Source organism: Camellia sinensis, chromosome 4 (genome assembly GCF_055761805.1).
Source record: "Camellia sinensis isolate YWXY chromosome 4, ASM5576180v1, whole genome shotgun sequence".
Classification (NCBI taxonomy): domain Eukaryota; kingdom Viridiplantae; phylum Streptophyta; class Magnoliopsida; order Ericales; family Theaceae; genus Camellia; species Camellia sinensis.
This window is the reverse complement of record NC_138964.1, coordinates 99590883-99662971: the sequence shown is the minus strand read 5'-3', so window position 1 is coordinate 99662971 and position 72089 is coordinate 99590883. Positions and strand designations below refer to the sequence as shown.

The 72089-nt window shown below is 36.3% G+C and overlaps 2 protein-coding genes and 1 long non-coding RNA gene across 6 annotated transcripts; 2 read left to right on the top strand and 1 right to left on the bottom strand.

The window, feature by feature from the left end:
• Positions 1-30342: 30342 nt before the first annotated feature.
• LOC145824738 (protein SEMI-ROLLED LEAF 2-like) lies at positions 30343-35321 on the bottom strand. Of its 4 annotated transcripts, none has more exons than XM_082925407.1 (7): positions 34982-35321; positions 34801-34883; positions 32961-33019; positions 32020-32134; positions 31746-31874; positions 31093-31140; positions 30343-30612 (listed from the first exon to the last, which is right to left on the bottom strand). In XM_082925407.1, exons 3-7 carry the CDS (start codon positions 33008-33010, stop codon positions 30577-30579), a joined length of 378 nt encoding a protein of 125 aa, XP_082781533.1. In that variant the 5' UTR covers positions 33011-33019; positions 34801-34883; positions 34982-35321; the 3' UTR covers positions 30343-30576. The 4 variants fall into 4 exon arrangements, with proteins under 4 accessions (XP_082781533.1, XP_082781534.1, XP_082781532.1 ...); XM_082925408.1 differs by having other exon boundaries at positions 34801-34860; XM_082925406.1 differs by having other exon boundaries at positions 34801-35321.
• Positions 35322-41729: 6408 nt separating this feature from the next.
• On the top strand, positions 41730-43095 carry LOC114309757 (transcription factor bHLH14-like). The gene has a single exon (XM_028255565.2). The coding sequence runs from the start codon at positions 41731-41733 to the stop codon at positions 43093-43095; it is 1365 nt and encodes a 454-aa protein (XP_028111366.2). The 5' UTR covers position 41730.
• A 6178-nt stretch (positions 43096-49273) lies between these two features.
• On the top strand, positions 49274-49892 carry LOC114304944 (uncharacterized). The gene is made up of 3 exons (XR_014365681.1): positions 49274-49425; positions 49586-49648; positions 49818-49892. It is a non-coding gene; the product is annotated as an uncharacterized LOC114304944 (long non-coding RNA).
• Positions 49893-72089: the final 22197 nt, after the last annotated feature.

The following is a 72089-nucleotide window of genomic DNA, read 5'->3' as shown; positions in this document are numbered from 1 at the left end:
AAGATTTAGTTCAGAGTATGATTTTAAGCCAACTATGACTGAAAATTATGAACAACCCACATTTTTTTAATTTGAATTTTTTTTAACATTGTTCCTTTTCTCAAAATTTTTAATTTTTTAAAACCATATGATATTATAGTTTCTACTATCCAACAACCACCATAGATTTGTGATTCACATCAAAAGTTAATTTTGATGAATTGGGTAACAAAAATAATATAAGCTTGATAGAACAAAAAAATGTCCATGTAACAGCCCATACTTGGCCAACCAATAATGGCCAATGGCCAATTGTTTATAATTTGCGTAAACGCCAATTTAATGGCCAATTGTTGTTGTCGACTTATCAACAGAAGGCCAATTGGTTATTTTTGTCCTTTACATTATGTAAGGCAAAATTTATTTTTACCTTAAAGGAGAGGGCATTGCTGACACCATAAATTAATTTTTTGTTAATTGTGGCATGTTAATAGGCCAAATATAATCTAATTAATTTAGCCTGTCAATTATAGTCTGTCGATTCAGACCATGAATTAACTTTAAAATGTAACTATGGCCACATTTATATTTATATTTATATTTATTATTATTTATTTTATTGAAATGTAGGATACATAGCAACAACTTGATCTTTGCAAATTGTGGGTGTTGATTTTCGACCACACAACCAAATAGGGAACTCAGCTAGAGAGTACTGATAGAATATATTAAGCCCGAACAACTTGTCACAGATAGATAAGAATCCGGCGGTAGTTCGTCCACCCGGGAGCACTCCGACGCTCAAGTCAGTAATCAAATATCTCTCAAAGATAGCTAATTGTGCTTAACTCATAAGAAAGAACTTACTGCTCACAGTATATCACACATACCTAAGACCCACGGGGGTGCCCTGCTTTTATAGTTAGCACTGACCTGATCTTTGTAGAAGCCTAACTTCAATGGACTCAGGCTCAATACTCATCCTGGACTCTCAGCTAGATAGGGATAAACTCCCTAAGAGTTTATCTTTATCTAGGCTGAGATCCTCACCTGTTCTAGGACTCTTGTCCCTTATCTGCTCATCTCGGATTCTAATATCTCCGCAAATAACCTCAGCCTAACCGAGATCACATCGGCGTCAGGACCAGGCCACGTGACACCTCGGCTGACACTTCAGTGTCACCTTGGCCACGTGTTGTCATTCAAAATATGTCCCCATGACTACCCCCTAGGTTCTATTACCTCGGCAACTTGAGGTGATGGAACCTACATCGCCTATTCATATATTATGTTGGCTTAAATTCATTCTTTCCTTTGATAGAGATCATGAATCGTCGGTTTCATGTTCCCAGGACTTAACTGTCCATCTTTATCAATGACCAAGAACTAAGAACCAAGTTCTTTGTGTTCCTTAACCGAGATCATTCCTCTAGCCGAGGTTTTTGTTTCATTAAATCAAGAACCCCAAGAGTTTTATCTGCGCATGAGCTATCATGCACGATTTTCTGAATCGTTTCTGCCACATGTCCCTTTTTCATTGGTTCATACCTGACACGCGCTATCAAGTCGCGTCGCTTCTATGCACGCCGCCTGACATGCACGTTGTCCAAGGCATTTCATTATGGTTTCCCGCCTTTTTATTTTTTAACAAAACTCCATCATTCTCTCTCTTTGCCTCTTCATTTTTCATTCTTTCGTTTTCTTTCTACCCAGAGTTTCTCTTTCTATAACATTCACCATTTTCATACCTTTGAAGCTCTGCAACCATGCTCTGTTTCGCTCCTCTAGTGAATTTTTCACTGTTCCACTACAGCGTTTACCACCATCTAACTCCGACAAGTATTACTTCGACCTTGCTTCCTCGGCCTTATTCAGTAAGTTCTCAATTTCAGTCTTCCATTGTTCTGAATAAGCCTCTGCTTTGTCACATGTTTTGTATGCTGCATTCATTGTTTGTTGAATCTCATATTCATGGTTGTATCATGAATCAATTTCTTGAATTCGCTCTATATTTTGAAGTTTGTCACTGTGTCTCTTGACTGTCAATCATGCTTGTTTGTGATCTGTGCACATTGCCCTCACACACTCGCTTAGTGTTTTGTGGATTTGGGACTCTATAGCTGTGTTTCTTTCTTCTTCCTGTGATTCTTGAATTTTTCCTTTGAATCCTTCTTGGCCCTGAACTTCGTTCCATTTTTGTTTGCTTTGTCTGTTTTTCAGATTCTTGCTCCTGTTTCTTGTTTCTGTAGTTCTAGGTTTGGGATTTTCCATAGAACCCATATACCTAAGAAAAACTGAAACAAATTTCCCTTCAGATCTTCAAAATCCTCGCCCCAGTGCTTTTTTTAGGATCTAGCCGAGGTTTTTAGCCGCTTGCTAAGCTATTTTATCAAAATCCTGTTTATCGAACCCACCCTAGCCGAGATTATGGGCATGTTCAGGTGGAGAGTAGACAACCCGACCAAACTAGAGTACTTCCGGCAAGAGTTTTCCATCCCGGCTGATGTCTATCTGAGGTTGGCTGGGAATGACAACTCAATTATGCCTGGTCAGGATTACATGCCATTCCCAGTCGTCTCTATTGTTGAAGGAAGAGTTAGGTTTCCCCTAGATATCCTCTTTAGGAAAGCTCTCCATTACTATAAACTCAATCCCATGCAGCTGGTCGTTACCTCTTCTAGGATCATCAATGGTATTGCCGAACTGGAACATTGACAGAATGCCAGAATCACCCTCTATGATATCCAGTACTACTACACCATGTGTAGCTTAAAAAGCCCCAAAGGCTATACCTACTACCTCAAGCCGAGATCTACTCAATACAAGCTGATAGCCGATATCCCAGATTCTAATAAAGGCGTGGTAGACGATTACCTAACTGTCATGGCAATTGGGAGTTCGCGCCAGATGATGAACTCCACCTCTTCCCCCTGCACCATGAAGTTTTTAGGGATGACAAGGGTAAGGACCTAGTCCACCTCCCAAAGTTCCTTTCTCTGTTGCCTTACTTAATTATCTTTCTGTTTCTAAATGTTCCCTTTGTGTCTTTGTAGCCCTTCCTCAGCCCAAAAGGGTTTTTCACCAATACTACATACCAAGCAAGGATCTGGTGCGTCTTCTCGACTTGCCCATTAAAGTGCGCAAGGCTCTAGTCCTCCTCAACATCCATACATACAAGAGTCCTTTGCCTGATGTCCCCAAAAGAAGCCAAACTCCACCTTCTACCACAACTCCTCTAACAGCCTCATCTCCAAGGCCAGATTAGGCCTCCACTTTTGACCCAGCTAACCAGCCATCCACTTCCGCCCCCCAGTTAATTCCTCCAGCTCAGCACCAGCGCCAACGCCAATGCCAAGCTTCACCAAACGTCCCTGGCAGCAGAACTAGAAGTAGAAGACGTTGAGGTCTTGACTTCTTGGAGACCGACCCTTCTAACCCTCTTATCGCCTTGCCAGTCATTCATTTCAATTCCAGAGTTACTATTGCCACTACTACCAATGAAATGGGTCAGGCAAAAATTGTTTCCGATGACCTGCTAGCTGATATCCTGGTGTAGTATCGATTTATTCCTCTTCTTTATCCCAATCCCAACAAAAAACCAAGGCAAAAAGGGTAAAAAGGGCTAAGGCCAAAGCCGCAGCCACAGAAGTTGAATTAGAGGATACAATGCCAATTTCTAAATTGCCTAAAATAGAGAAGAGATCTGCTACCGTTGAGAAGAGGCCTACTGAGGCCGAGACGTCTGATCAACCGCAATCCAAGAAGTCGAGGTCCGAGGAGGCTCCTAAGCCCTCTATTTTTTGTGCCGACGAGCCCTGGACCCCGTCTGTCAAGGTCGGAGACCGACCTCTTCTAGCCGAGGACAGTGCGATCGATATTCTGGAAGTTAGTACTGCCCTTTCCACCGTCGTTCTCCTTTCGGCCGACATCAATCGGATGGTCGAGCTCTCTGAGTACGAAAACTATGCCATGATGATGTAGCACTGTGTTTTGGTAAGTTGTAGTACTTGTAATCTTTGGTCTAATTTCAACTCTGGTTTCCATACTCAATAAATTTTCTTTCCATTCTTGTAGGCCATCCAGCAGGGTCACTCCCTCATAGTCAAAACCGAGGAGTTCAAGAAGGAACTGACTAGCAAGACAAAGGAGGCATCCAAGCTCCTGTCTTCACTTAACAAGGCCAAGGCTCGTATCCGAAGCTTGTAGGACTAGGCGAAAGCTGCCCAATTGGCCCGAAGTAAAGCCGAAGATCACGCCGAAGCCGCGGAAAATGTTGCCGAGGTTACGAAGCCCGAGGAAAAAGAAACTAAAGAGAAGGAGTCTTAAGCCCAGACTGAGCTCCAAACGGCATTTGCCACCAACGCGGCCAAAATAAAGGCGGCCGATGAGAAAGCATACGCCGAAGGGGCGATCGATGTCCGCGACGCATATAAAAAGCAAGTCAATGAGGCATGTAACAAGGGTTATACCATTGGATCGATGCTAGCCGACTTGCTCTTCCTTTCTCATCCACTCTAAGCCAATTCAAGGACGAGGCTGAGGAGGAAGAAGAAGTTGAGGCCGACAAGGATAGAGCCACCCATGTTACTCAGAAGATTGAAGCTGCTGGGGCCAAATCCCCAACTCTGAATGAGCAAGTCCTGGACTTGACTCAGGACGACGAGGACGAGGTTTCCAAGATCACTTTCTGAAGCCGAGGTTGAGAGCGCCGAGAAGAGCCTTGATAAGACTCTTCTCAAGATCGATGCCAAGATCAAGGCTGAGAAAACTACTGAGAAGCTTTCCCAACTGTCTACTGAGGCCAAAACATAGCCAACTGCCGACGTAGAACAGTCTACTTAGAATTTTTTCCTATTTGTACTTTTTTATTTGTTTTGAATAGTATCTGTTTTGTCGGGCCGATGTGCCTGTTTATGTACTTGAACAAGTTGTCTCTTTTTCAATGCAAGTCTTCTCTTTTCTTCTAAGTGTTGAATGTATGCTTTATCTGTCTTTACAACTTTGTATGCTTCCATACTTAAAATAATATTACAATTCCTCAAAGTATACGTTAACTGTATAATCACTCCGGGCTTAGAACACCTCGGATATAAACCTTGACTGTTTGTCAAGGCCAACAATTGTAATACCTTGGCTAACACTTAAAAATATTTCAAACTATTTTTACGAGTGTTGTTTCTTAAAACTTATTCAGTCAAGTATTACTTTTTTACTTCCACTTGCTGTCTTCTATCAATACTTCACCCTTCCTACCTTTCCAAGCTTGACAACTTGGTTGGTTATCTCGGGTAAGATGTACCTCGGGTACATCTTTCATTATTACCTCGGCCAATCTTCAACTTGTAAATTTTCTAAAAATTTCAACAACTGTCAAGCCCATTCTATCTTGTAAATTTTCTAAAAATTTCAACAAGTCCCAAGCTCTCAAGTTTATTTATCATTCCTGCTCACTGCCCCCTAATGTGAACCTAAATTCCACTTAAGTTCACATTATGCGTTTATGGTCTTTCATCGAAGTCAAATTCAAACAAAGACTAACCGAGGTGTTCAAACTTGGTTTCTCTGTTCACCTAACTGAAACGAACTTAGTTCCATTTCGAGTTTAACTTTGCTGATATGGCAAGTCTAGATTAATTCAACTTAGTTCAACTCTATTATATGTAAGTATAATTCAACTCTGCCTTATAATAAGTCTAAGTTATTCGTCATGTTTCATTCAGAAACATTGCCAGCTTAGTTCAACTCTATTATATGCAAGTATAATTCAACTCTGCCATATAATAAGTCTAAGTTATTCGTCATGTTTCATTTAGAAACATCACCAACTTAGTTCGATTCTATTATATGCAAGTATAATTCAACTCTGCCATATAATAAGTCTAAGTTACTCGTCATGTTTCATTCGGAAACATCGTCATAGGATTAGTCAGTCCTATCGCACAAATTTCAAATTCAAAAATCAAACTAACATTTTATTATTACTTCAACTAATAAAATTATGACATAAACTTCAAAAAAAAAAAAAAACTAATGATAAAAATATTTCAGATTATAAGTGTTCCAGGGTCTTGGCAAATGTTTGCCATCAGTGTCTTCAAGCCGATATGCCCCATTGCCGGCAACTGAGATGATTCTATAAAGCCCCTCCCAGTTTGGGCCAAGCTTTCCCTTCCTAGGATCTCTCTTGTTGCCAACAACTTTCCTCAGGACGAGGTCCCCAACTTTAAAATCTCTTGGGTTGACCTTTTTATTGTAAGCCCTAGCAAGCTGCTGCTAGTATGCCCCCAGCCGAATTGTTGCTCTCTCCCTTCTTTCTTCTAATAGATCCAGATCTCGGGCTAAGAATGCCTCGTTGGTCCCATTTTCCACTCCCTAGGTCCTGATTCTAGGGATGCTGACTTCTAGTGGGATAACTACTTTAGTACCATACGCCATGGCAAAAGAAGACTCCCTAATAGATCTTCTTGGCGTAGTCTGATATGTCCAGAGCACATTGGGCAACTCTTCCACTCGCTTATCTTTTGCTGCTTCCAGCCACTTCTTGATCCCATCCAAGATAGTCTTATTGGATGCTTCTGGTTGACCATTACTCTAAGGAGAACTTAGAGTGGAGTAGTAGTTCTTGATTTTGTACTTGGCACATAAGTTTTTGATTAGTTTATTGTCAAACCGTGTACCATTATCTGCTATTATTGCCCTCAGGATTCCAAACCTGGTGATGATGTTCTTCTATATGAAGTTCTTCACATCAATATCTCGAATCTTCGCAAGGGGTTCAGTTTCTACCCACTTCGTGAAGTAATTAGTTGCTACTAGCAGAAACTTCCCTTGCCCAGTTGCTTAGGGTAGTTGTCCAACAAGATCCATACCCCACTGGGCAAATGGCCAAGGGCTAGATACTGGGTTCAAATCAGCTGCTAGTTGATGTATCAAAGGTGCAAACTTTTGACACTTCCCGCACTTTCTGACGTAAGCTTCAGCATCCTTTTGAATGTAGGGCCACAAATACCCTTGAGTGATGGCCTTATGAGCAAGTGATCTGCCCCCAGAATGGCTTCCACAGACTCCTTCATGAATCTCATACAGAAAGTCCTCAACCTAGAAGGGATGTACATATCTCAAAAGGGGTATAGTGAAGGATCTCCTGTAGAGATGGCCATCTACTGTTAAGCTGAACCTAGCTGACTTTAGTCTAGTCTTGTTTGCCTCTTTTCGATCATCTGGCAACTTGCCATCCCTGAGGAATATCACTATTATATACATCTAACTTGGATCTATCTCCACACACATTGCCTCATACTCTGTTATTAGAGGTTCCACACTTGGTCCTGTCAAGTAATCAATCCTGATTATCCTTGGCTCCCCTGACTTTATTGCACTAGCTAGGTTGGCCAAGTCGTTGGCATGGCTGTTATCATCTCGACTAGCCTGCTGTAGCCGGCAATTTTGAAACAAGGCTAGCAGTCTAACAACTTCTTTGACATAGGCTATCATTCTTTTATCTTGGGCTGCATACTCGTCTGTTGCCTGATTCACAATAAGTTGGGAGTCACAGAAGCCGACCACCTCATCGGCTTCCATTGCTACTGCTAACTTCGATATGCTCTTGGTATATTGAAAACTACATTCAAGTTGGCAAGATGATTCCCAAGTTCTTTGGTCTTCACGACCATGCCATCAATGTACACTTATAATGTTTTGCCAATCAGGTGTCTGAACATTTTGGTCACCAGTCTCTAGTAGGTTGTTCCTGTATTTTTCAACCTGAAAGGCATCACTCTGTAGCAGTACAACCCTTTTCAGGTGATAAATGCAGTCTTCTCTTCGTCAGGAGGATACATTGCTATCTGGTGGTATCCCTTGTAAGCATCCAGGAAGCTCATCCTCCCATGCCCTAAAGTAGCATCCACAGCCGATCAATTTTAGGCAGAGGGAAGCTGTCTTTGGGACAAGCCTTATTTAGGCTAGTGAATCAACGTCGGCCTCCTTGCCCGCTGAATGACAGATTTAGCCAACCTGTCTACATTGAACCTATGGCAGGTGACCTTGGGGTCAATGCCTAGCATCTCATATGGCGTCCAAGAAAATACTTCCATGCTGGCCCGTAAGAAAGCCTTTAACTCCCTTTCCTCATCCTTAGCCAAACCTGAGCTGAGAAGGAAGAAGCACTCTTCATCCCTTTCCTGGACTAGAATTTTCTTCAATGCTTCCTCGCTTTTCTCGGCCTGTTCTTTGCCGACATCATCTAGAACTTCCATGCCCTCGTCTTCAATTTCTACTATTTCTGCCTCTCACACATTGCAAGTGGATTTCATTACTGTCATGGAGCAATTATTTGCTTGCACCTGATCCCCTCTAACCTTGTCAACCCCATGCTCTGTTAGGAACCGCAACAGTTGGTGTAGTGTTAAGGGAACAACCCTCATTGCGTGCAACCATGGACTTCCCAAGATAACATTGTAAGGTAAGGGGGTATCAATTACTGTAAACTCTGTGCTTACTTTCCTGGTTCATGCTTGCACCTCCAAATTCATTGCTCCCAAGGGCCATGTCGTCATTCCATTGAACCCGACCATTGGGTTGTTGGACTGCTCCAAATCATTTCGATGAAGGCCAAACCCCTTGTAACATCTGACAAACATGATGTCACAAGACTGCCTTGGTCGATCAGAATGCGCCTTACCTGTTATTCTCCTACCTTAAGGGTCACTACCAGAGCATCGTTGTGTAGATGTTGCATCATGTCTAGGTCTGCCTCTGTAAAGGACATTATTGGTCCCTAGTACTCGTTTGTCTTGGGCCTTTTTTGATAGATCTGCAACATATGCTGTAAGTGCCTCACCCTCTGAGTCTTTCCACGCACCTCATTCTCATTGACCCTCGAGTGAATCACATTGATCACTCGAGGTCCATCTGCTTGCTATTGTGGTGGCGGTGGAGGTGGTGCTGCCGATGTCTGGGACAGTCTCGCCTGCTCTTCCCTCATTCTGGCCTTATCTACCAGGTCCCTTAAGTGACCCTATCTGACCAAGTCTTCCAAATGTATCTTCAGGGCTCTACACACCTGAGTCAGGTGCCCATCCTCATTGTGGTAAGCACAGTGCTTCCTAAGGCTTATTCCCATAAATTTGCCAGGAATCTTCTCCGGTGCTCTATAACATAGCTGATTCCTGATCTTTTCTAGAACTTTATAAACCGGGATCCAGAACATAGTGGTGACTACCTATGCAGCCCTCAACCTTGTTTCCTACCTATTAAAACCTATATTACCTCGACCTCACTTCGGTAAACCATTTTTCTTCTCCTGCTTCGACACTTTTGTTCCCGGCGTATCTTTTTCTGCTTTGGCATATTTCTAGATCCTTGCCATGAGCTCCTCCATACTCTTTGGTAGAGTCTTTGCCAGCGACTTCCGAAGCGTGTAATCATCCTCCAGTATGTTCTTAAAAGACATGACCGCCAACTCCTGGTTGTATCTCAATATTCGGTTGAACACCTTATAATACCTTTTAGCATAAGCCTTGAGGCTTTCACCCTCACCAATTTTCAGAGCCATCATGGAGTCTATCCTTAGTGGCTGTAACTTGTTTATAACAAACCTAATCACAAACATCACGGCCAGGCCTTCCCAACTCTTCACAGTTCATTTCAGTAACTTGTGAAACCAATCTGAAGCGATTTCCCTAAAGGATCAGGGGAACACCTTGCATAGCAATGATTCATTCCCGGTATACAAGGCCATTAAATTCAGATATAAGCCGACATGAAAGTTCGGATCGGATTTACCATCATAAACTTGGAACCTCGACATATGGAACCTTTTTGGGGCCTTAAACATATCCAACTCTACTAAAAATAGCATTCTCGGCTTCACGAGGGATGTGACCTCGGCATTCTGCCGCTTCCTCTGGAGGTAATCCCTCAAATCCTCCTTAGTCCGACTAGGAGCTCGGCTATCAACAGATTTCAATCTTTTTGGTGCGTTGCTCCCGGTGTCGTTATGTGTCTTTTTGGACTTCTCTTCATTTACTGCATCAAAGCAAAGTTCTTTCCCCTAAACGTGGTAATGTTCTTTGACATAAGTTCCCTTTGTACGAGGCGTCCTTTGAGACTCTCTTCATATTGATTCTGCTCGCCCGACATCCCTTGAAGGCCGATGTGAGCATTTCTTCACCTTGTTATGTTGAGTGACTACTGGGATTACATTCTGCCCCCCTTTCTGGGCGTTGTTTCTTGGCCGCTGGTATCGGTGTGTCCTTCAATGGAAACAGTGGTTGCATGACGTTGTTCTGCATCATGAAGTTGACAACCGATTATAGGTTGGCCAACTTGTTTGCCATTCCCTTCATCTCATTGTCCCTCCTCAAACACCTATCTTTCTATACCTAGGGGTTTCTTTCGTTGAAATACTCGTCTCGGTTTGCTTTCTTTGGTGGGTCTCCTTCTCGGCCGATATCCTTCTCCTCGAGATCCTGATCCCGTGCTCATTCATTATGGTTTTCTTCTTCAATGTTAGGATCGGCCTGTTTACCACTCCCACATGGGACATCATCCCCAATATTTTCTTTTTGTTCGTCATTGGCCATCTATTCTCCTTACGTTCCCACAGACGATGCTAACTTGTGGGTGTTGATTTCAGACCATACAACCAAACAGGGAACTCAATTGGAGAGCACTAGTAGAATAGATTAAACTTGAACAACCTGTCACAGATGGATAAGAATCCGACAGTGGTTCGTCCACCCGAGGGCACTCCGACACTCAAGTCAGTAATCAAATATCTCTCAAAGATAGCTAATTGTGCTTAACTCACAAGAAAGAACTTACTGCTCATAGTATATCACACATACCTGAGACCCACGAAAGTGTCCTGCTTTTATAGCTAGCACTGACTTGATTCTTGTAAAAGCCTAACTTCAATGGACTCAGGCTCAATGCTCATCCTGGACTTTCAGCCAGATAGGGATAAACTCCCTAAGAGTTTTATTTTTATCCAGACTGAGATCCTCCTTTGTTCTAAGACTCTTGTCCCTGCTCATCTCAGATTTTGATATCTCCGCAGATAACCTCGGCCTAGCCAAGGTCACCTCAGCGTCAGGACCAAGCCACGTGGCACCTTAACTGACACTTTGGCGTCACCTTGGCCACTTGTTGTCATTCAAATATGTCTCCACACAAATAGTGCCAAGTGGGCTAGTACGTGGTGCAATGTGTGGCACAAATGAGGGAGTTGCAACTTTCATTGTGGATATGGATTAAAATACTAATACTGCCCAGTGCAGTCACTTGAAGTTCAAAGCCTACAAATTGGCCAGAAGAAGAAGACGAACAAGAGAGATCAGTCATCATTAACACTCAATTCATGAATTAGAGAATAGATTTGTAAGAGTAGATTTTCCTTAGGGGTAGTTACAATCTCTTTAGGAGTAGTTTCTTTATAATTTTAGTTCTGAATTTGGAAATACTTTATTGTTCTTGTTTCTGGTTCATATAATCAATAACAATTTCAATTATTTCAATTCAGTTTATATTTGTTTCTTTCCATTTAGTTACCTCCAAATAAGTCCTTAAAACTGTTAAGAGAAAAACACTCAACCACAATTACTTAATCTTGTGTGTTGTGGAAAATTTTAGGTTGCATTTGGTTGAGCTTTAGAATTATGATTTGAGAATAGAGTTGTATTTTGAGTTTATGAGTTTTGGAATTATGATTTGAGTGTAAAAAATTTGTTTGGTTATAAGGTTTGAAAAACGTTTTGAATTGAGTTTTGAGTTGAGTGTTGAATTGCGTTTTGAATGTTTGATGTAACATGATGTATAATAAGAAAATTTGTTTGGTTATGAGCTTTGAAAAGAGTTTTCAAAACTTAATTCAAAAAGTTATAAATGATAACCAAATTCACAATTCAAAACTCTATTGAAAAATCTTATTAACAGTCATAACCAAACTATTTTTCAAATTCAAGTAAAAAAATTAATTATTAACAAAAAATAACACTCATAACCAAACTCTTTTTAAAATTCAATTCAAAAAATTAGTTATTAACAAAAAATAACACTCATAACCAAACTATTTTTAAAATTCAACTCAAAAATTAATTATTAACAGAAGAAAAAAAAATAGTAACACTCATAACCAAACTCAATTTAAAATTCAATGCAAAAAATTAATTATTAACACTCATAACCACACTCTGTTTAAAATTCAATTAAAAAAATTATTCATTCATGTCTTTACCATTCCTTCCATCCACCACCTACCTAAATTCACTTCAATATAGTTACCAGCTTCTCTTCAATACAACCACTAACTTCTGATCTGCATACACCACCTCAATTACTTCCCTCCATCACTTACCTAAATTAATATCACCTTTCACCTCCATCACTGCACTTTATGTATGTACAAATAATTTCGGTATTCTTCAACAGTAGAAGCGGAATACAAGCTTTGAGCACTTTCTGAGTAAGAGCTGAACAGAGGAGAGCAATTTTTGATCCACAGAACAGAAGTCGAGAACTAGCTTCCCAGAACCGGTTGACTGGGTGGTCAACCGGGGGTTCTTTCAGCCGGTCAATTAGCAGTACATGTTCGTAATTTTTAGCACGGCTGACTTTTGTTTTCACACCAAGGAGCTTACCTGTTCACACCATTTCCTTACCAAGGTTGAGGTTTCTGTTGTCACACCAATTTGCTTACCTTTTCACACTATTTCCTCACCTCTCACTAAAATTTACCACCTTCAATATTCACTATTCGTAAACATTGCATAATTAGCTTGTCCTTTACTATATATTTACTATATATATATATTCAAAAGTCATGCCTTGAACCAAAAGAGCACGACCCGAACATGGCGAAACCTCTAACCCTCAACCACGCCAACAGCCTGAAATTCAGGCTTATCCAACTAATGATTTTCTCATTTACAATCATGAACAAGTTTTTGAACAATTTTGCAACCAACCAATTGTCACCGGGAGAAGGGTAAATCTCCCTCCTCAATATGATCCTCTGTTGGTGAACAAACTTGAGACAATAGGGTGGCTAAATTTAATCAATTTACCACAAAAGGTATATCTGTAGACGTCCCCGAACGCTCCCGGGAGGGTGAGCTCTAGTTCTGTTCACTTGGGGTCACTACAGCTCAGGACTCTCCAATTTGTCACGGTTCTAAGTCTGAACCAAAGAGTCCAAATCCGGCAAATCGTTTTGAGAAAACAGATTTTGAAAGAAGTGCCAAACATGGATTACTTTGCCAGATACAGAGTCGCCACCTAAATGTTTTTTAATGGGAAATTTAGGAAACCCTGACTCGGTGCCAAAGGCCACGTGTCCGTCATCACCAAAGTTACCTCGGCTCGGGAACTTGGGTACGATTGGGGAAGGTCACTTCGTGAGCACCCCCGCTCGCCCGATCAAAGATCGGCCTCTACTAACTATGATATCTATTTTTGAAAACTTTGTGTGTCCTTATTCCGGTTATTAGCCTAGGTTACTATGTGACGCACACAGCATATAAGTATAGACTGGGTCACCTGAATTGGAACAAAACATTTCATGCTTATTTTTGAAAGGTGGTTTGCTACTCGCAAGTAGGCTTAAAATGCAGATTTTGCCACCCTCGGGTGGGCTTAGAAAAGATGGTTTTGCCACTATCTAGTGGGCTTAAAACAAACAGTTGATGATTTATTCCAATCCAGATAACCTAACCTTCACCCACAGGCACTCAGGCAGTTATATCACATAAGCAATTAGCCTCATGGTAAGCATGCTATTCATGGCAGTCACTCACATGCATGCAAGGATGCTAAAGCATAAAACTCACCGAGTACTCCAAGCCAAAACAGAAGTTTATTAGAAATCATGCATGATCCTAAGTATACAGAAATGCCTAATGCAACACATGCGAAATGCAACTATAGCAGGCTCGGCTATTCTAAACATGGCATATGAAATGCTACAACTAACATGTATTCAACTTGGAATTGAAAATACAATGCAGTTAGTATGATGCGCCGAGCCTGGTGCATGCAAAACAGATGAATGAATGTAAACATGCTATCATACTGTATGCTAATTGAAATATGCCCTAATCTAACCATCATAAACGGATAAATAAAAGGGAGAAAGACGTGGGGTTGGAAGACATACAACACACACACGCACACTTATTACAATTATGCCCTCGCTCGGAGGGTCCGAATAAATATACAGTCCCGAATAAAAGAATATTACAGTCCAAATAATGTACAAATTCCTAATTAATTAATCAAATTAACTAAGAAAGCTGTAAAACTGGCGTGCAAGCCAGGACTGCCTTGCTCCTGATGAATGATGCATGTTTGGGCTGCCTTGGGCGGAAATCCACTGGGATGCCCCAATTAGCCTCTGTTTAGCAGTTATTCTTGGAAAGCGTGCCAGACTCCGAAAAGTTACTGATTCTTCATTTTGCTGCAACAGAGAGCAGGAAAGGGGCATAGCAATGTATTTTTACAAATATATGCATACCTCGATCCTCGTGCCACCAATCACGCATATCGAGGCATGATGGCCGAGGAGTCGAATTGCACAATTTAATATGGGATGAATGCACATGAAAACACAACAAGACCTAACTCCATCACGGATGATCCGGAGTGTCGGTGACAGGGGAATTGAGACACGTTCCGTCACTCGGAGTACGAAACATACCTCGTTTCTCGTGCTCGGGCTAACTCCTACCCCGAACACGATGCAATATGCATGATATGCATGAAATGCAACTAAGATACAATCCTAACATACACAATGTTATGGAAATGAGATGTCTCGAAATGCGTGCACACGGGCACGTAAACTGAGGAAAATGACTGAATGCGATCTAAGATACAACCTAGTATGCACTATGCTGTAAAAATGAGATGCCTCGAAATGCGTGCACACAGGCACGCAAACCGAGAAAATGACATACGCAATGCAAATGACATGGAAATCTGATATGGGCTTACACTAACATGAGAGAGCCTCAGCCATACTCACATAAGAGGCCGATGGATGAAAATGAAGTGCCTCGAAATGCGTGCACACGGGCACGCAAACCGAGGCAATGGCATATGCAATGCAATATGGCTAAAACGGCATATAGAATGCAACATGGACTTACACTAACATGAGAGAGCCTCAGCCACACTCACATAAGAGGCCGATGGATGAAAAATGAAGTGCCTCGAAATGCGTGCACACGGGCACGCAAACCAAGGTAATGGCATATGCAATGCAATGGCATGGAAAATGATATGCAAACATGCTAATGGGATTTCAGCACTGAAGTGTGGGGGAAAATAGCCCCGAAATGAGGCGAAAGTACACCCGATGCATGGAATCTCTCCTGAAATGCAAAATTAGGCACATAGAATGAACTACAGCTATACAAAGCATGCATAATTGGTACATGAAATGAAAAGACAGAAGCAAGGCAGCCCCAAAGTAAGAATTTTTCCAGTTCAAAGCATGGCCAAACAGCAAACATAAATAGGGCAAAACTAGTATGCAAAAATGGCCCTAAATATGAGGTTATGAAGCAACTCACAGCTGCTGACCCCAAACAGGTTAGGGCCTTTCAACAACATTAAAGAGGGGCCAAAAATATGACATATTACAGAACTGTAAAAATCCCAAAAACAAACATAGATATGGCTAAGCTCTTATGCAAGAAAATAGGCCAAAAGGTGGCTAAAGAAGCAAGTGGTATATGAAAAGCCCAAACTGAAAAATTCCCTTCTACAACATTGAAGAGGGACCAAAAATATGCATATTTACAGAACTGTAAAAACCCCAAAAACAAACATAGATATGGCTAAGCTCTTATGCAAGAAAATAGGCCAAAAGGTGGCCAAAGAAGCAAGTATACAAAACATTCATCAAACAGCCAAAGACCCTTAATGAAGCATGAAGAATGGGCCAAAATAAGACTATTTTCAGTTTTGTAAAATGACCAAAAACCGAAGCATAATAGGCTGCCAAAACATGCAAAAATGGGGACCAAAGAGGGATATAACATGAAGTGGCATATGGAGGTCCCAAACAGTGATGAGCCCTTCTTCAATGTTGAAGAGAGGCTCAAAATAAGCCTATTTTCAGTTCTGTAAAATGCCCAAAGATGGAAGCATAATGGGCTGCCAAAACATGCAAGAAAAAGGGACCAAAGAGGGATATAACATGAAGTGGCACATGGAGGTCCCAAACACTGATGATCCCTTCTTCAATGTTGAAGAGAGGCTCAAAATAAGACTATTTTTAGTTCTGTAAAATGCCCAAAAATGGAAGCATAATGGGCTTCCAAAGCATGCAAGAAAATAGCATTCAAGGAAGATATTGAAGCAAGTGCAAGATGGGGGGCTCAAACAGGGTTGAGCCCTTAAGAAAAAGTGAAAAAGAGCTCAAAAGAAGGCCACTTTCAGTTAGGGCCGGAGCTCAAAACAGTAAGCATATATGGCTAAGAAATGGTGCAAAAATGAGCTAGAAAAGAGGGAAAGTCCACTTACCCTTGAAGACCAACACTTTTGTTGCTTCTTGGACCAGATTTGATGACTCTAAGCTGCTGGAATCCCTTCCTTTGCTGCTGGAATGGAGTGGTGATGTTAGAGCTTGAAGATGATGAAGAAAATGGAGCCAAAACTTGAAGGAAATTGAGTGATATGTATGTATATCCTCAAGCCAATTCTTGTAACCCTTTCTCTTGAGTTGGGAGGCCAACTATATAGGCAAGAGAGGGAGAGAAGGGTCTAGGCAAAAGTGGAGGGAAATGAGGACTCTTTTCCCTCCAAAAGGGTCCCCCGGATATAGATATTTTCGGGGGAAAACCAAGGCGCAGCTGGAATGTACTCAACCTGAAAAAGCAGGCCGGCCTGACATTTTGGCTGCAGGTGGCCGGCCGGCCACTTCCCCTAGCCAGCTGGCTAGGTCAAAGGGAAAAAAGTGGCCGGCCACCCCCTAGGATGAAGCCCCAGAAGTTAGCTTTCCAATGGCGCAAACCTTGCATTAAAATTCCTCCTGTAGAAAAGTTATGCCCTTTTCCGTGAAGCCGCGCAGATTCGGTCCAACCAGACTTCAACCAACCACATCTCTCCCCCCCGGACTTGGACTTGGGAGATTCTTGAGTGCAAAATGAAGCCCCGGAAGTAAGCTTTCCAATGGTGGTGGCCTCATATCTTAATTCCTCTTGTGCAAAGAGTTACGCCCGTTTCGGTGAAGCCGCGCAAATTTTTCTCCTTCCCGGATTCATGCTGAACCACTTTTGCCCAAAAAGAAGTTGGCTTTTCAGCAAAATTGCTGGCCTCCCACCCTTCTACAAGCTTTCTAACAGTGAAAATAAGGTCTCCACCAAAAATGAGCCCAAACCGATGCAAAATGAAGGTTCGGGGGCCAAAACGCGCAGCCCGAGGCCCCGAAAACTGGCTGTTAGGCACCGGGAGTGGTGTTCGACCACGAAGTGGGTCTCTCAGACCTCAGTGTCCCTCAAAAGGGAGTAAAAAGGAAGTATGCCAAAAATCAGAGCAAACGGAGATGGTTAAGCGGTCCCGAACCGAGGCACACGGCCAACGGTCCCGAAAAACCGGAAACCGGACTCCGAAATGGGCAAAATGGCCTATAGCCACAAAATGTAGCCCACGGCCACTGAGAGATGGTCTACGGAACCTCTCCCTCCCCTCAGGAAAAGAAACAAAGAAAACCGAGCCTGGTTCGCAAACCGAGGCAAGGCACAGAAGAGGGTTCGGAAATCCGGAGGCAGGGCTCACGGCCACGACTCTGAGATTTCTGAACGAGCGCGATATGCAACATCACCAAGTGCCCAATTGGTGACGTCTGAGTCTTAAGGTCGGTCAAAAATGGGGTGTCTACAATATCCACGTTTTGTGTATTTATTTTATGTTCACTTGAGACCTACTAAGGGACAAGTTGGAGAGAAAAGTCTTACATCTTATGTCAAAAGTAAAATAATCACATTGAACATCCACACTTTGGCACAAATTGTTGGAGTTTAGCCAGGGGATTTGCAAATCCATTTTCAGAGTGAGTCTGACTTGGTTAACATTGTTGGTGATATAAGTGAAGTTTGTACTACAATTTGTGAGAGATGATTTACCAGCAGTAATTTACAAGTAAGACATTTGAAACCCCACCTCCGTATTCTCCACCGATTTATAGTAGAAAATGTCACTCCAAAAAAGGACATTTTGATGCGGTTCTAATTTTTAATGCTTATTTGTTATATTGTTTTGAAGTTGGACATAAATTGGATTTATGCTACATATTACTGAAGGAAATGGTGGTTGCAAATCTTAGTACTATCAGTGGCCGATCACTAGTTTTTAGTTTTTGGCGCTCTACTAACCAAAATTTTCAAAGCTTTCATGTCAGACTTGTAAGTGGAGTAGAGATTAAAATATCTTCATCGATTTCAGAGTACGCACTTACTTGAGTTGGTGACACTAAGAACTTATTGTGATCTTTGAATGTTGCAAATGCACCAACAGATAATGCTCCCGAAAACCCCCATGATAATGCCGTGCCACAAAATGAACAACCGCAATACTGGAATGATTATTTGGCGATAGAACAAGAATGACACAATCAGCGCGTTCAATGGAAACAACAAATGGCTAATCAGTTCAATACATTGGGTAATCAGTTCGATGCATTTTCCGCCATTTAGAACTCACCAATTCAACAATTTGGTGAGTTTCATGTGGACACTGAAACACGTCATGAAGTGACAAGCAATCGCTTAGATTAAATTGACCATCGAGTCAGTCAGCTCTACCATCACTACTTCCCTCTACCTCCACCACCACCTGACAATGACGTTTGACATGTTTGGATGAGCGATTAGATGTATTCCTCAATTTGTGGTATTTTGCTGTTTTGAAAATGTACTTTTGCTTACTATTTTTTCAATTGTTATGTTTGCTGTACTGTTTTTAAAATTTTTTTTTCTAATTACCTTTTTTACTGATGTACTTGTACTGTCTCTTGACAAAATTATTTTTATCGTGGATGTAAGCACCTTTTTTTTTTTTTAGTAATATGTACTATTTTTTGTAATTAATGAAGTTTGAGCTCATTACATACAATTTCCTGTGGGGTTGGTGAAGCTTGCATAATAGGATAAATGGTGGTATAACTGTGCATCCACAATGGATGTGCTAAAAATGTTTGTTACATTGTGTGGTATATGACAAAAAAAGTGATAAAAGTGGGACCCAAAAATCTTTGTTACGAGTTTGTTAATTTAGTGAGTGAATGGTGATACAATGGATGTGTTATAGTGTATGTTAAGATATGTGTTAAGTATATATATATATATATATATAAATAATAATAAAATAAAAAATAAGTTAAAAGTGCAGTGGGCCCACCCCACTGCACTGTCTCAGCTTCTCTCTCTCTTGGCTAGCCAAACCAATTGTTAATTGTGGCCAGCCCATTCCCATCTGACACTAATGTGTTGAATTTGACATAACTTAGCAATACACAATTTCCATTGCAGTGCCAAACAACAACAGTTTTTGTTGGCCAAAAATGTACATCTGAATTAAAGTTGGACAACAACATTCTTGGCTAGCTAACACTAACTTGAATTATATTTTGAATTTAAAAAAAAAAACCAAATTTTGAATTAAAATTTTAATAAACAAAGATTTGTCTTTAATGGGTTAAAGAGTTTGAAAAACAAACGTACATGGGTTACAAAATTTGTTAAAAAAATATAGAATTTGTTTTTCAGTATGCACTATTTATGTGTTCTTCATATTTAATACAAACAAATTGTGACTTAAAATATTTAATAAAAAAACATTTCTATGTGGGTAATAGAATTTGTTAAAAAAACATTTCTACGTGGGTTACAAAAACCATTGAAAAAAAATACTAAATTTGTTAAATTGTATGCACAATTTATGTGTTCTTCATATTTAATAAAAACAAGTTTTGAATTAAAATATTTAATAAAAAAATGGGCATGTACATACAAGTCCCATTTTGTAAACTTATACTCTATTAAGCCCTAAATAAAATCATTTGCTCCTTCTAGTCCCATTAATTTTTAATAGCCCAATTTATCCTTCCAAGACCTCCTCATAGCTGCCAAACATCATTGCCTTCATTCTCTCTCTCTTCACTTCACATAGCTCTCCCACAGTCACTGGCTTCTTCGTCTTCCCGCTCGAAGACGGACTTCCCTCGCTCCTCTTTGAACTAGATTGGATCCCCAGCACCTTCTTCATCTTGCTAGCTGCAGTGGAAGTGAGAGATCTCTGCATCGACGGCGAGCTTGACAAAAGGGACGGCGATCGGTCGGAGCTGTAGGAATTGCTGGAAATGTAAGTGAGGGACTTGCCGGAGGAGGTCCGACAAGCGGCGATGAAGACGACGGAGCAATAAGGCTAGGGTTTTGAAAATCTCCGATTTCGGCCTCTCCGGCGTACCAAAACACCAACTCCATCGAGAGATGCTCCACACAGTTTTCGGAACTTCAGCGTACACCTCACAGAAAGTCATCATTGATTTTGATTATCTTCATTGAAATTTCAGTGTGTATGTGAAATTTCACAGGGATAGGTGTGTTTGGTGTGGGGGGTATGGAAAAATGGTGGGAATTGAATTCCTGTTTTGCTAGACAGAGAGAGAGCTGTCATTTGCTTGTGGGCCTTTCGATTTACGGCGTTGTGTCATCGAATTTGCATTTACTTCAAATTTTGATAGTAGAAACTTTTTTCTATTTTCTATTTTTGATTTTTAAATAGGTAATACCGGATAGTTTCATAAATTTTGTTGTAGATTATCAAATTTTATCGAATTTGCAAAAGTTTTTTGAAATTGAGAATATTATAATCATGAAAAAAAACTCAATTCAGCAATCTAATGTGTCAGGTTCGTAGAATTATCTTTCTTTTCAATCCCATACTTTTCTCAGAAGCCAAACAGAAATTTTTTAGTTTTGATAATTATATACTGAAATCATTCTCTGTTTTGAAAATTGAGAACATTCTCAGTTTTGAAATTGAGAACATTCTCAATTTTGGGATTAAAGGGCAAAACTTGTTTTTACCTATAAATGGGACTTATTGGTTCAAAAACTTTTTGATAGGATCTAAGCTACCACCAAATATGTAGACAAGACTTTTTGATAATTAATTCTTAAAAAAAATTGTTTTACGTGAGTAACAGAATTTGATAATAAAAAAATAAAAAAATAAAAACACATTTCTACATGGGTTACTGAAGTTGTCAAAAAAAAAAAAAGAATTTGTTAAATAGTATGCACTATTTTTATGTTATTCATATTTAATAAAAAAAAATTACATATCAAATATTTTGAATTTAATATTGATGAAATTGTGTGCATTTAAAATGTTTGTTGAATTGATTTTGAATCAATAAACATAAAATTTTATGTACAATTACATAAATAATTTTGCATTATATTTGAAATTTTGCTTTCATTCATTTTTTTTTAATATGTAATTCTCGTTATCTTATTTGTGCACAACAAAAATGTATTTCACATGTTTAACTTTCAGGGATAGTTTGAAATTTTCATTATACAAAAACATCAGTAATTGTAAGTCATAATGACAATTTATACAAATTGTGACAAAACAGAAGTCATTAATTGTTAATATTTAACGACATATGCAAAAAATCGTCACAAAAAATTATTTTTAACTATAATTTTATTAAAATTTATTTTCAATAAAATTTAATTTGAATTAATTTTAACTGTTAAACCTATTAGTAGTTTATCAATTCATTTTTCATTGGAACTTTCCCATCGGATGTAACTTGTGCATACCACCTAACTAGAGGTCTGCGAATTTACGTCTCATTTATAAGTTGGTACCGCATTTGATATTACATAACCTTTGTGAACCCTTCAGTAGGACCATTATGCATTCATTTTAAATTTTGGACTGCTTGAAATCTTTCGAATAAGTCGTTTTTTTTTTTATATTGAATATACAACAAAAATATGTCTGTAGTGATAAGTTTTTTTTGTAAATTATGTTAGATTTTTTTATTTCTATTCAGGGTAGATGAATTCAAAAAGTTTTTTTATTTTTTATAATGAAAATATCCATATAATTTACTAAAAATGTGAAAATTAATCAAAAAAATTCACTATTTTTTATTGTAAATGAATTTAATGTTTACAGTAATAAACGGTTAAGGCATCTCCAATTTTAGTCAATTTTTGCATTAGGAACTCTTTGAAAATGGAGAAGTATTTGTCAAAAATCAAAAACAAAATTTGGTTGGTGACACATTTGATCAATTGCATTTCACACATTACAAATAACAGAAATAATACATACATAAAACTCATAACAAACAATTCTTTACATTATTTGTTGACATCATACATCTACACATGACCAACATGATTTACCCACATAGCATTACAATTGTGTCCCTCAAGTTTGATTGGTATGTCAACCCATGTTGTGACAGGTCCACATACTTAGCTTGGCCTCCACCAAACCCCTTTGCAGCCGCTTCAACCGCCATTTGATTATAAACTTCCATGAAGAATGGGTCCATAGCTGCATGCAAACGAATCCAATTGTGCACTACACATTATGCAATGACGAGGGGTTCTTGTCGTGTTGACTTGTAATTAGGCATGGACCGCAATATTGGAAAGCGTTTCTTCAGTACCCCAAATGTTCTTTTTATGACATTCCATAATGATGAATGTCGATGGTTAAACAAATCCTTAGGTCCAGAATAATGATGGCCATTAAACTCTTGCAAGTGATAGCGTTGTGAATGAAATGGGGCAAGAAATCCTAGCATGTTGGTGAGCCCAACATCCACTAAATAATACTTGCCAACATGTGAATAATGTTTGTAACGCTCCATCAAATACATGTACACAAAAATCATACAAGCAAAAGTACAGTATCTTATTTTGTAACGCTGACCATGGGGTGGGTGTGGAAAATGTATATCAGCTCTTGTAAGTGAGTCAACTAAAATTGTGTTGTCGTGGGTGCTACATCCCCATCCAGAATTGATAAATGTCAATCACATGTCAAAGTCACGAGCTGCGAGTACATTTTGTGCTACTATTGCTTTGCGACCATGAAATGTGTTCTGTCTTAAGGTAGGGACCCACACATCCACCAATGTGCCATCGATAGCACCAACACAATTCTACATCATATTAGAAGTTTTCCATCAAAAGCATCTCAAACATAGATTTGGCTTTGGAAAAATAATAATAAAATTTATTCGTTACCGTTATTGCAAATTTGCAAGTCGAACATTTAGTTATACCTTGAACCAAGGGTAAAACCTCCTATCATTTAAAATTTTTGCCGGTATTTCCGATTGGTTCCGTGGTTTGATAACCGTTGATGCAAGCTTGCATAGTGCCCGCATAATGATTTTAACGTGCCAATAAATCGTTTCAGTGGAGTGCTGAAATCTATCGGCTAGTAGCCTCTGTCGGTCATTTTGTGTGCAAGCGATTCCTCCACTGATATGCATCTTTTCAATTTTGACAAGGCCATTTCGAAGTAAGATGTCTTTCAATGAAATGAAGGTTGGGGCATCAATTCGCATGATGTCCATCATTGTTTCAGGGTGGCCACTTAATAAACTGAAGATGTAATCATCACCTTTGAATGGACAAGTTCACTGTGGTCGTCTTGTGGTTGATGCATTCATATGTTCACTCATAGAAGCAATCACCAAGAAGTCAATAAAATCTTCCACAACCTCATCCTCCTCTGATGAGCTTGCCATGACATTGTTTTGTGTATTAGATGACATTTTGTTTTGGCTACATAATAATAGAAGCACAACTATTCTGACTTATTACAAAGAGGATAAGTAATGTCTTTATTGATGAACATGAAATTAGTCTCTGTAATTAATTAGTTAGTCTTAGTCATTTAAGTATTGATTTTAATTGAAATATACATTCAATGTATACATGTTAACATTTTGTTCCTCTTGTTTGACATGCTGATACAGAAAACAGGATAGATAGAAATTTGAATAGGAAATAGGAAAAATGGACATGAATCAACGAAGTTACAGATGATAATATAAATAGAAAGTGGATAGAAATAAATGTGACATGAATCATTATATGCAGTATATTTATATGACAAGAGGATGACAGAAGTAGAAAACATAAACATACTAACAAGGGAAAAAAAAATTTATCAGACATAAATGAAACAAAAAAAATAAAAGACTAACTCATAAAAGCATATTTCACAACCATTGAAAAAACCACAAACCGACCAAGGACACAGCTTCACAGTTCACTACAAAGCTAGGATCATTGATAGGCGCATATGCGCAGTAGTGCGCATAAAAAACCTCCGTAAATCCTTATCTTTGAATAGTGTCAATGTCTTAACATACTGCACTGGTGGTATGTTTCCCAGCTGAGGCAGGGCATCTTGACATGCGTCAAGGGAATGGTCATCACCACCTGCGCTTACAGTCTCTGTGTCTGTTGATCGTGCATGGGACTGTTCCATCTTTGCCGATACATAGGTAGTGAAAGCCGCGTAAACATCATCAAAGCCACTTGGCCATGACTTTTTGGAACGACCACTGTCACTTTGGCTATGGACCCTCGTCTTACTATTGCCCTTACCTGTTTCCATGTACTCATCTCCACACAAATCAACAAGAATAGCATCAGTCGCATTGCTACCTCCAGCTCTAGGCAACCAAAATTTGTTAAGCATATCGTCCTCTTCATCGGAGTTAGGGGCCTCCTGCGTGGATGCACAAACCAAGGCCACTGTCGCATAGCAGTGTTCAACAATTTTGGCCATTTTGTGAAAATGCTCAGATCTTTAGTCATGAATTTCTTTACATCTGCTGATGCCTACCTCCAATTAGAAAATATGAACATAAGCGTATGGTACATGTGACAACATTATACAAATAAATCAAAATAATAGGGAACAGGTTAATATGATACTTTATCCTAAAATTTATTACGTGTAATAACCGTGCTTACAATCGGATCCCATCCAAGACTAGTATGTGCCTGAAGCTGCGTGAAAGTTAAGTAATTAGCTTTGAGTCGTTGATATTTTGGTCTGACCTGCTTGGGTGTGTATCGGAACCCATACACATTTTGCAATTCCGTTGCAAAATGGGTCCAATGCCTCGGCGTCCAAACTGTACTACAGTCTTTTGATTTGTTTTTTTGCATGTCGTCTCTCAACATGTTAATAAGTCGTAACTCAATTCTGGAGCTCCACATTATTGTGTCTTGATTATCATCTGAATTGTTGGTATCCATCTAACATAGAATTTCTAGTAAACTAAGCCTATGCTAGAAATTAAAAAATAGAACACCTTTAACAACTTCTCCATAACTCCTAGGAAACTTGTTTCCATTGAACCTCATCCACCACTAAAAAGGCAAGAAAATCATATGAAACTTCAAATATGATAAATAAAGATTAATCACAACAAAACTGTGCTGGGAAATCGAAAGTTAAATATGATAAATGAAGATTAATCACAAAAAAACTTCAAAAGTGTTGAGAAATAGAAATTTGAACATTCTTATAAGAAAGCAAAAGAAGAGTAGAAGAAGAAACCAAAAGTAGAACAAGAAGCAGGTGAACCAAAAGCTAAACCACGCAGGTAGTGGTTAACCGGCCGAAAGTCCGGGTGGATGATCGACCAGAAGTCCCCGTAGACGACCAGCTTAGCCAATTTTTGCCCAGATCAAAGCTAACCCATTACACTTCTCAGCTATATAGATTCGACTTTCTTCGCGCCCCCCTTTCTGAGGGCTCGAATTGGTCATACAGTTCGAACTCCTGTCACGGTTCTGAATCTAGTCTCACAAGTGAAATGTGAAACTGATAAACACCAAAGAGTCCAATCCGGCAAATCATTTTGGAAAATCAGATTTTGAATCAAATAATGCCAAAACTAGACTAGTTTGCCAGATTATAGAGTCGCCACCTAAATATTTTATTTTTGAAAAATTTAGGAAACCCTGACTCATGCCAAAGGCCACGTGTCCGTCATCACCAAAGTTGCCTTGGCTCGGGAACTTGGGTACGAGAGGGGAAGGTCATGAAATGAGCACCCCTGCTCGCCCGATCAAAGGATCGGCCTCTACTAAGCATGATATATTGTTTTATAAAGCTCATGTGTTCTTATCCGGTTATTAGCTAACTTTACTACGTGACACACACATATAAGTATAGACTAAATCGCGAAAATTGGAACGAATTCAACTCATATTTGTTTTCGAAAATGGTTTGAAGGTGCCACTCTCAAGTAAGCTAAAACGCGGATTTGCCACCCTCAGGTGAGCTTAAAAGATGATTTGCCACTTCACAGAGTGGGCTTAAAACTCACATTTATCGAATTGTTCCAATTCAAGCAACAAAGCCTTCACCCACAGGCATTCATGCAGTTAAGCACTTAAGCAAATAGCCTCATAGAAAGCATGCTATCATTGCAGCACTCACACTCATGCAAATTTGCTAAAGCGTAAAACTTACAGTGTACTCCGAGCCAAGACAAAAGCTAGTTAGAAATATGCATGATCCTAACTATACAAGATGCCTAATGCAACACATGCAATAATGCAACTAAATAGGCTCGACTATCTAAGATAGCATATGAATGCAACAATTTGATAACATGCTTTGAAACACGTATTCAAATAAGTATTGAAGTACGATGCAGTTTGAATGATGCGCTGAGCCTCGGTGCATGCAAGACAAATGAATGATGCAAACATGTAAGCATAAGGTATGTTAATTGAAAATGATCCTAAACTAACCATTGAAAGTGGTTAAGTAAAAGGGAGAAAGAAGTGGGGTTGGAAGACATGCACACACGCGCGTACACTTATTACAACATTACGCCCTTGCGAAGGAGGGTCCGAATAAATAAGCTTAGCTAAGCTACACTAAGCTAAACTAATTATTACAAAAACAACTAATTAACTAACTTAGCTAATTAATTACAAACCGAATTAACTAATTAAACACTTAACTAATTAATTACAAAATGACTAAGCTAATGAACTAATTAGCTAAACAATTTAAATGAATGGCCTCAGGAATCGAGGGATGCTTCCATGCTTCGTTTGCTTCCTTCAGGAAATCCACTGCCTTGCCATCGGTTGCCTCTATTTGCACTCGCTTTGATCTCTGAAAATTGCACCAACTTCCAGCCTACTTCTGCTCTAACACAGGAACACATTTGTCCAAAAATGACTGGTGGTCGGTCGGCCACAAAAGGTGGCTATCGGCCACCCTAACTGGCTGGTTGGCTAGTTTAAGTGGCCGGTCAGCCACCCTTTTCCCAGACTTCTATTTTTGTTGCAACAGAGAGCAACAGAGGCAAAGTAATGCATTTTTCAAGAAATGTGTGTACTGCCACACTCCTTATCATATCTCAAGCTCAAAGGAGTATGGCACTTGGCTCTTAAGCCACCAACCAAGCATTTTCATGCATGATGGCTTGAAACCCAAGCTTGTACAAGCTTAATGAATGCACAAATAAGACTCGAAGGACCTCCACCCTATCATGCATGATTAAGGGTGTCAGTGACCAAGAAAACTGGCACGTTTCATCACTTCGAGTATGAAACGTCCCATTTTTCTTGTGTTTGGATTAACGGTCAACCCAAACACATGCAATGCAACACAAATGCTTATCTTGTTCATGTTTTACTTTGCATATTTTGTTTACACATTTTACATTACTGATTAATCCTTTAACCGATTAAGTCCAATGTGAAAGACCTCTAATTGTGAAGATGGCCTAAGCCACAAGTGCCTTAAGCATAAAAGAGGCCTCATGCTGTTGGTTAGGAGGAATCCTCAAGAGAGGATTAAAACCATTAGGCATGAGAGCCTCAAGTTCACACTCAAGCCAATAAGGGGCTCAAGATCACTTTCAAACAAAATTAAAAAGTAAAGAATAGAGGGAGGTTGCAAACTTTTCAGTGCTGAAATGGCATGCAAAGAGATACTAAATCATGCAAGCAACACATGCAAGACATGCTAAGAGCCAAAAACATCAAAACTAGTGAAGAGCACAATACTATAAGCATGCAACACTAAACTCAATTGATCAAACCAGCTCTAGACAGAGTTAAAACATGCCAAAATAGTGGCTAAAACATGCTGAGATGGAAGTACAAAAGGCAAGAAAAACATGCTCACATGTTAGGCTACAAACAAGGCTCAAGACACAACTCTCAAAAGCAATGAAAGAGTGAAATAAGTGAGAGTGTGACATAGTTATATGCACTGAAATCACATGTAAAATGATGCTACAACATGTATTCAACACATGCATAACATGTTAGAGGCCTTAAAACACTAAGCTAGTGAAGGCATTTGTACTACAACCATGCAATACAAAGCTCATATGATCAAGACAGCTCAAAAAAGAGCTAAATCATGACAAATCAATAGCTAAAACATGTTAAGATCAAGTCACAAAAAGGTAGAAAAACATGCTCACGTGTTAGGCTATCTACACTTGCAAAATAGATACAAGGAGGGGAGGCCACCCCCTCCTATTTTGGACCTCAAAACCAAGTTTTTACCACTGAAATTCCCCTAGAATTCAGTAGTTAAAAGGCCAAAAAAAGGTTGTTTTAAAAGCTTGAAAAATGGCACAACACTTTAGCAAACAAGCTACAAAAGGGGTGGACCACCCCTAACTCCAAAACAAACCTCAAACCACCATTTTAAACCATAAAAATAGAGATTTCAGTGGTTAAAACCAACCTCAAAATAGCATGCAAAGGTGGCCAAACAAGTAACTAAAACTAAGCTTAAATGAGGTAAGCTTTATACCTTTGAAGCACAGCACTAAAACAACAACAATTTTGAGCTAAAATCACTCTTAAGAACTCAAACTAGGCCTCCAAGAATCTCAGCTCCAAGATGAAGGTGTTTGGTTAAGGGTCCTAGAACAAAAGTGTAGAGAATTCTCAGTTTTAAGCACAAAATAGGGAGAGGGAGAGAGAAAATTTGCTCCCAATTTTTTGTAACCCCTCAAATGGGGAAGAGACCCCCCATTATATAGAAATGCAAGCCAAAAGCTTGCATTCATCCGTCCATACAAGTGTATGGAGATGGCAATCAATGATCAATAGTTGACACAGCTGGCAAAGAAAATATATGAAAAAGGAGAAAAATGGTCGTCGACCACTTTAGGTGGTCGGCCGACCACCTCCCCTAGCCAACCGGCCACTTCAAGTGGCTAAGAAGGGGGGAAAGTGGCCGACAAGTGCCAAAAGTGGCTGACAAGGCCCTTCCCCCCTCCAGGCAAGAGGCACCAAGGTTTGGTCCAAAAATAAGCACAAAACAAAGAGAGTTTAGAGGCTTAAAGACAAGGCATTCCGTTGAGAACTTCGGGCACTCAAAACGAGCACAAACAAGCACAATCATCGAGTGCAGAAACGATGACGTCTAAGTCTTGAGGTCGGTCAAAAATGGGGTGTCTACAAGATATTCCACAATAGATCGACTAAAGGACATATATACCACATGAGTAAGAGTTGAATAATTGTCACTAGTGACGGAGTGGGTACAGCTGATTTATCTGCGTTGCTTCGGACGCCCTTCAATTCGACAAAAGGCTTCATAACTTTGACCTACACTACTAAAAAAAATACTTTTTGCGACCGCTATAAACCGTCGCAAATAATAAAAAACAGTCGCAAAAGACTTTTTGCGACGGCCCATGCGACGGCAAATGGGGGTCGCGAATATGGGGGTGGCAAATACTTTTTGCGACGGCAAAGCAACGGTCGCAAATTATTTGCGACCACCTAAACTACTTATGGCGACCCCTATTTTGCCGTCGCAAAAAACAAAGAAAAATACTAACATGATCTTTGGCGACCATCTTGTTACCGTCGCAAAAAATTAAAAATAAAAATAAAAATAAATAAATAAATAAACAAATTGTGAAACATTAAAGCCCTTTTACCTATCCAGCTGTTTATCAAACAAATTAGACAAATCAAACCCACAGCTAACCTCTAGATATTCTTCCTATTTTCTTCAAATATTAAAGCTTGAACAAAATAAAAACAAAAAATGTCACAATTAAACAATTACTTTTAATATGTGAAACTTTTTTTCATCATATTCCAGTTGGGGTAATATTTGTCAAAACACTTCCAATTACTACTAATAGAACTTATAAAAGGCGTGACAATGAAGCACAAGCATTTCAAAGCCCAAATGATGAACTAAAGGTTTAAGATCTAACACGAGGCCTTTAAAGGACTGGGAACATCATTGTGAGAAGACATAAAAATGCAATCAAGTAAAGACAACCAAACATGCAGAACTAAGCTTCTTATGGAGCTCATCCAATTCCGATTGATAGCATGAGAAACCACATGTTTTAACAGCATTAAAATCCACAAGCAAAAATAAAGGTGAATAACCAGTAGCAACAATAATTCTTTGTTCTCACATGATAAAAAAATCTTATTCCAATCTCTAATCAGAGTAAGAGGGGAAGGGGAATGGAGGCAGGATAAGACAAATCATTGCTTACTTCTAATATCCATACTACCCTTGTTTTTTACCGGTCATACCTGCAACCACCTGCAAAGATGCAATCCGAATAATCAAATTAGTTAAAATTACCCGTGCACAAAATTCTTCCATCAGGTACATATATATTTGAAGTAGTACATAAAATGCCCGTAACGTAAAAAATCACTTTCGAAATGTTGAAATGCATAAAAAAAAAACCTTAGGGGTAAAGTACATGGTTTTTATAGGGGAAGAATCCTAGTAATTTTTCTAGGCAAGACATCAAAAAGGAGCCCAAAACTCCAGTTATCAAGGTCTAGAGAAAGCAGCTGGGAAGCACTAGGGTCTACAAAAGGCAGCTATTGGAAGAGATAATAAGTAGAGAGAGAGAGAGAGAGAGAGAGAGAGAGAGATTAACAGAAAGCCAGACAACAAGATCAATATTGATGAGATAAACTACCAAACTAAAAGTCGAACTGAGATTGTGATAACATGTACAGGAACAAGCTGTTTTTAAAAGGAAAATTGAACAAGTTGAAATTTGCTTACATTGTCAAACTCAGATGGAATATGTGAGTTTTGACCCATAAACCAAACCTACACAGAAACAAAACATAGATTAACATGAAAATGATGATAAAATGATTAAGAATAATATAGGAAAATAAGCATATAACCCCCATGGTTTGTGAACTATTAAAGTGCACCATCAGGCCTGTCAACAATTTTAGTGAAAAGCCTAAAATATCCCTGTACATAAGTAACCTCACTGTGCAAACCACGAACATTTTTGTAATTTTTTTGGGAGGCAAAATTCACTTTAGCCCCTTGTGCTTTACTCCATGAGCAGTTGTCCTGGCAGGAGGGGGGGGGGAGGGGGGGTTAAACCGCACATGGACTAAACCACAAGGGGTAAAGTTAAGTTTGCTCAATAATATATGCGTATGTAAAAAGGTTCGAGGAACACAAATTGTAAAGAAAAAAAGTGAGAAACATAGCTAATAGCTAATAACAATGGACGGATGGTGGATTCATGCAACACTAACAGAGAATTTTTCTCACTAGATGACATTGCTTAGATCCACACGTTAATATTGAAGCCAATTGCCAAATGACATGATATTAGTATCAGTTTTACGTTTAAACCAAAGATAAAACTTTTTTTTTTCCTTATTTTTATTTTTTGAAAGTTGAACATATACCAGTGAAGAAAGGGCTTGCATCCCAGCTGCACGAAGATTCGTTGCTCTCTCCTCTTCCCCTACTTCTTGAGCTAGTCGACAGAGTTTTGGAATATATCCTTCTACATTAAAAATGCAAGTCCCATCTGTCTGCAAAATACAGTAGATACGTAAGTCCAAAGTTTTCTGTAGGCTGCAAAATCTACAAGACAAAACATTTCAAAATTATGCTGAATTTCTCTAATTGAAGGATAAAGAATAACAAAACAAAGTATAGATACTCAATAGTACCAACCAGATTAGTTACAAAGTCAAAAAGTGTCTGGCATCCCATAATTCGCATATCATCCTGTTGAGTTTGATCCAGCAGAATGTGAATGATGCTTAGTAAACTACTTGCAAAGAGAGGCCTGTCATATAGTCACAGATTATAATGCAGATACATAAGTATATCCCACAGAAGAGGAGTAGAAGGTATACATCAAATCATGATATCCATTAGTCATAGCCCTGTTTGGTGTCGTAACATGCTGAACATAATTAGACATGTCAGTGCAGCTTGAAGAGCAGAGTTAGGACATCAAGTATTACTAAATAATGTAAGAGCTGAACCTTTTGCCTTTTTATATGTAATAGAGGTAAAAGGAAACTGTGACAATCTGGACTTAAAAACATCATAATTCATATAGATACAAACAATTGCCATTCTTCCCGTGGACATAACTTTAGCATTGCTATATATATATATATATATAATACTCTATTGATGAAATTATGAACAGCAAGAAGCAATGTTCTGTTCCTCTGCAGGCTACTAACTTTCCCTTTTTGTTTTGCCTGTTCTTTTGTTTTCTTTACTTATTTCATTTGTAGTAAAAATATTTGTGTCTGCAACTGTTCCAGCACAATGATGCATATTCTGCCACTAAAGCTGAAGGAGAGGCGCTGGTCATCAAGTCAAATGGTAGTAATGGGCTTCTAACATGCTGCATCTGTCCTAGCAGCATTTTCTGTCCTGGTGATAAATTGCTTGTTCCATCATTGGTATCTGCTGCGAGGGCAGGGAAATCGAAGGTAACCAAGTTTTTTGTCCATTTAATTTCTCATGTTGTGACTGCCTTACATATTGGTTTTATAATGTTCTAGAAATTCATGTGTTTCATTCAATATCAAGTTGGTGGATAGCTAGGTTCTTAATCATTTGAAGCCATATAATTAATAAATGACATAATGTACCTGTTCTTTCGCGTAGGGCATGAAAAATTGAGTATTTGTGCTGCATACATTCTCTCTTTCTGTAAAACACTAAACCAGTTACTAACTGAAAACATTTGTATAAACCATGAAACGTGGGCAATTGGCTTTAAGGTTCAAAACTTGCGTCATAAAATATATACAAATACCACTAAAAAAAAGTTTCTATTTATTTAGACAGTAACAAAGATGAAGAGTACATATAGCAGGTTTAACTGAACAAAATACAGTAACAAAGATGGAAGGGCACCAATGTAAATAAGAACCAGTTGTACCATATTTCACAAAATAATGAAAGGAGGAATATGATCCACAAACATAAAGTTACACCAATTAAGATAGAAAGTTTAACTAGAGAGATGAGGAGTAAATAAGCAGCAATTGTATCATATTCCACCAGGAAAATTATTAGTAGGTCTAAAGTAGCACATAGTGCATCTCATGTACATGTAACATGCTTATATAGTCTTGGAATACATGTGCTTGATCCTTGTGAACTAACAAGAAAAATATAGCCTCCGGGCCTCGACTCCTTAGGGTCTATCTCAAAGGTCACCCTTCTATAGTTAGGCTTTTTTAACATGGGGAGTAGAAGGTTTTAATCCTTTCCTTATGAGAGGAATAACCTCTCATCATCTTTATTAGTAGGTCTATTCTATCTTAGCGTCCACACGTCCCAACATCTATGCAATGGATTGCATATGGGCAATATTGAAAAAGTTCTTCCTAGTATATTGTTGCTGCCTTTCTTGCAACTTTCATTCTTTTAGAACTATGTGGTATGGTTCAGCTACCTACCCGATTGAATTATTTGGCCCACTCATTATCAATGAGATCAGGGTACTTCCAGCAAGAAACATATCGAATAGTCGAAGCTCGGTTAGCTGAAAATCAAAATTTAGAACTACCAGCAATCATAAAGGACCTACATCTTAAGGAGTAGATGAAGTGAAGAAGTGCCAAAGTACAGCCAATCAAATTCATCAAGCCAAAGTTCAAATTGTTTGCATAAACTTTTATTAGTAATCTTAACAACCATCCATTAGAAAACATGAAGAAAAAAGATAGATGCATATCTATAAAACTATTGTCACATAAATTTTATCCCGATTGAAGTCACTTATAATGAGAAGAAGCTCTATTTCATACATAGTCTAAGTACAATCTAAGTGCCTCCAAGCCATGTAACATTTTAAAATCATCAAAGGGAAGGGGGAAAAAAAACAAACAAACAAAAAATAGCCTTTCAAATTACCTAATTCAGAGAATTCTTGATTCCATCCTATTTACTATTTTTTATTTTTGATAAGTAACTCAAATTACCAGACCAATTTTCTTCAATGCACAATTAAGTCAAGACTTGAGAGTTCAATCACAAAGACAATTCACATTGTAGTCGAAGAATTTACAAAACATGATGATTGAATCGTGGAAGAATGGACGATAACAAGTAAAATCACAAAATTAATGTTAATCACGTGATTCAAAAAATTCACAATCATCGAGATTGCTTAGTCAAGCATACAAAGAGAGATTTCTCACAGTTAAAAAAAGCTTGCTCGATACCGATTGTACAGTAGATAATACTGTACTCGTCGTCTCAGAGTAATCTGATTCGTTTGATGGACATAGAAATGGAATGTATGTATGTATATAGTTATACATTACATGGATATATATATATAGAGAGAGAGAGAGTACCGAAGAGCAGAGAAGAGAGCTGGATTACAGAGACATCAGATGGATTATAGATATCATTAAACACATATAATAGATATAATAGAGAGAGAAAGTTGGATTCATTCATAGAAATTAGGCTTACCGATTATGAATCAAGCGAAATCTTCAAATCTTCATCAACAATCGATCAAAACCTTCAAATCTTCATCAACAATTGATCAAAATCTTCAAATGAACAATAAAATTGTGATGGAGAGTCCAAAGAGAGAGTCGAACAAGAGAGAATGAAGAGTGAAGAGTGGAGAGAGAGAGAGAGTTCATACCGTTAGAGGTCGGTCTTCAATGAAGAGAGTGAAATCGATTTGGGAAATAAGGGATAGATAGGGTTAAAAGAGATAAGGGATCGATTTGGGAAATCGATTTGGGAAATACGGGATAGATACCGTTGGAGGTCGGTCCTTAGGTCAATCGTTTGTTGGGAAATAAGGGATCGATTTGGGAAATTGAAAGAGAACCGAAATCGATTTTTCCCTTCCTTTTTTTTTTGTTTAAGTTAAGAACACGATTTGGGGGTTTAAATAAAATGACAGTTTGGTGTAAAAAGTGGTTTTTTGCGACGGTTAAATAATCAGTCGCAAAAAAATAGACGCAAAAAGTCTAATTTCTAGTAGTGCTACAACATACACATTTTGGAAGTAAGCACAGAATTAATCAATTGCAGAACCCATTTATATTTTTGTACTGAAATTTATGAACGTTATACCTCTTTGTTGTCGTTGTTTTACTGCTTGGAGAGTGAATCAACCACAACGCACAAACTAACTGTCACTTGATTTGTGGGAGCTCATCGATGCCAATTTATGGGTGGGAAGGAATTAGTTCGCAGGCATTGTTTGGATTTGAAGGTCAAAGATTCGTTCAAAGAGAGGAAGAAGTAATTGAAGAGCTATAGTTCACCCGTAAAGCATCTTCAGCTTGCTCTTCTTTGGCACGTGAACCTTTTCAGAATGGAGAAGACGAATTTGAGCGTATGTACGAACAAGTGAGAGCTTTGGCTTGCAAAATGTTGCCAAACATGAAACATAAATGTATTTTGAAAACTGTGGTGGAATTAATTTTTGAACACTCTATCCAAATAGAGGGTTCAGGGGAAGGGGTGAAATCACATTTCAAAAGCTTCTCCAAACATAGCCTTAGTTTTCTTTGTCATTTCAACTCTGTCAATTTGACCTAAACCAAATTTTTGCTAATATATACAAAAACCAATATCAAGAGAAAAGGAACTAAGGTTGACCAGGGGTCAATCAAACAACATTCAAAGTATCCATAAGCTAAAAACATCAAGAACTAAATTTATTTAGAAAAAAAAGGTTGGATTTCCTCCCGTTTAAATTGGAGGATATTGTTTGGGTTTGTGAGACTCATTATAGTCCTATATTAATAATTTGAATCGTTTATTTTTCATAGACTCCTTTTGTCAAAACCCGAACCTGCCCCTAGAGGTTTAGGTCATAACCAGCTAGTAATCCCAGATTACCTTCGGCCTCAATGACAAAATCAATCATAATATAATAACGGGACTTAGCGGAAGCAATAATGAAATATAACTAAGTCCATTGAGCAGTACATACATGTCAAATTCATAAATATTTAACACTTTAAACTTCATATATGCTTGTATACATACACCAAAGATAGACTTCTTATACAACATTCATCCATAACAAATTCCAAAATAACAAAAGTAAACAACACAAAAGAAAGAGTTGATAAAGTTTGACTTCTCTTGAGTCCAAGCACGCCCCATCATCGAGGAACTTCAAAAATGGCTTTATAGGGATAGACTCCGGGTTTGCCTTAGACTTAGCATTCCACTTACTCACCTACATATATTTAAGGGATAGGGGTGAACTGAAGCTCAGTGATTAATATCAATATAAATGGTTTAAATGAATGAAGTCCAACATGATACGAAACATATCTTTCATTTTCCAAAACAATAAATTTCAATAAGCAAACAATTTGATTAACAGTCATATCAATCCTTTGCGACAATAATAATCATTTGAATCATTATACGTTGTACATCCAATAGAGTAATAATGAAACAATACGCCGAAGCCAATAGGATCACAAGGGTCAATCCAATAGGACCACAATGGGTCAATCAATAATCCATAATTCAATGTGGACCATTAGGGCCTAACATCAAAGATCTTTGTGTTTTAATTAATCCAATGGGCCATGGTATTGTTTTCCGCAGGCAAGGGCTTATTAATTAACGGGCCATGGTATTGTTTCCCTCAGGCGAAGGCCTCACTAAAGGATGCCACGATTATAATTTCAAAAAAGACATTCATTCATAGATAACAAAAATAAGATTCAATTCAGCGTGGACCATTAAGGTCTAATATTAGAGATCCCTGTGTTTCAATTAATCCAATAGGCCATGGTATTGTTTTCCCCAAGCGAGGGCCTTACTAAAGGATGCGGTGATTACAATTTCAAAAAGGACATTCATTCATAGATAACAAAATAAGATTCAAAATATCATTCTTAATCAATTCAAAATACTTTTCAAATATAGCTTTATAAAGACATTACTCACAGTGGGTTGTACCGATATTAAGCCTCGGGCGTCCACCTACACAATACATATAACAAAGCACACATTGAAACACATGTTTCAAGCAAATGTTCTACTCAATCCAATCATCCTTTATGTGTTTCTAATTCATTTCCTTATTAAGAATGCCTAAACAATGTCCAAGGATATCTATAAGAGTATGAGGATGAAAGCATGTATATGTGAGTGTACTTCAAAAATGCTGTAAACAAGGCAGTTCGCTTGAGCACACCTTTGGTTGCTCGAGCGGTTTGGTCTGTCTACAAAAGTACTGAATGGTCAAAAAGTAGGCTCGATGGTCTCTCGAGTCAGTTATGAAAAATGAACTGAGGTTGCTCGAGCGAACCCTTTGTCCCTCGAGCAGTCTGTAAAACTTTGCAAAACTTCTAGATGAATGCAAAATGCGCTTGAGCGACATATTCATCGCTTGAGCGAAGTGAATGAATTCTAGATTTTCTAGAATTGAATTCTAAGTTCAAAAACATGAATCTCAACTCAAAAGCTTGCATGGCTGAAGGAATTATAAGGAAACACTTAACAAAACATGGATACTTGATAATTATCAAACCATAATCCAAAATCTCTTTTCAAATTTTCCAAAACAAAGCTCAAAACTCTTCAATCTTGCCATGCATGCAATGAATTCAACTCTTTTATTTTCAAAATATGTTTATATTAGATGATATGTGTGAAATCATGAAGAACCTTCAAAGATAGTTAGTGTAACATCGTGCATGTAAAGATTTTGTTAAGAATTTAGCTTGAGAATGAGGAATTATGCATGCATGTCCCAACTAAACTCATGTTTACCAAATTCAAGGTGATTCTAGCATTTCCTTAACAAATTCATACAAATGATCCAACAAACTTCATGAATTCTATTTCTATATGAATTATCTATAAAGATTATGGTTAAAGATCATACATAGAGCTTGAATTTGGTGACAATCTAGCTTAATCCCTTCAATTCTTCACAATTCACGCTCCTACAAATTTTTAGTTCAATGTGTTGAATAAATGACTTCTTAAACATGTTTCTAACATATATATATATATATGGTTGGATTAAGTTAAGTTAATCAAATGAGATTAGGGCTAATTAATTAACCTTAATTCTATTTAATTCTAACCAAGTCTAATTGATTTGATTTAATTATTTTGATCCGAATAAATTTTAATCGAACTTGTCATATGGTTCTAAATATTCTAATCACTCTATGGAACTAGTCAATTTTTGTTTCTGATTTCGTTAAGGCTTCCAATTTCTGAATCCAAGTCGGTATTCTAACAGATAATTCATAAGACAAACATATAAACACCTATTCATACAATTATACTCAATAAAATAATATGTAAAAATAATGTATGTCGAGGTCGTCACACCTTCGAGCATATTATCCATAAAAATATCTAGAACAATTTGATAATCATAACTTGTCAAATTAATCACGTTTGTTACCAAAAAATTGGATGATATATTTTTGAAAATACATTTGTGGTCTATTTTTTTAAAGACAAATGCAATAATTTGAAATATTACGATTATTGAATCGACTTAATTTTGTGCAAAAATGATATAGACTAAAAGCTTTACAAATTAAATGGTTCAAATTATTAAAACAGATGCGTGATAGATCCCATAGGCCCAAGAAAGAATCTCTAGTCCACATTTTGGACTGAATACAATCTGTTTGTTTTAGAAAATGCAATAAGAAAATGAGTGTGGAAAATATTTTATACGCGTCCATAAGAAAATGTTTTAAGAATCAGGTTGTAATAATTAAAAATAAATATAAATAAAAAGTATATAAAGGCATGAAAACTAGATTGAGATTCTCCCCATCACATGGTTATGATGATAGATCTTTATTAGATTATTTAAAAATTGTAAAATAATTAGAGAAATTGAACACTTTTTTAAATTTAAAAAGAATCATTACAAATACCTGGATAATGTAATGAGATCCTCCATTACATTTTTAAAATGGAGACCATCGTAATATTTGAAAATTACTCATAGTTGGTGAAAAAAATAAAGAACATGATAGAAAAAGAGGAAAGATATATAAGTCCAATTTTTTAAACTCATTTTTAAACATAATGATATATAAAAGACATAATTAACTAATAATTAAAAAAGGCATAGGACATGCATAGAATTTTTTCAAAATGAAAGGAAATAGAAAGGAGGAGGATCTCCTCCCATCCAAATATTATTTGTTTGGATTGATGGGACTCACCACAGTGCTGTTTCTCACTACAAGAAAAAATATTATTGGCGACTAAAAAATCACATTTCGTCGCTGAAAGTATAGTATTTGGCGACTAAAAATTTGTTTGGTCGTCGATATATGGCTTTTAACGACTAAAAAAATTTTAGTAGCCAAAAGTAAGGCATTTTGGTGACTAAAAAAAATTTAATAGCCAAAAGTGAGGCATTCGGCGACTAAAAACCTGTTTGGTAGCCAAAAGTGAGGCTTTTACCGACTAAAAAAATTTTAGTAGCCAAAAGTAAGGCCCTTTGGTGACTAAAAAAAAATTAGTAGCCAAAAGTGAAGCATTCGGCGACTAAAAACATGTTTAGTAGCCGAAGGTGAGGCTTTTTGGCGACGAAAAAAAATTTAGTCACCAAAAGTGGTAATTTTAGTGCGAATTTTTTTTTTTAACGACTAAAAAATAATTAGTAGCCAAAAGTATAGAATTGGCGACTAAAATTATGTTTAGTTGCCAAAAGTTGTGTCCTTTTTTTTTCTACTAAATAATTATTTTTACATAAACTATGTTCAATAAAAAATAATTATGTTTATATATATACTTTGATATTAATACGGGTCAAAGTACTATATAAATAATATATGTTGCATATCTAATCATATGATGATATGGAGGCGTAGTGGAAAGAGTACCTTGTATAAGGTTTATGGTGTGGGAGGTTGATGGTTCAAATCCCCACAAGAGCATGGTGTAATTTATTTTTTTTTCTCCGAAATGAGCTTTTGGCGACTAAATCTATTTGGTCGCCGATTCCTTGAGTATTGGCGACGAAACATTAGTTGGTAAATGTATAATTTAAAAAAATATAATTGACTATTGGCGACTAAACGTTTTTTAGTCGCCAATACCTTTCCCGACCGTTTTCCAGCGACCAAACCGGCGACTAAAAAATTTAGTCAGGGAAACTTAAATACCGACTTTTGGCGACTAAAAATTTAGTCGCCAAATGTGTTTTTTCTTGTAGTGTTTATAATACGAATCATTCATTTTGTCAGACATTTTGTATATTTCATTTACAAAAAAAATTAAGTCGATTTCAATAATTATAACTTATTTAATTTTTCACTAAAAAAATAGAAAAGAATTGTATTTTTAAAAGTAAACTATACATTTTTTTAGTGACTAACGTAATAAATTAAATAAGTTATAAGTATTAGATCGATCTAATATTTTGTATGAATAAAATACACAAAATATTTGACAAAATAAACTATTCGTATTATCAAAATAAGGTCCATAATGAACTCCATATACCCAAACAAAACCCTCCAATCTAAAATTTGAATTAATAGATATGCATATGATAGAGTGAAAAACGAGTCAAATTTGAAATCTTTGAAACAATAAAAAAAAAAAAAAAAAACCCCCGGGGACAAGAACGAAAACATCCAGACAGCCAACGAAAAAGCTGACGCTTATGGGGTGGTACTGTACATCAGGCTGATAGAAACATATTCCTATTTTCAAGCCTTGCTTTACAAGTCACTGGTTTTGTTTAAAAGTAAAAAGTTATTTAAAAAAATATAAAAGTCAATAATTTATATTAAAAAGTTAAATTTTTTTTCCTCTTTTTATATTTTATACATTTTTTTTATAAAATTTAAAAAATTATTCTAAATATATTAATTTTTTTAACCTCATATTACAGCTAAAAAATTAAAACATTATTAAGGCTTCGTTTGGAAAGAAAAAAGTCAGATTTTTTTGACTAAAATAGCCATAAAAAAACAAAATAGATTATTTTAGTCACAAAAAATAAAATATCAAATTCAACCCATAATCATTATAATCCTATCTCACAAAAAAAATCAAAAAAGTCTAAAGTCCTTCCCAAACCAAGCTAAAATAACCCAGACTAAAATTGCTAAAAAAACCAAAAACTAAAAACCAACTCAATTTCCAAACGGAAGCTAAAAAAGACTGTTCCGAACCACGCCTCATTCCCTTTCAGCTTCTCAATTGGTGATCAAATGTCGCACGTGAAAATGTTTTTGAAAGCTCCACTGCAATATTGATTGTTTACCTACTTCGTACATTGTTTCTCCCTACTCATCTCTCTCTCTCTCTCTCTCTCTCTCTATCTATATATATATATATATATATATGTATATATATCTCTAGAAAAATAGTGAGCGTAGTGCAGTGCAGTGCCTTGCAATAACAAGGAGAACCATGGCTGAGATTATCTCTTCCTCTTCGTCACCATTACTCTTGTTTGAAGGGGCCACACCAACTATTCAACAACGCCTCCAATTCATCATGCAAAGTCGAAGTGAGTGGTGGGTCTACGCCATCTTTTGGCAAGCATCAGAAGACAACAATGACCGCATTCTTCTTTCTTGGTGTGATGGCCATTTCCGAGGCCATGACCAACTCAAACTCGGGTTTGACATGAAGAGAAAGAAGGTGGCCACAGGAATTCAATCACTTGTCAATGGTGGCGATGCCACAGACCCCGAGTGGTTTTACATGGTGTCTGTGACAAAGTCATTTGCCCATGGAGATGACATTGTTGGCCAAAGTTTTAGTTCTGGTGCTTATGTGTGGCTAACCGGTGATCATGAGATGCAGTTTTACGACTGTGAAAGGGCAAAAGAAGCTCATGGGCATGGGATTCAAACTATGGTCTGTATTTCAATTTCAAATGGTGTGATTGAACTGGGTTCCTCAGAAATAATCGAAGAAGATCAGGGTTTACTCCAACTAACCAAGTCTCTTTTTGGTTCTGACTCTGAGGATATCACCATGGTATCAAAACAGCCTGGTGGCCATGTGGGTCAGATTCTGTTTCCCCCGAACCGGAATCTTTCCCTCCTAGACTTTGGTGTTCCAAAAGAGAGTTATGAAGAGAGAAATAAGAAAGAAATGACTATAGTAACAGGCCAGTCATCATCTGAATCAGGGGCTTCTGATCTTCAAGGCACTTTTTACTCAAATTCAAAATTGATGAACATTCGTTCTGAAAAAAGAGAAAGGAAGACAATGATAAGCTTAGAAACACCACCCGTAAACCATGTTCAGGCAGAGAGGCAGCGAAGAGAGAGGCTGAACAATCGGTTCTACGCACTACGAAGTGTGGTGCCCAATGTATCGAGGATGGACAAAGCGTCTTTACTTGCAGATGCAGTTTCATATATCAAAGAGCTTAAAGCGAAGGTAGAAGAATTGGAGGTAAAACACCGAGTGGAATCCCAATCCCACAAGGCAAAGGTATGTATTACGGACCTATATAACAACCACCAAAGCACGTTTTCGTCATCACCGTTGTGTAGCTATGGGATTGCTAATATAGCGGATGCGGAAGTGGAGGTGAAGATGCTAGGAACAGAAGCGATGATTCAAGTGCGCTGTGTGGACGTGAATTACCCTTGTGCAAGGTTGATGGATACATTGAGAGGCCTGGACTTTGGAGTTATTCATGCCAGTGCTTCCAAAGTGAAGGAGCTGATTCTTCAAGATGTTGTGGTTACTGTTCCTAATGGAGCAGCAAGTGTGGAGTCCTTGAGAACTGCTATTCTTAGCAGGTTTCAGATTTAAGTTTCAGTTTATGTCGTTATACTACGACAAAATCATAAATAAGTATATGTTATTTAATCACACGTAATATTTAATAGTGTGATTAAAAATGATCATTTTTAGTCACACATTTTAAGTATCATTAAAAATAATTCCATCACACGTTATATTACGTGTGATAATAAATATTTAAATCACACTTTTTAAGTGTGATGCATAACTAATAAAACACGTGATTAATAATGAGATAAGATCACACGTTATATGTATTTCTCATTACAATTAATGGGTGTGATAAAAAAAAATGGTTCGACATATTTAAAGAATAATCAAATATTATTTTTGTACGGATTTGAAGAATGTAATACACAATATATGTACTATCTTTTGAATCACAATCACATATTGAATGGAATAATGTCATATATTTCATAAATGAAAGCTGAATATTCAAAAGTATATACAAAGGAATTAATAAAAAAAAATTTAACTGTAATTACATATATTAAAAAAAAATGAAAAAGAAAACTTCAAACACAATGTTCTTGAATTCTTTGACCATATTTTCCATCTCTCTAAGTAATTTCTGACCTGAAAAATGAAAACACATAAATTAAGCGGCAAAATTTGCATCTTCTTTAGAAATTATGAATGCATTTAAACCAATAAAACAAAATAAAACAAAACAAAGAAAATCCATGGGTATCAAATCATTCATCTTATAGTGCCCTTGGGTCAATATCCACTTATCCACATATAGGAAAAAAAAATCTCCCCCATGCGGGAACAAATTTGGTAGTCTTGTCGAAACATATGGGCATGACAAATATGATAAAAAAATTTCTTATTTTTTGTTGACATGACAAATCTCGTAGCCCATGGCGAAACTCATATTACACCTAGTCCTATATTCCTAAACATGTATCAGTGTCCACATTAAGAAAAGCATAACAATATAAATAATAACAAACTGAGTGAATATTAAATTAAATTCTTATGGAAGCATGGTTGATAGTATGTATATTGTTTTGTGTCCTATATATGGCATGTTATGTAGTTTGATAGGATAACAAACTGAGTAAATATTTATATACAAATTAAACAACATAGAAATTAAAACTCTATCTCTCTATTTCTTTCTCTAAAAAACAAGTCATCTTGCCAAATGGTTCAACAATTTTCATCAATTTTCGCCAAATGGTTTAGAAATTAGAAACTAACTTCTCTGTATCTCATAATGGTTCATCAATTTTTATGTCTCTCTAACCCATTTTCATCTATAAATTATGACCTACTTCAATTTAAAATATCAAATTTAATAACTAATAATTTGAATCCGAATACATAAAGATATCCACTTAAACTAACCTAGAACAATGAAACTCTCAGCAACCAATAAGAGAATTCTAAGAAAATACAAAGACTTCTGCTAATGAGATTAATTAAAACTTGAACAATATGATACTACAAATTCAAACTAATTAAGTCATGAATTTCAAAATCAATTAACTAAAAAATTAACTCATGCATTCTATAATTCTGTAAAGAGTCTATCGTTGAAATAGAAAAATGAAATGTGGTTTAGATTTAACTAAGATAAAATGAAAAAAAAAAAAAAAAGAAGAAAAGCATATAATATAGTTGATTTCTTAAATCATTCTTTCTTGCTCCCCCAACCCCACCCACCCCCCCCCAACCCCACCCATCCCAATTTGATTTTAAAACCCAAATAATGATAATTGTAAGAAAAAAAAATAAAAAACTGTACCTATAAATTCATTTGAGTTTTCAACTCAATGGGAAGCATGATGGATGATAATTTCTTAAATTTGTATAGTCAAGTTAGATAACCAATCAAAAAAATAATCACAGAATAACAATGATCAATCATTGCTTTAGTAAGAATACAAATCAAATACTTACCACAATGTTTGGATACGAAAGGTCCTAAGGAAGTCGTCAAGCTGCCTAATGTGAGCCTCACTACAAGAAAAGGGGGTTTATGAGACGGAACTATTTGCGACGGCACACTTGCTGTCTCAAAAAGTCACTTTTTGCGACGGCAAAAAATGCCGTCTCAAAAAAGAAGAGTATTTGCGACGGCACCATTTGCCGTCTCAAAAAAGCAGAGTATTTGCGACGGCACCATTTGCCGTCTCAAAAAAGCAGAGCATTTGTGATGGCACCATTTGCCGTCTCAAAAAATGAGAGTATTTGCGACGGCATAAAATACCGTCGCAAATACTCTCATTTTTTGAGACGGCAAATTGTGCCGTCGCAAATGTTCTGCTTTTTTGAGACGGCATTTTCTGCCGTCGCAAAAAGTGACTTTTGTGTTTTTTTTGTTTTTGTTTTTAGTGAATATTTTTAAATTTTTAAATATTTTTTTTAGATACACCTTACTTAGATGTATCTAAAAAAAATTATGAAAAATATTTTTAAAAATTAATAAATATATAAAAATACAAAAAAAAAATGTATTGAATTATTGTATTTTTGGTGTTTAGTGAATTTTTAAAAGATTTTTTTTACAATTTTTAAAATTTTTAGGTGTATTTATGTTAGGTGTGTCTAAAAATTAAAAAAAATACTTAAAATATTAAAAAAATTCAGTAAAAACAATATAACACGGAAAATAAGAAAGTATAATTTTCTCAAAAAAGTTTTTGGAAAACTCTAACCTAGCATAGTGATTGTGGTTTTGAGACAGCTTCATATATATACAGTCACAAAATGGTTTGAATAAATTCTAGTACTTTTTTCTGTCGCAAAAAAAATTAAAAAAAACAATATCGTCTTACTCTTTTGATATAACATTTCTCTTTTTATTCATTTTTTCATCTTCTTGTCTCTCTGTCTCTATCTCTATCTCTTATCTTTATCTTTTTCACTCATCACTCTTTTTTCTCTGTCTGCCTGTTTCTCTCTCTCATTTTCTCTCTGTGTCTCTCGTCTATCTCTCTTCTCTCTATCTCTCACATCTGTTTTCTCTCGCTTATCTCTATTCTCTCTATCTCTCTCATTTCTTTTCTCTCTCTCTCTCTTATCTTTCTATCTCTCTCTATCTCTCTCGCTTATTTCTCTTATCTCTTTGTCTCTCTCTTTTTCTGTGTCTCTCTCTCGCTCATCTCTTTTCGTTTTATTTCTCTCTCTTTTTGTCTATCTCTCGCTCATCTCTTGTTTCTCTCTCTTTTTCTATCTCTCTCTCTCACTCATCACTCTTCTCTCTCTCTCTCTGTTTACTTGTCTATTTGTCTATTTCTTCCTCACTATGTTCGTCTTGCTCGTTCTCTTACTCTCATCTTCTCTATTTATCGAGCTCATTCTCGATTTCTCAATCTACTATAAACGACGTCGCCTTACTCTTTTGAACATTTCTCTTTTCACCCATTTTTTCATCTTCCTATCTCTCTGTCTCTGTCTCTCTTCTCTTTCCCTCTCTTACTCATCACTTTTCTCTGTCTGTTTGTCTCTCCCTTTCTCTATGTGTCTCTGTCTCTCTTTTCTGTCTCTCTCTCTCTCTCTCACTCATCACTCTTCTCTGTCTGTCTGTCTGTCCGTCTCTCTCTTTCTCTCTGTGTCTCTGTCATTCTTCTCTTTCTCTCTCTCACTCATCACTCTTCTCTGTCTGTCTGTCTCTCTCTTTTCTCTGTGTCTCTCGTCCAGCTCTCTTCTCTCTATCTCTTTTATCTCTCTCTCTCTCTCTCTCTCTGTGTCTCTCACTCATCTCTTTCTCTTACCACTCATCTCCTCTACCACTTTGACCACTACTGCAAACGCCATTTCACTACCACCACTGCTACCACGGTCGCCATTTCACCTTTACGACTACCATTATTACTACCATCGCCACCACTCCACTACCACCACTACCACTATTACCACTACTACTACCATTACCTCTCTTTCATCACTGCCACTCCAGCTATTCTACCACTACCACAACTTCACCACTAATCTCCTTCGCCATCACCACCACCACCACCGTCTCTTATCCACCACCTTCACCACTACTGCCGCTTCCTCTCCTCTACCACAAAATATTACCTCTCTTCTCTCTTTCACTTATCACTTTTCTCTATCTGTCAGTCTTTGTCTCTGTCTCTTTCTCTTTCTCTTTCTCTTTCTCTCTTTGTCTCTCGCTCATCTCTCTTCTCTCTATCTCTCTCATCTCTCTTCTCTCTCGCTCATTTATCTTCTCTCTATTTCTCTCTCTGTCTCTCTCGCTCATCTTTCTTCTCTCTTCGTTTCTCTTTTTCTATGTCTTTCTCTCGATCATCTCTTTTCGCTCTATTTCTCTCTCTCGCTCATATCTTGTTTATCTCTATTTTTTTTTATTTGTCATGATTTCAGCTATTAAGTTTCTGTATTTTGTTTTTGAGTTATTTGTGGCTGATGTTCTTCTCCAAAGCTGTTTCATATTATTATTCTTCTTAACTCATGACAATGTGCTTTGAAAATAGTGTAGAGCTTGAGGGTTGTCATGTTCATATTATTTTGTTACCTTTGATTTGCATCTTCTGCATCATCACATATTCAAAGTTCGGTCTGTGTGCGTGTGTTTTATTTTATTTTTCTTTCGCAGTTGCAAGTTGCAGCTCAGAGTAATAATCTCCATCTAAATGTTGATGTGAGTCTCAAGGAATGATGACTTTTGTAATCAACATTTTGAAAATTGAGCCATGGGAGTTGATTGGATTTAGTCTCAAGTTGTTATGAGAGTGGTGAGAGTATAGAATGCAGTTATCAAGTTTAGTTTATTAATTGTTCGGAAAAATTGTCTGCAAAAGCAGTTATTGTTTGAAAACAATAAGTTATTTTGAATGATAAAGACCTTCCCATGATTGGCTGCAGGATCAAGCAAGAGTACAAGCAGCTGCAGAAGCACTTTGCAAGAAGTTTCATCCTGGGGCTTTCTATGAAATCAATTGACTCGAGGGGGTGAAACTGCTCGCCTTTGAAGCATAGCCTGCTCGGGCATTGACTGAGCTTTGTCATAGCTGCGTCAGGCAGCCTTTCTATTGGGGATTCAGATGGTGGGTGGGTGGGTGACACTAGAATTGCAACAGGGGAAAGGTTTTTTATTTTTATTTTTATAATAATTAAGAAAATAATTAAAAATAGAAATAAGGTTCTCAGAATCTCAATGTTTTATATGTAGTGCATGATATATGGTTGTAAACAATAGAAATTGCATGAATATCTTAATTAGCAGACAGGTCATTCTGATACACTTGGTTGGATTTGCAATTCCAGATAGAATGAACACCCCTTTTTTAGTGTATGGCTAAATTAGTCAATTAATTTGATCACTACGTATCTATTTTGGTACATTTCACAATCAGTAGAGAGCTCTAGCTAGAAAATCTTGAATTTGAATGTGACAGTTACGAATCTTTGACGATAACGCATGCAATGTTTGATAGCTTTATAAACCAAAATCTTTGACGATAACGCATGCAATGTTTGATAGCTCTAGCTAGAAATTTCACTCTCTCTTTGTTCTTTCTATATACATATATATATACTGGTACTGCTCTCTCTCTATATATATATCTATAGTGTTGATTCATTCAATATCTTATATATCCTGTTCATATCTTGATTCATTCAATTTATAGTGTTGAAAACACAATAAATAGGGGACATTAATTTTGTTAGTGTTTTTTTTTTTTTCCTTTTAATTTGAATTGTTAAATTTACATTTAGTGTTTTGTGAAGGCTGGAGATTGAAAACTTTTGTTATCTTTCTTCTTGTTAGAGTTTAAAACATCAAAAGAAATGGAAGTCAGATCCAAATTATACCAAATCATGGTATGACAGAGGTGCAAAAATTTGTCAGGCTGAAAAGTTTAGGAAGGGTGCTTGTGAAAAGTAAGTGAAAGTTGCTTTCTTTCTCTTTCTTTCTATGTATGGTACGTGCATGTGTTCTCTATTCTTTTCATTAATTTTCGCAATGGCTAGTCATACACCCCCATAAACCCTTAATTTATCTTATTTTCACACATAATATTGAGTTTTCTTATTATTTTTTAGTACCCATCATGTTCTGTTAGCATCCTAAACAGAATAAATTATTATTTTTCAACATGGTATTAGATTCCAACACATGGATATATAATCATGAATATATATATATATATATATATTGTATTTGTGTGTATATTCTTCATAATTGTTGGTGCAATCTCACGTGGAAGGTTAAGAAATGTGACAATGCATCACTTGTGTTGTGATGGTTTTTTATTTTTTATATTCTAAAGATTTTTCTTTTTTTGTCTTTGTTAGGTCGTTGAAGGGAAGGAGCTACTAAACCCTCGAACAGACAAAGAGAAGGAAAAACTTAAAAGGGTATTTAACAGATCATTTGCAGTCATCTAAATATACCACTAAAAATATATAAAATAAAAAAAACCTTTAATTCTACGAGTCTGTGATGTTTGTGTTAGTTTACTTGGTTCGGCAAAAAACGTGTCTAATGTTTGTGCTAATTGTACACAACTAATTGCAGAATCCAAAAAATTGGAGGCTTGCTTGTCAGACTACGGTTGGAAAACCAGATTCGAGAGGCTTGGTTTGTAGTCCATCGTCTTCCATTTTTAATGAATTATTTGATTTTAAAACTTTAGTTTAAAGTGTATCTTATTTATTTTCTAAGCAAAAAAGATTTTCAAAATTTCACCGGATATTATTATAATTATTTTTATTTTATTTTAAATATAATTGTTGTTTTTGTTCTGCAGGTTGTGATCCAACAACTGCCTGAATGGAAAGGGCATGAATGGAATTATAATAAAGAACCTCCTTCAGAATCAGAACCTGAGATTCATTTAATTAATGTACTTTCTTTTGTTTTACTAACTATATACTTAAATTTATGTAAATTTTCCTTTTAAAGAAAATGTACACTGACTAAATCTTTGTTTTCTTTTGCATCGGTTATTCTGTCATCGCAAATAGTATTTACAGTAGCTTAAAAGTGGACAAACAAAAAATGTTTTTTTGGGCAGTTCTCTTGTCGCCAAAGTTCTTCAATATTTCATTATTTCTCATCAATTTTAGGGTATTTTGATAATGTATATATAGGGACAGGAATCTGAATTTCATCATTAGAAAGGCAAAAAAAAAAAAAAAATTATTATACCATATACACAAGCACATATATCTATCTAATATGATATATAAATTATTTTTTATTTTATTTTATTATTATTTTTTTGAGACGGCAGCCTATTCACCGTCTCAAATAAGGGTTTTTTGCGACGGCAGTAATGCTGTCGCAAAAGATAAGGTATTTGGTTGAAAATGATAACTTTTAGCGATGGTGTAATTTGCCGTCGCCAATAGAACTTTAGCGACGGCAACAAGTGCTGTCTCAAATAACCCTTTAGCGACGGTACTTGTGCTGTCGCAAATACCCCTTTTAGCGACGGCAAAACAATGCCGTCTCAAAAAAAGTCAGATTTTCATGCGTTAATGGCGACGGCATTTTTTCGTCGCCAAAAGGCTCCTTTGCCGTCGCAAACCAAAGGCGACGGCGTTATACCGTCGCTAAAACCCTTTTGCAACCCCCTCTGTTGCGACCCCCCACGTGACGTCGCAAAAGGCCACTTACCGTCGCAAAAAACCTTTTGAGACGGCATTTTGAGTATTTGCGACGGCATTTTACCGTCGCAAAAAATCAATTTTTTTGTAGTGCCTATTAAGCAAACACATGCTTTAGACACAATGTTTCAAGCACAAACTGTAAAAATTAATAATATAAACATCAATAAAATAATTAAATTGGACAAATTTGTTGTCAATATTCTTGAGTAACAAATCTGTTGGAAATTAAAGATTATTGAAACATTATTGAAACAAAAGATATCCAAAAAAATTAGAGTAACAAATTTGCTAAAAATATAATTGTTGGACCCAAATGAAGACACCTCCATCCATGATGGGTTAAAGATAAAAATACAAATACTCAAGAAAAATTAAAGCCCAGGTTCCCTTTTTTCCCTTTGTTTAGCTACTCTTAGAAGACAGCAAATAAGATGGGTTTGCTCACATGAACAGTCTTTTTACCAGATTCTTCTTTTGTTGAGCTACAGACACATGATAAACCATTCCAAACACTTCAATTCCTCTCGATTTAAGCTTCTCCGCTGCCTCATCTATATTTTTCTACAGAACAATCAAAACCTAGCACACAAAATGAACTCACCTCAAAATCAAAGTATAAAAAAGATATCGGGAAATTGATGTTTTAAGAACTTATGTATTGTACCATATGTAATCTACCAAAAGAATGTAGAATCTGCAGTAAGCTTTTTAAAATTTCTAGATCTCTTAAATTTATTTAACCTCATTTAGCTTCCAAGAGAATTGATGGGAAAAAAAAAAAGATCAAGGCAAAACTACACCTTAACTTCATGAATAAACACCACATTCAGTGATCTCAAAACCTCAATTTGTTTTTATTCGTTCTCGCATTTTCTCAATAACCCGTTTCAATTTTCTTAGAAAAAAAACAAAATCTAAAATTCAGCTCCTCTTTCTTTTTTTCAAATCCAGCCTATACAAGAACTACTATTACTTTGAAAGCATACGAACCACAATTCAAACCTTTGATTTATTTTATCTTCTAACATTTTCGCAACAACCAAACAGAGTATATCAATATATATACATATATATATATAGAGAGAGAGAGAGAGAGAGAAAGGAAGGGAGGAATTGGAACCTCAACGCCTTCAGAAGCAGCGATAGAAGTATAGGAATGAGAGGCAGACTTGAAGATGAAGCCAAGAAAAATCAAGACAGAAAGAGCGAAACATAAGAGAGCCATTAGAAGAAGTAAGATGAAGAAGCAGTCCTGCTGATAAAATGGAAGATTGAATTGTGAAGGACGTGAATGTTTATTAACAAAAAAGGAGTTATGTTGTTCTACTTCTGGCCTCCTAGCAGCAGGTGTGCTCTGGGCTGGCTTTGGGTTGTGGGCTGGTTTGGTCTACCTCTGGTATGTTCTGCTCAACAGTGCTGCTCTGTCATAGGATGTTGGCTAGTGCAGAGGAGTTAGTTTGTTCTATTTGGACTGCTGGGCATGTTGGTTCTGATCTGCCTTGGACTGCTGGGCATGTTGGTTCTGTTCTGCTGCTAGGTTGTAGGCTGACTGGTCTGCTGTAGTGCCCAAAAAAAAAGAGTTACTCTGCTTTAGTGGGCAAGTCCTCTTGGTGTTTGACTTGGTTTTGTTGGATTTTGGTTTTGTTGTCTCATGATGTCCTTCTTTCTTCCGAGTTTGGTTCCTCACCAATCTCTTGGGGTTGAGCTTGCAGATGATTGGGCTACCTTCTCGGTGCCAACCTAGTTGGGATTGGGTTTTGTCGCTTTGATGCTTGATGCTCCCCCTCTCTCTTTTTTGATGTAAACTCATATCTTGTATGATTTTCCATCAATAAAGGTTCTTTTTGCTGATAAAAAAAAAACAATGCGGTTTGTTTGGGTAAATTACACTTTGCTCTTTTTACCTCAAAACTCATTTTGTGCTCTATAGAAAGTACACAGTAGTTATGAAGAAGAGAAAATAGTGAGGTAAGGGTGGCAATGGGGGCAACGGGGTGAATATTAATTCCCCATCCCATTTCCCTAAAACAGAAAACATATTACAAATCCAAAAGAGATCAAACAAACTAAGAACAACAAACAAACAAACACAGTCAATCAGAGCAACAAAGAATCAAAAAAAGTGAACAAGACCAAAAAACAAAGAAATTGGACTGACGAAATCACCAAGAGAAAATCACATCTCACAATCACATAATAGAAAAATAAATCAAAACAACAAAGAACATTGAAGAAGCAAATAAAGAATTGAAACTGGTGCGAATTAAACGAGACCCTGGAACAGAGAAATCGAAACTGTTATATACATTACAGAACTTCTCCATTATGTACATTCCGCACTAAATATTTGAACGAGAGAGAGAGAGAGAGAGAGAGAGAGAGAGAGAGAATCACCATGCCAGAGAACCATTATGGTACAGCTTCGACAAAAATCGTCGTGGCTAAAATTATCACTGCTGCTGGAAGAGTGAGATGAAAACCTTACCTGTGAGTGAGGGTTTGTGAGAGAGAGAGAGAGAGAGAGAGAGAGAGAGAGAGAGAGAGAGAGAGAGAGAGATGTGAATAAGAACAAATTAGGTAGGGTTTTGTTTCAAAAAAGAAAAGGCAAAGCAAATTAATTGGAGAAGAGACCTGTACGTGTTTAGCAAATTCAATCTTGGTGGGTGTTTCAAAGAGTTGTGGCCATCTCAATCGTGTAGAAGAGGCGCGAATATGGGAATAATTATTTTATATAAAAATTAAATTGAAAAATTATATAAAATCATACCTAGAATTGTGGTGAAAATAAATATATATAATCACACTTATTTAAAATGTGTGATTAAAAAAATATTATCTTACTCATTAAATTAAGTGTGATTAAAAAATCATTTTAATTTTTTTAATCACACTACTAATAAAAATGAGATATTTTTAATTCTTCTTATGTGATCTTTAATCACATGTTAATTAGAAGGTGTGATTAATATATATATATATATATATATACATATATAATCACACTTAATTGAAAAGTGGCATAAAAAATAAATATTATCACACTTAATCAAATCAAGTATGATTAAAATATCAATTTAATTTTTTTTTTTATCATACTTCCAATAAAAGAGAGATATTTTCATCTATCAAAATGTCATCTTTAACTGTTTTTGTAGTAGTGTTGAGAACTGTTATTATTTGTTTTGTAAACTTCATGGATATATTTGTTAGAAACAATGCTACATTTTCCAATTCCCGCTTCCCCTTTCCAAACTTTCCCCAATGATGTAGCAAATTGTTTGCCATAGCATTGGGGAAGTTTGGGAGAGGGGGAGAGAGAGGAAAAGTTAAAGGGATAGAACATTTTTCTATCTGTTAGGTGTCTAAAGGTCAGTTATTCACAACATTGTTTCGTTTTATGTAGTTTGGGAGCGGGGCCAATAAAAGAGGCCAAATCTAGTAGTTAGGCATTTTAAGTATTTTCAAACTTCAAATTGCATTTAAGTTTATTTTGTATATCTTTTGAACAGATATTAAACAAGTTTTTCTTTATCCATCACGAGCCAAAGTTATTGGCCATCAGTAGAGGATGGTATTACTTGTTGTAAGATTGATATAGACCAGGTTGGAATGAAACCTTTTATGTTGTTGATTAATTATGAAATCACATTCTTAAATGAGAATGAATTAAAGGAATTTGAGAAACATGGGTTGTCGAATGTGATTGTGCGATATAGAGGAAACACGTTCCTTCTGGCTAACAACCAGTAAAGCGGGCTAATGCTATATAGAGGTAATGCGTTCTTTCCAGCTAGCAACCGGTAAAGCAGGCGGTGCTATATAGAGGTAATGCTTTTCTTCCGGCTAACAACTGGTAAAGTAGGCTTTGCTATACATAGGTATCGCGTTCCTTCCAGCTAGCCACTGGTAAAGTGGGGTTGTGATGTGGGACTTGGCAAGACCACGGGGTGTTGTGTTTCAGATTTCATCGTTGATGCATGTATATTTCTTGAGATGCCTATTGATGAATGTGTCTACTGAAATTATCATTGAGAATGTATTATTGAATATTTATATATTGAGATTTAAATTGGTTTTGTATTGTGATGGGTGCTTGGCATGATGTTAGGTGTTAGTTTTAGCGTAGTCCATTACCTATGAAATTGTTGGAATCAATTGTGTAACTAAAGACTTTAAAGGTAAATGAAGTAAAGGAGAGATTTTGAATAATAGAAGGTGATTTGTAAAGTGAGAAATGTTTTTTTCTTGATTGGTCAAAGAAGAATCCTTTGGAGAAAGTATATCTATGTATGGGTATTTTGATACACAAAGATGACACTACTTATATAATTATCACATATGCATTCATGATCATATATATCTATTGATTGTTATTGTTTAGAAGCAATGGGATTCCATGGACATTATTGTTCATCCCACATTGTTAATAATTTCAGGAATAAAGTTGAAGGATTGTTCAAGGCCGAGATGTCTGTTATTTGTTCGCCACGAGGCCTAATCATGTAGGGAAAATGTTAATTTATTGCAAAGAGGGTTAATCCCTTTTATTTATTTGTTTTATTTTATTTTTTTCATTGTAGGCCTATAGGTATCTATAATTAGATGCTTTGGGAACTTCGTCATTGTATATTTATACGAGAGAGAATTGTGAATGTTTCCTTATTTGACTTTGTTCTTATATCTTTGCAAGGGACTTAATTAAAAGGTTTTGGCAATGGATTTGAGTAATAAAATTTGGGGTGTTACAAGGTTATCACACACATGCAGATTGGTGCAAAAGAGCTTGTTGTTAATGGCAGCAAAGATCAATCGCATTGAGGAGCGATCAATTGCCATATTTAAATTTTATCTGGTGTAAAAAGCAGAACGTTGCAGTCAAAAGGAGATCAATCACACTGGAGCGATCAATTGCCCTTGGTAGTGCGATGGACTCTAATTATCTATGTTGGGTGTGTTTTAGTAGAATGCTTCGATTGATATATGATCAATCTCATTTGGAGTGATCAATCATGTGACAATCTATCCAGGTGACCGCTCGAGCGCAAGAAGTGGCACTCGAGCGTAGAATTGTCGCTCCCAATATCTCGCATGTTTACCGGTGGGCCGCTCGAGCGTAGGAAGTGAGATTTCCCTTGATATTTTTATTAGTGTATTTGGAGTCTCCTTGTTCCATTTTGTGATGTTGATTGAAGTGGTAACCTAATGGTAAAGTAAGATTAGGCCAAAAACTTTGATTCGGATAATTTTTCTTTGAACAACCATCACTCTCTTGCCCTTTTATTTTTCCACACTTTGAATTTGGGTGTGAGGCTAGAACCATTGGAAAGACTGTTTTCGGGGCTTCGATTTGGACACAAGAACGACCTAAAACAAAGTCCGGGTGAGAGAGTTATGTCCATTTGAAATTTTGGTATCTATATTGGAAGCAAGTGCGCTCAAGCGCAGAAAGTGGCGCTCGAGCAAACTGCGCGAATTCAGCAACTTAAAAAATGATTTTCTAGATCATTCTTTCTACTTTTCTTTTCCTTCTTCCTTCCTCTCACCCTAGGTCCGAAAACCCTTGATTTCTTGACCCAAATAGCTTCCATTTCTCAAAGATTTGGCCAAGATCTCTTACCAAAAAGTGAAGAATACATGAAGCTCAACATTTTCAACCGAATGGATTTTGGGTTTTCGAAAGGATGCTCTTGATCTAGCTTCTTTGCTTGGTCTTTGAGGTAGGGGTTTCTAGTTCATCTTTCAATGCTCTAATTTATAGATAGATTTGTGGTATTTTCTTTATATAAATACAAAATTCATGGTTTTAAGCATATTGTGATAAATCATGAGATTGGGGGTCTAGGGTTTGAAGTGTTGGGGTTTATTTGTTGGGTTATGATTTGGGGTTATGAGTTTGGGTATATAATCAGTAGGAGAATTAGAATAAAAATGTGTTTTTATAAAAAGCTTTAATTTCTCTTAAAACCCTAGTTTGGTTCATGAAGATAGATGATGGTTTTGCTTAAATTGAAAGTAGTATCATGAAATTAAGGTATTGAATTACACATATACAAGTTTAATTGAATTTTGGAAGTATTTGGAAATTATGTAAAAGTTGCGATTAAACCCGTATAGTTGATATTTTAAATCATGTGATAATATGAAACAAAATTTGGGGGAAGAAATTGTTAATGATATGGATGATACAGAATTTGTGATAACATGATGAAGGGAAGATTTAAAAATTTTATTGTCTAATTAGAAAGTGATTTAATACCTCAAAACTAAAAGCCCAAATTTATGCTTAACTCTAGTTATGAAGTTTATTTTTGGAAAATGAATAATACTTCAATTAACATTAAATTTTTGAAATTAAGTCTATGCTGGGTTAAGATGAGTTGTTATATTTTTGTAACAAAACAATTAATGATTTGATGGATAATGGAGAAGGTGGTGGAACATTTTGTGTACTTGTTATGTGAATAGAATTTTAATAAATGGTGGATGTGTATTGAACTAATATGTTATGGAAATAGAGAAGATGTGTTGGCATTGCCCACTAATTATAATGATGGATTGTGATGTTTCCTTGGGGTCCGTTTCCCGCCGTATTTTGAGCTGGCAAAGTGTGGCGCTTGAAATAGGTTCCACCTTCCTTTCGGAGTAACGCCCGGTAAAGCGTGTGGCATGCTAAGGTTCCGCATTCTTTCTGGCTTGTGACAGGTAAAGCGTGGGGTTCGGCGTTCCTTCCGGCTTGCGACCGGTAAAGCGTGAGGTTCCGCATTCCTTCTAGCTTGTGACCGGTAAAATGTGTGACTCATGGAGATGACTTGTTATTGGATCCGGTATTTGATATGAAATTAATTGAAAGGATGGAAATGAAATGGTAATTGGATTAGGGATTGGTGATGATGCATTCAATGGATTGCTTGTGACTACAAAGGAAGATTATGAGTTTTGTTTCTTAAATAATTGAGAAATTGAATTAAGAAAGGTTTGTTATTCTTGTGTTACGTTTGAACTCTAATCCTTTGGATTTTGATGTCATGGAGTATAGTAATTGGAAATAGTATAAGGGAAAATGGAGATGAAATAAGGAATATTAAAATGGAAATGAAGTAGTAATAATTTGGAATTGGGTTAATAAATTTAAGATGATGTTCTTTCTTAAGTGCACTTGTTTTCAAAGAGAATTTATGGCTTCCTAATGATGAGAGACTACATTTATGGAAGGGAGTTTTCTTAAAGGTACAAATGAAATTTTAAGAAAAAGATACTCTTCGTATAATATTTTGAACTTGTCACCTTACTATATGGTATCACCCTGCATGCATGATCATTTCTATCTATGTGTTAGTTATTGTTGTAGAACTATAAAATTCCTACTAGGCATTAGTGCTCACCCCTCGTTGTTTTATTCCTTTTCAGGAAGAGAAATTCGGATTGACTAGTCGAAGAGTTATGGAGTCCATGTATCTTTTATGTATAATTTCATCATAGATGTGAAACGAATGAATAATGTATCTTGTTGTTTGCAATTATTTAATTGTAACTTCGCAGCAGAAGCTTGGCATTTATTATTATTATTGTATTCATTGAGAGAGAGAACATGTATTATTATGTTTCTATTACTCAGGGATAATGGATATTTGTTATAAAAAAAAACGAACCTAAATTACAGGCTTTGGTAATGTTTCTGAGTAATTAAAATTTGGGGCGTAACAACTTGGTATCAGAGCTAACTGGGTATGAAAACCTGGAGCTTGTGGGAAATGGTTTTTACCACAGTGGGTTGGCTTCACTTGGTGAGGACATTTGCATGTAGGATATATAAGATGTAGGACATTATGTGTTGCATTATGTGAGCATGGGTTGAGCTTCATAGATAATGCTTGTAGCCGGCTAACTTGCTTTGAGATCTTATTGGAAATGAGTCTGATCAACATGGTTTCCAGTGGGAGTTCCTTGGAAGTTCCGAGACAAGTGGTCATCCTTTTAGCCTTGACTCGATTGTGTGGTTTGTTGCTTAACATTGTCTATGTGTTGTGTGATTATACGTTAGGTTGGTTTTGTGTTGTGATAGGAAAAGTATGTGTCTTAGGAAAGGGTTAGAGTTCGGTCTATTGATGTTTGATGTAATTATTGAGATAATAAGAGCTATAAGGGAGGTCTTAAATTGCAATGAGGGAAACACTGGGCATTGGTGGAAATGTGTATTGGCTTATGAGCTTTAAATTGAATGAGAGTGTTCGTGGAACGTGGAATGTGAGAGTTGTATGGTTTACAATGAGTATGGTTGAAATGAGATGAGATCTTAGAATGGTATGAGATTAGTTTGAATTAAATAGAATATTGTGAAAGGTTTGGAGCAAGGAGTGTAAGAAGTGTGTGTTTCATAATGATGAGAATAGTGTTGGTATAATTTTGGCTGTAAGCAAGTAGTTGTGGGTGTAAAGAAGTTGTGGTATTTGAGTACAGAGCTCATGAGTATGAAGAGATGCTAAAATTGGTTTTAGGAAGGAAACATGGGTTGTGTTTCCTAGTGGTGAGTGTTGTGCGGGTGGTGATTGTTTTGTGTGACTCGAAGTAGGTACTACCAAATTGGCACAAGAATGATGGAATTATTGGGAATGATGCTAGTACAACGCATATTCGAGGAGTCCAGTGAGATTTTAGAAAACAGATAAAGGGGTGTAAGAAGCTTCATCTAGGAGTAGACGGCGTGAGGTAACATGTAAATGTTGGTAATTGTGTGGTTGGCTGATTAGTGACATCCGAGTTTAGAGGTGGAGTGTTACTAACTTCTTGGCTCTGTTTGTATGAGAATAATAGGTGATGATGATTACGATTATGAATTATGAGATGTGAAATGATATGTGCGTCAACATTTGAACCATGAGAGTGGATAATTGGTAATTTGGACTAAGTTGTGTAGAGAAGATGGATTCTCTTAGTCGGTCCCATTTTGTGGGACTTGAGGATTGGTTTGGGTTAGTCTATTTTGGTTTGACTTACAACTGGTGGTTTCAATAAATGCTATTTGAATTTAATTGATGCCTAATTATCTTGAGATTTGCTTTGTTTCGGATAAATAGAAATATGGTTGGGTAGTGCCTTAGGTAGTATTGGAAGACATTGGGTCTTACTTATATATATATATATATATATATGTATGTATGTTGTCGATGTGAAATTGTGAAACCACTCTAATTGAGTTAAAAATGTTTGAATGTAAATTGTTGTAAGCGCACTTTTGCCTATGTATATATCAATTGCTAGTGTTGATATTTGTAATGATAGGGAGAATGCCAACTTGTGGGAAGCCACATGTGCTATGCTACTTTTTGGATGTACTGTAATTGTTTCTATTTGTTATTAACACAAGTATGTATGGAAAATGTATTGTGATGTCACCGGATGGGTGGCGGGGTTTATTTGGTGATGATTGGAATTCATCGGGAGAATGTAAAGATTGATGTGGACAATGAAAATTTATTTTCCTTGTGTGTGGCCTGGGAAGGCACGGTTGAACTAAATGTTAAAAACTTAATCTAAATATGTTCATGAATGATTTTCACTGTTCTACTTTTAAATGCTACGTTGAATAAAGAATCGATAATGCCGCTAATTGAGATATAATTGAGAATTGTGCTATTGGACCGTATAATGTAATGTGTCATTGGTTTTTGCTTGTGTTGACTTGGTGTTTGGTTCAATGGTTTCCTTTTCTTTGAAATTGAGTTTTGATTATTTGATAGTCATTGTCCACATTGTTGTTGGTTGGGGAGTTACTATGGACATTAGGGATTATAAGTGGTTGGCGTCGCTTCTTGTCTGTTGGATTCCGATGTATGTGTTAATCGAAAGGTATTTGTGATATTTCCCTTGTGAGTCTTCTTGTTCAATTGTCTTTGGGGCATTGATGTATTGAACCGAAATTTGAGAATTTATCTCGAGTGAAGCCTAGCCTTTGGTTGGTGGTGATGTCTTGCCATTGGGCCTGAGTAGCTTTCATTTTGTCTCTTTTTTTAAATTTGGGAATGCATTCCAAGAGTATTAAGTTAAGAGTTGTATTCCATCCGTGGCGGGTTGTCTTATGTTTCGGTTTCTCAAAATTTTGGGGACGAAATTTCCCAAGGTGAGGAGATTGTAACACTTTGTACTTTTGGGTTTAAAATTGATATGAGCTGTAACTGAATGTTGTTAAGGATTGATATATACATATATTGTTGTTGCCATGCCTTATTATTAGATTGGGGATTGTTGCTACATTTTGTTATTGTTTTGAGAACGGATGCTATTTCGGGGATGAAATTCCCTAAGGGGAAGAGATTGTGACAGTTTGTCCAGGTGATCGTTCGAGCGTAAGAAGTGGCGCTCGTGCGTAGAATTGTTGCTCCCAGTATCTCGCGTGTTTGTAGGCGGGTTGCTTGAGTGCAGCAAATGTCGGTCGAGCATAGAAATTGAGATTTCCCTTGATATTTTTATTAGTGTATTTGGAGTCTCCTTGTTCCATTTTGTGATGTTGATTGAAGTGGTAACCTAATGGTAAAGTAAGATTAGGCCAAAAACTTTGATTCGGATAATTTTTCTTTGAACAACCATCACTCTCTTGCCCTTTTCTTTTTCCACACTTTGAATTTGGGTGTGAGGCTAGAACCATTGGAAAGACTGTTTTCGGGGCTTTGATTTGGACACAAGAACGACCTAAAACAGAGTCCGGGTGAGAGAGTTATGTCCATTTGAAATTTTGGTATCTATATTGGAAGCAAGTGCGCTCAAGCGCAGAAAGTGGCGCTCGAGCAGACTGCGCGAATTCAGCAACTTTAAAAATGATTTTCTAGATCATTCTTTCTACTTTTCTTTTCCTGCTTCCTTCCTCTCACCCTAGGTCCGAAAACCCTTGATTTCTTGACCCAAATAGCTTCCATTTCTCAAAGATTTGGCCAAGATCTCTTACCAAAAAGTGAAGAATACATGAAGCTCAACATTTTCAACCGAATGGATTTTGGGTTTTCAAAAGGATGCTCTTGATCTAGCTTCTTTGCTTGGTCTTTGAGGTAGGGGTTTCTAGTTCATCTTTCAATGCTCTCATTTATAGATAGATTTGTGGTATTTTCTTTATATAAATACAAAATTCATGGTTTTAAGCATATTGTGATAAATCATGAGATTGGGGGTCTAGGGTTTGAAGTGTTGGGGTTTATTTGTTGGGTTATGATTTGGGGTTATGAGTTTGGGTATATAATCAGTAGGAGAATTAGAATAAAAATGTGTTTTTATAAAAAGCTTTAATTTCTCTTAAAACCCTAGTTTGGTTCATGAAGATAGATGATGGTTTTGCTTAAATTGAAAGTAGTATCATGAAATTAAGGTATTGAATTCCACATATACAAGTTTAATTGAATTTTGGAAGTATTTGGAAATTATGTAAAAGTTGCGATTAAACCCGTATAGTTGATATTTTAAATCATGTGATAATATGAAACAAAATTTGAGGGAAGAAATTGTTAATGATATGGATGATACAGAATTTGTGATAACATGATGAAGGGAAGATTTAAAAATTTTACTGTCTAATTAGAAAGTGATTTAATACCTCAAAACTAAAAGCCCAAATTTATGCTTAACTCCAGTTACGAAGTTTATTTTTGGAAAATGAATAATACCTCAATTAACATTAAATTTATGAAATTAAGCCTATACTAGGTTAAGATGAGTTGTTATATTTTTATAAAATTAAGTCTATGTTGGGTTAAGATGTGAACACTTTAAGGATGTATTTTTATGCCTCTATGGATGTGTTGTTATATTTTTATAACAAAACAATTAATGATTTGATGGATAATGGAGAAGCTAGTGGAACATATTGTGTACTTGTTATGTGAATGAAATTTTAATATATGGTGGATGTGTATTGAACTAATATGTTATGGAAATAGGGAAGATGTGTTGGCATTGCCCACTAATTATAATGATGGATTGTGATGTTTCCTTGGGATCCGTTTCCTGCCGTATTTTGAGCCGGCAAAGCGTGGCGCTTGAAATAAGTTTCGCTTTCCTTTCGGAGTAGTGCCCGGTAAAGCGTGTGGTATGTTAAGGTTCCGCGTTCCTTCCGGCTTGTGACCGGTAAAGCATGAGGTTCCGTATTCCTTCTGGCTTGCGACCGATCAAGCTTGAGGTTCCGCATTCCTTCCGGCTTATGACCGGTAAAGCGTGTGACTCATGGAGATGACTTGTTATTGGATCCGGTATTTGATATGAAATTAATTGAAAGAATAGAAAATGAAATGGTAATTGGATTAGGGATTGGTGATGATGCACTCAATGGATTGCTTGTGACTATAAAGGAAGATTAGGAGTTTTGTTTTGTAAATAATTGAGAAATTGAATTAAGAAGGGTTTGTTATTCTTGTGTTACGTTTGAACTCTAATTCTTTGGATTTTGATGTCATGGAGTATAGTAATTGAAATTGTATTAGGTAAAAATGGAGATGAAATGAGGAATATTACAATGGAAATGAAGGAGTAATAATTTGGAATTGGGTTTATAAATTTAAGTTGATGTTCTTTCTTAAGTGTACTTGTTTTCAAAGAGAATTTATGGCTTCCTAATGATGAGAGACTACATTTATGGAAGGGAGTTTTCTTAAAGGTACAAATGAAATTTTAAGAAAAAGATACTCTTCGTATAATATTTTGAACTTACAACATGTCACCTTACTATATGGTATCACCTTGCATGCATGATCATTTCTATCTGTGTTAGCTATTGTTGTAAAACTATGAGATTCCTACTAGGCATTAGTGCTCACCCCTCGTTTTATTCTTTTTCAGGCAAAAAAATTCGAATTGATTAGTCGAAAAGTTATGGAGTCCATGTATCTTTTATGTATAATTTCATCATAGATCTTAAAAGAATGAATAATGTATCTTGTTGTTTGCAATTATTTAATTGTAGCTTCACAGCAGAAGCTTGGCATTTATTATTGTTATTATTGTATTCATTGAGAGAGAGAACATGTATTATTATGTTTCTATTACTCAAGGGTAATGGATATTTGTTATAAAAAAAAATGAACCTAAATTACAGGCTTTGGTAATGTTTCCGAGTAATTAAAATTTAGGGCGTGACAAATCGCAAGTGCGATCAATTGCTTTGACTAAAATCAGATTTAATACTGTTACTTTCTTTCTTTCTTGTTACTTTTCTTCTCTCTCTCTCTACTCCAACAATACTTTTCTTCTCCCTATCTCTCTCTCAAACTTAATCATTTTATACAAAAACCTTTGATCCACAACTGTAACGCCCCGAACAAATGACCATCACTCATACGAAAAGTTGATTAAATAACAACACATGATGAAATAATTGTTCTCTATTAATCCCAATTACTTGTACGAAAGGGGAACATATGCGGGTATACATTTACAACTCTAATCCTGAATCTATAGCATATGTTACATGATAAGAAAAATAGAATGAAAGTTGGCCAAATAAGAAATGCCCTAAAGGCTTACAACTTTCCAATATAGTGCTTGGTTACAACAAAATGGATTTAAATCCAATACAGTTAAAGCCCTAAGCTTGTACAAAATAAATACAACAAAACAAACAAAATGAAGCTCTTAATTCCAAGTCCTCCCAAGTTATTGCCTTGGAAGAGGCATATCATCAACACCTGAAAATAATTTTCTCACATAAGGTGAGCCAAAGCCTAGTAGAAATAATCTAACATAGTTTATGAATCTTAACAAAGATATAAGATGAGTGCATATGCAATGCTTGTGCCAAAAATATTTTCCTTTCTCTGTTCAAAACCATGCAATGCCAAATCTATACCTCAAATCATGATATCATTTCCTTTACAATAGAAAATAAGGTAATGAATACAAGACTATGAATGTTTAGGACGTGTCTAAGTGTAGGCTACAAGCACTACCAAATTGTCATTTTTACCAGTATTAACCGGAAGGCTCGACACCTAACCGCGCGGGTTTCTGAACTTTCACCAAGGATACACAGGCCAACTTAATATCACAACTACTCCTACCCAGATTCACCAAGGTATCCACCAATTTTTCTCAAAACAACAACATTTTCATTGTGTTAAATATGCAACAATGCATAATGCAATGGATGAGAAAACAGTTTCAATTCTCATAATTCTCATGCAATTTTTATAACAATTATAGCTATCCTCCACCAATAGCCCAAAATAGATATCTCTAAATATATAATTAATTTTTATAAAGATAAACTTTCCAAATTCCAAGATGTGAGTGGTAATATATACCCAACTCCACCATCCTGATCAATATTAATCTAATTTCACATTTCCAATATCAATTCCATTATTTATACAAAATCAACATTTAATATATTTAGGGAAAAACCCTTTTTTCTTCCAAAACTAATTCCAAGTATCAAAATCAACCATTTTATCACAACTCAAACTCATTTCTAATCCCACAACCATTTTCAAGAATTCATTTGAAAACCCCTCTTTTTATTTTTAATCCAAAACCCTAGATTTGTCTAAAAATTCCCAAATCACAATATTGTTTTAGAAATAACAAACAACTAAGTTAAAAATCATAAAAGAGTGCGAAGAATCCCTACCTCAAAGAAGAAGATCCAAAGGAGAGATGGGTAGAACTCAATAGAGCCAAAAACACAAAACTTCACCGATTAAAACGAAGCGCTTAACGTGCTCTCTCTTTTCATCAAAGGGACATGAGTGAAGAAATCAATAGATCTAGGTGTATTTGTAGAGAGAATGTGAGTTTTAGAGAGAGAGTGAGAGAAAATTGGGCTTTGAAATGTTTAGAGATGAAAAAGTGACTCGAAAAGATGACTTTACAATCTGATATACGCGCAAACTGCTCGAGTGAAAGAAGTGTCACTTGAGATACAAGACACAATGCGTGAGGCCGTTCGAGCAAAGAAGTTTACCACTCGAGCAAAGAATACAAACTCGTAGAAGTTTTACAAACAGAGGACCATCGTTCGAGCTTAAGAACGACCGCTCGAACCAACACCGCTCGAGCATAAGAAAGACCGCTCGAGTGAAGAATACCATCTCTTAGTATCTTTGCAGACCTGCAAAAGTACTGAGAGGTCACAAAGACTCCTCGAGTGCAAGAATCACCGCTCAAGCGAAGAAGTAAAATTCTAGATAACAACCATTTTGAAAAACAAGCTACCAACTCTTTCCAAATGCAACCAAGACACTCTAATAACCAAACTCAATGAGGAATAAAGAGAAATAAAGCATAAACAACCATATAAGACAATGAAACTTGAATTCAGAACATCAAATGGGTCGGGTCTAAACTAGAATCGCTATAACCACACTTGTAATGAAAATATTCCCTTGCACCTTTGATATAAAGTGTAGAGCACGTCGGGAGTTTTGATTTCACCGAAGCTATAACGATTTCAGTTTAAATCTGACCCATTTCATGTTCTTGAATCCGAAATCCCATATCTTTAATTGTTGTTTATAACTTTTTACTTTGTTGTTAGATGAGTTTGGTCGTTTGGAAGTTGTTGGTTGTATTTGAAACAGGTTGGGGGTTAGTTTTTTGAAAGAGTTATTGTCTAGTTTTCTTCTTGTTTGCTCGAGTGGTGTTTTGGTCGCTCAAGCAGTCTTTGAGATCTCTAAATATTTTTGCAGGTTTGCAAAACTTCTAGGAGTAGGGTATCTTCGCTCGAGCTGTCTTTCCTACGCTCAAGCGATTTTCTACAATTTGCAAAACTTCTGGAAGGGGGTCATTATATGCTCGAGTAGTGTTCTTGGTCGCTCGAGCAGTGCCACTTATTGTGTCTGACGCTCGAGCACTGTTTTAGCTCTTTGGAGAAAAACGTAGAACTCGTAAAAACTTCATTCCAACCAGAAATGATTTTGTTTTATACTCCGTCAAAGTTTTATCCTTGCTCTCTTCCTCTTTTATTCTTGAGGTAGGGATTTCTTTAACCTTTGGTATGATTCTTAGCCTAGTAATTTGCTCTTTAAAAAGGTTTAGTGATTTAGGGATTTTGGGTTAAACCTAGGGTTTGATTTTGAAATGTAAAACATGAATTTTTCAAATAGATTCTTGAGAAAGGTCATGGAAATGTATAAAATGTTGGGTTGTGTTGGACTGTTGGAATTTCCTTAAATGTGATTTTGAAAGTAAAGAATGTTTTGTTTGAAAACCATTGATATTTGATTTATGAAAGAAAAGGGAAAATATGTCGAGTTTTGAAAATATAAGAGGAATGTATCTATTGATGATGCGAGTGGAGTTGGATATATATTATTGCTTCCATTTTGAAAATTATGAAATTATCTATTGTTGGAAAAGTATATGTTGAGTAGAAATATCTATTTTGGGCTATCAGTGGAGGATATTTTTGATTGTTTGAGAAATTGCATGAGGATTAGGTGAATTGAAACTATTTACTCATATATCTTGCATTGAGCATTGTTTCATACTTAAACATTGAAAATGTATTGTTTTGAGAAAAAAAGAGTGTATACCTTGGTGAATCTGATTAGGGGATGTGGTTGTGGTTATTATGTTGGCCTGTCGTGTTTACCCTTCTGGTTAGTACCGGTAAAATGGCTTTGGTAGTGCTTGTATGGCCTACTGGCAGACATGTACCTAGAGATTCCCAATGTTTTGTATCCACTGTCCTGTTTTCTAATATATAAAAGGATGTTTTCATGAATTGATACATAATCTTGGCATTATACTGTTTTGAGATGAAAATGTAAAATATTTGACAAATGGCATGTATATGCATTCACCTTATGACTTCGTTAAGTTTTGTACATTTTGTTAAAGTATCTCTACTAGGTATTAGCTCACCCTATGTGGAAAACAACTTTCAGGTGCTGATGATATGCCTCCACCAATGACATATCTTGGGAGGACTTGGAGTCAAGAGCTCCTTTTGTTTCTTTTGCTGTAAATATTTTTTGTACAAGCCATGTGCTTTAACTGTATTGAGTTGAATCACTTTTGTTGTACCCAAGCATTGACTTGGAAAGATGAAGGCATTAAGGCATATACTTACCTGTATCTCCTTATGTTTCAATTCATCTACACATGTCATATGCTATAGATTCAGGATCTAGGATTTATGAATATATATACACGTATATATTATCTTTTATAGTATTAAGGAGTATCAATGAAACGTTAAATATATCGCAAGTTTTACATTCTACGAAATATTATGTTGTGGTTTGTTGTTATTATTTCGGGGTGTTATAGAAGCCGATCATCATTTCAAAACTTTCAAATTTTGGGCTTTTTCATTCTCCTTCTTCAATTTTTCTTAATATGATTTTATAGATGGAAATGTGGTAATTTATTGCATAACTTTTAAGAATTTTTGTAGAGATTTCAAAGCATGTAGGATGAGGACCTAGGGTTTGATTTGTGTTGTGTATTAACTTAAATTTTCTTTATAAAAATGTTAGTTTAAAAGCTTTAATGCATATGGATCCTTTAAAATTGAAAAACTCCAAATAGGGGTGCAAAATCGGCCCATTGGCTTGCAGCCCACCTGAAGCCCGCTCGCAGCACGGAGTAGCCCGATCTGCCTAGGCCCGAGCTTGAGCTAAGCCCAGCCCAGCTCGTGACCCTAGGCCTAGGCCATGTGTTTTCAGGCCTGACTTGACTGAAAGTCAGATCCAATTGGCCCGGCATGAAGCCCGGCTTGCCCGAGGCTCACTCGAGGCCCAATGTCATTTTCAAGCTATTTTTGTGAAAAAATATAAAAATAAAAAATATAGTTAGGGCTACCCCAAGCATAGGCCCGCAACCCGATTTTGAGTGGATTTGGGCTTGGGCCTAGGCTGAGATTTTTCCCATGTAGGCCGACCTGGCCCAATCCAAAAAATTGGTGGGAGCCTGCGAGGCCCGAATGTGGGTCGGCTTGAGACTGGGCCAGACCGAATTTAGACTCCTAACCCCAAATAATCCAAAGGAAATCCTAATTTTCTTGCTTGAAATTGTATAATTTTGAGAAATTGAAAAATTATAATCATTTTGGGATATTGGGATTGAATATTGCTAATCAATAGATGATGAGAATTGAGAACATGTGTTTTGGGAAACTGATTAAGATTGATAAAGAAATTTGGAAATTTATTCTCTTTATACATTTGTTAAATTTTTTTAGAAGTGGTATTACATAATGTTGCTAGTTATACTCTAATATTACATAATCGAAATATTTTGATACAGACAACTGTTATTAGCAATTACTGGAGGATTGCATTGTTGTAGAAATATTTCAACCTAGGGTGAATTGAAACCCAATTTTAAATGATTAGTGATGTAAAGATTAAAAAATGCTTGAGACCCCCATTTTTTGGAGACCCCCACAACCCCCTTTGGATCTCCACCATTGATGTATGTGTGGGATCCACTCATGTATGTGTGGAGCCCACACCATCAATGGTGGAGATCCAAAGGGGGTTGTGAGGGTCTCCAAAAATGGGGATCTCAATCATTGTTGTAGAGATTATTGTGATGATAATAATGTGATTTTATGAGTTGTGAGATTATCTAACTTGAACGGTGATAAATGAGAATAATTTGAAATATACTCGAAATGTGAAATGTGTTGTGTTATATAGAGGTACCAAGTTCCTTCCGATTAGCACCCAATAAAGCAGGGGTGTGCTATACATAAGTATCGTGTTCCTTCTGACTAGCAACCAGTAAAGTGGGGGGTGTGCTATATAACACTACAACATATAATGTTTTGGTTTCTAAAAGTGCAAATTTTGTTGTAAAAGACATTTAGGGACCAATTTCTATCGTCATGATGATAGTCGCTAAAATGTCATCCCAAAAAGTCAAAAACAAGCCTTTTAGCTACAAAATTTTGAAAATGTCACTAATAAATAGGCTTTTAGAGACAATAATTTGGTCTCAAAATGGTTTATTTTTTTAGACAAAAAATTTAGTCCCTAAAGAATAATAATACATCACTAACGCCTAATTTTCATTGCTAAAAATATAATAAAGACACTTTTCGCAACAAAAATATTTGGTCCCTAAAATATAATTTTGTCCCTAAATTTTGGTCTCTAAAACCTTAATTTTTTATAGTGTAAAGGTACTGAGTACCTTCTGATACCTAGTACAACGAGTGTGTTATATAGAGCTATCGTGTTCCTTCCGGCTAGAAACCGGTAAAATGGGATTGTTTATGTGGGGCTGTTTATGTGGGGCTCGGGACCACGAATATGTGCACATGTTGTGGTTCATTAACGAAATGTATATGTGTGTGTGGAATCTATTGTTGGTTATATAAATGTATTGAGATTAGTTGTAAATCACATACGTGTTGGAGGGTAATGTAAATTGAGTAGACTTGTTGTTGAGTAAACATGAATGCCAGTTTTGAATTAATAATGGAGAGGTGATGGAAATGTTCAAAGTGTTTTGGATAACAATGGTAAAAGACGTGTTATATATGTGTAATGTGGAGTATCATGATCATATACTTTTATAGGGATATAATAATTGAAATTAAAGATTTTGTCTTCTGGATTATATGTTCATCCCACGTTATTAAAAAAAATTCAGGTATTGACAGTGCACCACGACTATGAATTGGCGTGAAAGATGAGAATAAGCTAGAGGAGCTCTTTTGATTGTGGCCATGGAGCCTTTATTTGCAGGCAGAATGTCATGTGTGTTTTAAGGGTTACACCATTTTTCTTTTGTTGGTGTATGCCTAAAGGCATTTAATTCCAGTTAATAGTTAGTGCTTTTGTATTACGTATTGCACGTGAAAACTGGATGTATTGAATGATCATTATGTATATATACACGAGAGATATTTTATTTCCTTATGTTTAATATTGTCTTATCATTATTCGAGTTTATTTATCGCAGATTGAATCCTATATTTTGGAGGCGTTATAGATAATCATCATCACCTTTACAAAGAAAATTTTACTAGAAGAATTGGCACTCAATGATAAGAAAATACCACATAATCATTTTAAAACATGTAGACAACGGTAAGAAAACCCTTCCCTCAAATTTAAAGGAAGTAAAATACCTAAAAATCAACTTTGTCAAATTCATGATTTTCAGATTGACATGCTCTCTATGTGCTTTACAATTTAACTTTAAGAACTATACTGAGATTAGCTCCGATGGTGCAAGATCGAAGGGCTTTGTTTAAGGTTTGAAGAGAGAGAGAGAGAGAGAGAGTCAAAGTGAAGAAGAAATGGGAGAGGCGCAGAGAAGGAAAGAAAAGAAAGAAAGTGAAGGAGAGGGATGGCCCACGTTAATTTGCTTCTCCCTATTTTTTTTCACTAAGGATCTTCTAGAGTGTTTTTTTCCTAAAGTTTCCTAAAATGGTGCATTGTGTGGTTGAGATTTAATGCTGGAAAATTGATGTGACTTGTCATTAAATCTCAACCACACAATGCACCACTCTAGGAAACTTTAGAAAAAAAAAACTCTAGAGGATCCTTACTCATTTTTTTTATATACAAATATATATTCATCTATAGATATATGTTTATCTATACCACTAAAAGTACATTATAATAATATAATAAGATTTTGTAATATATATTATAAAATAGTACAACTTTTTTACTACAAAAATATAACTTTCACTTAATGATGCACCATAAATATTCATAACTCACTCAATTGTGGTAATATAATAAATAATAATAACAATTTATAATTACAAATGAGTCATAATTCAATCAATTATGTTCACAAAGAATGAAATTTAATAATTAATTAAAATAATTTATCAATTGAGATTGGAGTATAAAATAATTTAAATGGACTAAAGGCAGTTCCTACCATTAACATAATAAAACAAGAACAAAGTAATTTAGTATGGGCTAATTATAGGATCTAAAAATATTAAATTTATATACCGATTTAATAATTTAAACTGAAAGTAATTAAAACTCAAAACTTACCAAGAGGGCTCACAAGGTTAAATTTGAAAAGTAGTTTAATTTGTTTTCACAAGTTTAAATAGATTGGTCCACCACACAACAATTATAATCATAATGACAGCATAATTAAACAATTTAAAAATTAGTATCAATCCATCTCTAAATAATATACACGAACCCGCAAGCATACTAGAAAATTTCCAAACTGATCGCCCAAAAAAATAAAAAAAATAAAATAAAATTTTATCCAACTCATTACAGCAAGCATCCAAAGCCCATAGCTCACCACCCAACGATTGAATTAGGAGGTTCAAACCATTCCTATTATTGTGAAATACTCCAAATATCAAGTCAAGTGACAACCAAAGAGCTAGTGTAGTACTCCACCAACAAAAGTGGTTGAGATATATCAGCAGGTTGTTCCTTATTTATAGGAGACACCCAACAGCTATAAAAGACTATTTACAAGCTCAAGTTCAAAGC

Coding starts and splice junctions, on each gene's coding strand:
- LOC145824738 (XM_082925405.1), bottom strand. CDS start 33,055: ATGTTTTCAGTTAGTAACTGGTTTAGTGTTTTACAGAAAGAGAGAATG. Junction 32,135..32,960: donor TGCCCTACGCGAAAGAACAG/GTACATTATGTC, acceptor ACTATATGACAG/GCCTCTCTTTGCAAGTAGTT. Junction 31,141..31,745: donor TGCAAGCCCTTTCTTCACTG/GTATATGTTCAA, acceptor GTTTCTGTGTAG/GTTTGGTTTATGGGTCAAAA.
- LOC114309757 (XM_028255565.2), top strand. CDS start 41,731: ATGGCTGAGATTATCTCTTCCTCTTCGTCACCATTACTCTTGTTTGAA.